We start from the raw sequence: 72089 nt of genomic DNA, 5'->3' as shown, positions 1-72089 counted from the left end.
CATGTTTAACTTAGGATAATAAAATTTGCTGGATATTGACTGTGGCATTTGCCCTTTCTTACAAGATTGTTCTGGCTTTTCGACGCACTCTTGTATTCTAGAATTGTTGTGGAATAATTGTGGTTAACCAAAAATGTTGACATTTTATAGCAATGATTCCAAAAGGAGATTGCATTCTTTTTTTTTTCATAATGTCTCCGACAGAAGTCAAAGAATTTTCTACCATTCTGAGTAAAATTTTCCTTATTGGATTCCTAACAAGTTCCTTATTGGATTCCTAACAAGTTGTGATGTGCCTAATAGGACCAAGTCAGCGTAGCGGCCGCTACACCACTGGTGTCTTGCAAATTTATTTACTTATTTATTTGAAAGTACCTTACAGACCCCTAGGCGCATTGCGTGAGGGAGTTAAGGCAATCAAATGTTTTAAACAGGTACAGTAGTTTGAAAGCAAAAGGAAGAGGTGTAAATATGCAGCATAGAGAAATGATAACAACCATTTACATTAACCTCTACGGGAACGCAAATTCACATTAGGTTAGATGATATAAAACAAAATTGGGAACATAAAATACACTTTGGAGAGCTACAGCTCACTATATACACTAAAAGTTTTGGACGCACCTTGTTGAACCTAATTGTAGACGACGTAATAAGAAAGCCCCTACAAAAAAAAGCAACAAAGGCGCAGCCAGGTTGCATGGTGCGGCAAGCTTTTCCTTTTGATGAGCCGCTTGGCATACTCGAGCAGACGGCCTGTAGCGACGGCCGCTTCAGGGTGCCCGCGCCCACATTGCCCCAATGCCGCTTCGATGGCGGGTGCGCACCGTTTCGCCTGAAAATGACGTTCCGAAGGCAAACGGTGTAAGGAAGGTATCACTGTGAACAGCAATGCCCGAGTGCGTGGTAAGTCTTAGAGTGGGTACACGGGCGAAAGGAGTAGCCGCCCAAAACGTGCAGCTCGCGGTGGTTTCAGCCTAAGAGACAAACATTCTGGGTTTGAAGCACGATAAACATCACATGACTATGAGGCACGGGGAAGTGGAAGCCTCCAAAACCATTTCTCATCATAAGGCCTTTAATCCATCATAAAGACTTTAATTTGGTGCCAAAGTGCGCCAGATTGGGTGTACTGCACCATCCTGATAATATCGAAGGAAATTGCGGCAAACTGCGCCAGAGTGTCGGGTTTAGGGACGTGTATTACTAGCAAGCAATCGCACCTCCGGTGAGTCAAAACATGTGCAGCTTGACCTTGGGGCCGCTAAGTCACAACCACGGACCAAGAATTATTTTGATGAATAAGCAGTGCTTGGGTCCCGAGTAAGCCACGGTGCCATGGACGGGCCAATGCAGCTTCTGTTGTGCAAGTCGGCGCGACGGCAAAACGCGCTCTCCGCAGTGGCTCGTGACTAGAGGTCGGAATTTTAGGCATTAAAGAAAGCTCGTTATAGGCGCCTCAAATAGGCAGGCAAAACAACATTTTAGCTCCAATATCGTAAATATAGGCGCAATAAATTTTCACATAAATGCAAATTATTTCAAACGAAGACACGCGTGACCTCTGTCTATGACAGCAAAACAAAACTGTTATTGCTCAAGATGGCACAAAGGTGCCAACAGTTGAACATAGCCGTGCAGTTGTACTTTTTCCCGCACGGTTCGTAGAACGCTGTCTCTCCCCTGTTGTGCGCGGTGAGTCACGTATCGACCGTCGGACCAACGCACTCCTGGGTGTCTTTTCGGCATGACTGAGAAGGGGAGAGCAGGATCAGATAGTCAGATCGCTAAAAGACCAGAAGAGAGGGTTCCTCCTATTGGCCGGGTCGAATCTCGTAGAGCCAATTTTTCCCATGGCAGTGAATCACCGGCGTAGCCAGGCGAATGGGTAGAGGGGGGAGAGTAGTTTGGAGGGTGACCCCCCCCTCCCCGAAACTTTTCAGTTTTGCATGTGGCATGCATGAACATACATAACGTATGGTTAAACCCCCCACCCCCCTCCTAAAAAGAACTTCTGGGTGAGCTACTGCAGTGAACACATTAAAACTAAATTACATATAAAAGAAAAGCTGCGTGCATATCACATTTTTCTCTTTCGCTCTTCACTCTGCTTTCCGCTGACTGCTCTCCGCGGTTTGTCAACCACTCGCTCCCTGTCAGCGCGACGGCGAATGCTCGCCGGCGTGTCCAACTTCACTGCTGCTAGCGGTTGTTTCCGCTAGATTGTTGGAACTAGATTATTAGGTTGAACACCGTAGTCAGGAAGAGTCAACGCTGCGCAGTAACATAAACAACGGTGTCAAACTGCACCCAGGAGCAAAACTTGGAGACTAAATAGGGTTCATAGAGGCGTCAATTTTGCAAATAGGCATTTGTAAGCATTTGGGCACGAACGCCAAAAATAGGCGTTTATAGGCGCCATAAAAATCCCATAAAAGCACATCTTAACCTCTAATTCGTGGTCAAATATCAAAATGGCGCGATAGCAGTGCAAGGAACAAAATAGGCATTTGCCCAAACTCCGGTCTCTACCCATGACGTCTAGGTAGCGAGATAGTGAGGCAGCAATTCGTCGGCGGACGCCGTCTGTTCCAGAAACGCTGCTGATCACTCGTTTCAAGCGTTGCGCGGTACGCAATTAAAGCAATGTTCACTAAAAACTACACGCGTGCCGCTAAAATGTCCGTCAGTTCTGTTTCTGGACATCGCGGAATGAAATCCCGCAACGCTAGCAATAGATATACGGAACAATATTCAATTTTCCCTGCTTCGCGTACATGGAAGAGCACGTGAACGGTGGTAACGCGCTGGCACTTTTCCTCAAATGGACTTTATTCATGAATCTTCGTCCAAAAGAGCTTTTCTTTAATTCCTTCCACCAGCACATTCGGGCTACTAGTCGCTTTTGCGGTAAGTAGTCCCTAAAAGGTTCTGCCCTTTCGAGCTCGTGAGTGCTAGGGTCCGAATTCTAATTTTTTTCTTGCTTTATTTAAAAATGTAATATCATTAATAAGAGCATGCCCCCTGGCCGGAGCAGCCACAATTCGGTTTTACTACGCGCATCTGTCAGTAGCGGGTCCGTCGCTGACGGCCCTGGCGCCGTAAGGGCCACTGTGAGGCGGCTACGCCGTGTCGCTCGTGCGCCATTCGCTTTCCAGGGTCGATAGCTGACGGTTCAAAAAAGCGCAGTTTGCGTAGCAGTGAATGCGATACCAAGAAACTGAATTGGTATACAAAGTAAGGCTAGCAGTTAACTCTTTAGGATCCGATCTCACGTAACTCAACAAAACACTGGTTTAAGGGAATATGACCGCTCCAGGGACCGAAGAGGTTTTCAGGCTGCCAGTTCTCTAAACACAAAGTAAGCGCTGAGAGCACAGCAAGTTTACGAGCCGTCTCCGGATGCCTCGAGATAGCGCTCTCGCCAGCGACTGCGCCTTTCGAGGGACGCAGCCTCCCCCCTCCCCTCCACTGGCGTCCCTTCATGCTACTTAGGAAAGACGGGCGGGGCGTTTCCACTGTTTGATGAGCAATGGACGGCAGGCCTCGCACGCGGGATGATGTTATCGCATGCGCCCTCCGTGCGACGCGCAATGCCGGCTCGTTTCATCTCCGCTTCAGCCGTGTTCGTCGTCAGTGATCGCGAGCTTGTGCTCGCGGGATGGACATACGATGCGCGGGGTGATGTTATCAATTTGGAATTCATACGGAAAGTGACGGCGACGGCAAAAATAGCCGTCTATGGTGCCTATATAATTGCTATCGCAATGACAAGCAAAAAAATTGAGGAGCCATTCCACTTTCTGAGGAGGATGACCAACGAAGCTGTTTAGCGCACGGCACAGAGTGTGTGACATGGTGGAGGCCATTTTGGTATGTAATGCCCCTGACACACGGGCAAAAGTAAAGTGCTTTGAAGTAAACCACTTTTGTCGCCCAAAGGGACCATTTTCAGAAAGGAGTTGCGCCGATGACACACGGCACCGGACTAGTGCTTCAGGTGGTTCCTCAGAAGAACGCTGAAAATAAATGGCGCTTCTTCTGCGAGCGATGTATTTTTAAAAAAGCTACGCATGTAGATCACTTTTAGCACTACCAGAACTCGAAAACGTTTGTTTTTAATGTTTGACGGCTTATAATATTGCTCACGTTCGTATATTTTTTTTTCTTTTTTTGCATTTTAGCAGCGACCTCGATTGGTTTTGCAACTATGAACAGTCGGTGTTTTGGTACACACGTTCTTGCCGTCCTTTCTCACGTTTGTGTCAGTGCCGGCGTGCCGCGTTTTACTCATAGCGCTATTCACACAACTGTGATCACGTGATGGATTAGCGAAGTAATTAGCGATAGCGATAAAGGAAGAGTTGCGGTAATCCTGACGCTTGTTGCTCTCGGATTTCTTGATGGTTAGATTACCGCAGCGCAGGCGAAAGTCAAGCGACTACTCGCCAGAGTCTTTACAAAAGAGCGCAGAGACGCGCCTTCACATTACAAGAGGGAACAAATGCATACAACAGAGGCGACCGGAGCCAGCGCACACCCGACGCGCTTCTCGCTAAGCGTTCTTGTGGGACGTGGACCGCGTATGGCAAGCACGCCGATGAGCGTCCCTTGCAGCGCACTCGCAGGTAGCGTGGAGTCGCGTGTTCCTCGATAAGCGAGTTGACCTTGCAGATCGGGTTTTGCAGGCACAGTGATGACAACACACATTGAAGACACCAACGTGGCGGCGCCAGTCACGTGATGCGGGCGTGCGAGAGTATAGCTACTGTAAACACAAGGAACACAAGCGTGACGCGCGCGACGACACACAACGTGTGGGTTTGACAACCGGCGACAGCCCGCACTGTGCCACTGTCAACACCAACGTGGTGGCGCCAGTGACGTGATGCGGGCGTGCGAGAGTATAGCTACTGTAAACATTTACTGTTTAACAAATCGCTTCACTACTGAAAATGAACACATTTTCTCTAGGGGAAGAAATCACGGGGCAACCTAGCGTTGTGACACGCTTTCTTCTATTGATCAGCTCTGCACATTGTGTGCGAGAGTACTCCCTTACTGCCCGGAAAGTAGATGCGGGATCTGCTTTTCGGAAAAGAACCTTTGCCAGAAAGGAGTTACTCCTTTGTCGTGTGTCACTGCGCCTGAACGCCTTTCCGGAAGATGTCCCCTAGTCTAAAGGACTTTAGAGTGCCCGTGTGTCAGGGGTATAAGGCCAGGTTGGTAACTGCTGAGCTGTTAATGTTCAATGCGCAAGATTAATGCGAATGCCTTAGATGCCTCATCAAACGTGAAAAATTGGCCGTTGGTGGTGGTGGCGTCAACACGAGCGATGCAAAAAATCATCATCCCGGGATGACGTCATCATGAAGTCACAGATGCCAAAACTATGACATGAAGTCATAGATGCCAAACATCATGACGTGGTATGATGACGTCATCGCATGACATAACCACTTTGCACTGCCTTCGTGATCGGTGTGCCGCTCACTTGTGAGGTGCAGAAAGCTTGCAATGCCCCCGATGCTTGAGGCGGTGCAAAACAACGTTAGGTGCAGAAAGCTTTGAGAGCAAGGCGGGGGAGGTTCAATACATCGAGTGCAAAGAAAAAGAAGGCGACGACTTTTGCTTTCGAGTCGCCTGAGGCGAATGCATAAGAGACCCTGGGTTTTTTTTTTTTTTTTTTGCACTGCTCCCTTGAGGGCAATAGGGATTTTCAGCGTAAAAACGTAATTACCTAGCCATATGCAGCTTCGCGGTAAAAGGAATACGATCTTTGTTTTATCACGGAGCCCCCCTTCGAACGCACTTTCGGAAACTTCCGCGGACGCTCGACTTGCAGCGGTTGTCCATCTTCCAGGCAAGCCGGCGCATGCGCTAACGACACTCTGCAAGCAGTGCGAGAATGCTCTTGCTTCAGCACAGAGAGGCCCCACAGAGAGCGAAGGGAGTGTCGGAAGAGGTTGGCTTTCTGAGGATAACTAAGTGACGTCATGTTGTGCCCAGCAATGCAATCGATCGAGAAGAAAACTTACCTGTATTTTAAAAGGGTATGGGCTTGAGCTTGTTGGTAAGGCTTCATGGTTTCAAAACAGCGCGTAAAGTACGAGGACACAGAAAGTAAGACAGGACCAGGCGCTGAACTGCCAACAATGAACTGCCAGATTGTTGGCAGTTCAGCGCCTGGTCCTGTCTTACTTTCTGTGTCCTCGTACTTTACGCGCTGTTTTGAAACCATGTTACCTGTATTTCGCATTGGAATTGTCTTAGGGGAATGCCTTAGGGACAATGTGACTCATTAGCGTTGAGGTGCTATTGTACGTCTCAGCGTTGGTCTACCACTTTCGCTGTATTTAGAGTGTTATTTTATAAAGTACAATGTGATTGATCTAGTACTCTGTTTATTTGCTAGTGTCGAAAATAATCGCTGATGAGGTCATTCCAGAACACTTGACTGCATGACGCCCTTATTTTTGCTTTATCGAGTGAAATATGGAGTGCTTCTAAGATTATTTTCTCTGTGAGATTTACAATGAATCGAACTATCTCATGATGAAACAAGTGCAATATACACGGAGACTCAGAAAGGACACAGGACGGAGCGCTTTGTCCTGTGTCCTTTCAGAGTATCCGTGTATATTGCGCTTGTTTCGTCATGAACTTTTATGAACATGCCCAACTGGCAGACATCCGAAATATCTCTAACTCTTCATAAGAGTCCCATAATAATTATTCGGTGCTTGAATCTAAATGCAACTTGCTTGTGCATTTTACTTCAAGATATGAAATTAGCTGCTCCATATCGCTCCCAGATGCAAAATTTTCGCTGCTCCAAAGTGCTCTAAAATTAAAATTTGGCTGCTCTCAAACGTGCTCCAAATCATCAGTCCTCAGCAGCATCAATGCGTTTACCCAAATGTAAATACGCGGACATTATTATTTTTTTCGCCTCGAGCAAATTAAATACAGCCGTCGTGGCCTGGTGAGCGCCGTTAGTCTGGACGCTTTAACAGGTTCCACATTTTATTATTTACCTAAAATTAAACGCTGCGCTCTCGCAACGATACCCCAGTGTACCACTTGCATAAAGAGGCAAACATCTCGGCTGTTGCACTCATATTCGCCCGTAAGACATGTCGAATCATTGATTACACAGAGCGCCAGATTGTTTGCCCAGCACAGTTTCAATTTTTTTGTTAAAATTTGAGAAATATTTTAACAGGAAATCAACAAATCATTAGTGTAAGGGCTTCTTCTGTAGAATAACTTCGTCTAATGACCAAGAAAATAAAACTGAGTTGCTTCTCGAGCTATAAATTCTTCGCCGAAAAAATGCCACATCTGAAAGAGATTTAGGTGGAATAAATTTGACACAACGCACACCTAAATGCCTTCGTTGCGGCCATTGGCATATGATTAAGATGAGTGTGAAGTTTTAGAACATGCACAGTTGAAACTGCATTGCGTTTAGGCAATTATCTGAGCATGCGGTCTGCCGCCACGCGGTGCGAACGGTGCTCGGCGGCTGACCCGAAAAACGCGGAGCCAGTGGAGTCGAAATTAGAATCCGCGAACTTTAAATTGACGTGACAATGTCCAACGCGTCAATGTCTTTCGCGCACATACGCGCGCACATCGATTCAAAATTGCAATCACTACTGTCTAGCAGTGGTAGGGTCCACTTACACTTCTCGCACTGCACCTTGTTACTCGGTAAACCAAAGGCGCCTATTAGTTGTTCTCTTGTAAACTGAACCACCCGCCGGCACGCAAAACGTGTTCGGCATCGTCGACCCCCACCCGCACTTCGGCTATCTCAAAAAAGTCACAGTTTTGCGGCAAGGACGAAGCAATCAATGCGATAGCATGAAATTGAAATGTCACACGAAGAACCAGAAGCAGATCGATACTTGCAGTGCGCCCCTGAAGCACAAAGAAGGACGCCCTAAAAAACGCACAGGCAAGCACATGGCACACGCGAACTAACAACTGTCGCAGTTGTTCCGTCTGTATGCTAGAGCAACGCGCTGCAAGTGTCGACAATGGAGAATCATACCCTAGTTACACGGGCACGCTAACCTCAGTTACAACGGACCTCAGTTAACCGGAGTAAACTACAGTTAACGCCAACTGCGGTTGGCACATGTTACACGCCAAAAGTTGTCTTTAGTTTGGGTCGCTGAAGCAGGTCACGTGACACTAAGTTTCGTGATTAAAATATAAACGTTTAGCTGGTTTTTATAAAAAATACTGACAAATACAATGTATTTCAGTTAAAATAAATCCTTTCTCTTTGCATCTGCAGTCCGCGAGCGTATTCCATCAAGTGTTTTGCCAATGTTTGGCTTAAATAAGGGCCAGTGTCGCAACTATGGGTGAAGTCAACTTACGGTCGGTGCGAAAGCCAAGACAATGCGTTTCTTGATACGTTTGTATCGCCGTGCTTGGTGCGTGGTTTGCTTTGACGGAGTGTTTCGCGTGTCAGCGCTTCTGTTCTTGAGAAAGGCAAGTTTACTTGCTTTCGGGAAGACGTTTCAGCCTCCAGTGGAGCCACGCTGCCTTCGACCACCAACTTGGGTGCCGCCATTGTGTTAGTTAGCTTCCTTAACTGAGGTGGTCAACCTCAGTTCGGAGCAACCACGGTTAGTGGGATAACTGCGGTTAGGCTTTCCGTCTAACTGGATGTAACTGCGGTTTAAGGGAACTGAGGTTTGCCGTAACTGAGGTTAGCGTGCCCGTGTAACAAGGGTATCAGACGCTCTTAGATATTTCTTCTTCTTTCAAACTGCGGCGCGAGGAGTCTCGTGCCACACGGGGGCGTCTCTTGCAAGGTGTGCCAGGTGTGCCCGGTGTTCTTTGTTTTTAGGGGCAAAGCTCCTCTTAGTCTAACCTTGTCACGTCTGCGTTGTCTGGCGTATCCACCTTTGCAAACTGCCCACTACTTCGTCTTTGCAAACATCCCACTACGCCCCATCACCGATCCTTTGCAAACTGCCCACTACTTCGTCTTTACAAACATCCCACTACGATCCATCACCGATCCATTACTCCACCGACCATAAAGCCGTTATAATGAAGGGGGAACGGAAGCCACCTTTGCAAACTGCCCACTACTTCGTCTTTGCAAACATCCCACTAAGACCCATCACCGATCCATCACTTCACCGACCATAAAGCCGTTATAATGAAGGGGGAACGGAAGCCACGTCTAGCTACCACTTACGAATAATAAAATTTATTGTATTATAAAGGCGATTTATTGAGTGTGTAGCTGGTCGCTGGTCGCGCAATGCACCGAGAGCAGTTCGCTAGCTCGAGCCTCTGCTGCACACTCGATGATGCTGCCTCTGCGCCAGAGTACTTCCTCTTCGTTACAATTGCCCCGCTGAAAAAAAAGGAGCCATCCTGGCGACTAGTCGTCTGCAGGGACCGTAGAACCATGATACGGCTTGAGTCTCTGAACGTGTACAACCTCGCGGTTACGACGTCGCAGGTCAGACGGCGGCGTTAGAGGCTCAATAAGGTAGTTCACTGGAGAAGTCTGTTCTAAAACGCGGTATGGCCCATCGTACTTAGGAAGAAGTTTGGAAGAGAGCCCAGGTGTGCGATGCGGCACTGAAAGCCACACAAGGGCACCCGGAAGAAAAACGGGAGTCGAGTTCTGGGCGTCGTGGATTGCTTTTTGGCGGTTCTGGTCATCGGAGGTAAAGCGGCGGGCCAGCTGGCGACACTCTTCTGCGTGTCTGGCGGCGTCCAAGATCGGCGGGCATTATAGGGCAGAATGGTGTCAATGGTGTGGGAAGGGTGACGACCGTAAAGCAGGTAAAAAGGGGAGACACCAGTCGTAGCTTGCGTCGCGGTATTGTAGGCGTAGGTTATGAATGGAAGAACTAGGTCCCAATTAGAGTGATCAGGTGTGACGTACATAGCGAGCATGTCACCAAGAGTTCTATTAAAGCGCTCTGTAATACCATTTGTTTGTGGATGATAAGCGGTGCATGTGCGATGTACAATAGCACACTCAGCGAGCAGTTTTTCAACGACCTCGGATAAGAAGGCACGGCCACGGTCGCTGAGGAGTTCTCGAGGACCTCCATGACGCAGCACAAAACGGCGCAGTATGAAAGTGGCGACATCCTGTGCTGTAGCACTTTGAAGAGCAGCAGTCTCGGCATAGCATGTTAAGTGGTCGACTGCAACTAGTATCCACCTGTTGCCGGTAGGAGTCAATGGAAGCGGCCCATAAAAATCTATATCGACCCGATCGAAAGGTTGGGAAGGGCATGGCAGAGGCTGTAGTTCACCGGCGGAGACGTGCGGTGGAGATTTTCGGCGCTGACATTCGCGGCAAGAGCGGACGAAGTTGCGGACAAAGGTATACATGCCACGCCAGTAGTAACGGTGTCGCACTCTTTCGTACGTCTTGAAGACTCCTGCGTGGCCACACTGTGGGTCAGCGTGAAAAGAGGAACAGATCTCCGACCTCAAGGCTCGCGGGACGACGAGCAGCCACTTGCGACCGTCTAGTGCATAGTTGCGTCGATAGAGGAGCTTGTCGCGAATCGCAAAGTGCGGAACTTGGCGCCGGAGCGTCCGCGATGTTGGGACTTTAAAGGTGTCGGAGAGAAGGTCGAGAAGAGACGCAGTCCACGGGTCATTGCGTTGCTCCACAGCAATGTTGTCGAAGTCAAGAGATGACAATGTGCTCTCACATGCGGAGTCAGCAGTGGCCGTCAGGGAGAGAGGGGAACGGGAAAGCGCGTCAGCGTCAGCATGCTTGCGTCCTGAACGATAAATCACGCGTATGTCATAGTCTTGGATTTTCAACGCCCAGCGAGCAAGGCGGCCAGAGGGGTCTTTTAACGTCGAAAGCCAGCACAGCGCATGGTGGTCGGTCACGACGTGAAAAGAACGGCCATATAAATATGGACGAAACTTGCCAAGCGCCCATACGATGGCCAAACACTCCTTTTCTGTGACGCTGTAGTTGGTCTCTGCCTTGGTAAGTGTGCGACTCGCGTATGCCACAACGTATTCTGTGTGGCCAGGTTGACGCTGTGCGAGCACAGCACCCAGGCCTACACCGCTGGCATCGGTATGGAGCTCAGTTGGAGCTTGAGGGTCAAAATGGCGAAGAATAGGTGGCGTCGTGAGAAGCCGTCGCAAGGTGGTGAAAGCTTCGTCGCAGGCAGGGGACCACGATGACAGATCTTTACTGTCGCCGAGGAGTTGTGTGAGAGGTGATATGATGGACGCAAAGTTTCGAACGAATCGCCGGAAATAAGAGCATAAGCAAATGAAACTGCGCAGCTCTTTGATTGTAGTAGGTTTAGGAAACGCAGTGACAGCGCGCAATTTCTCGGGATCCGGGAGAATGCCGTCCTTGGATACAACGTGGCCTAGAATGGTGAGTTGACGCATGGCAAATCGACATTTTTTTAAGGTTTAATTGCAAACCGGCGTTGGCCAAGCAAGTAAGGACGTGCTGAAGGCGGCGCAAGTGTGTTTCGAAGTCAGGGGCGAAGACCACGATGTCATCGAGGTAGCACAGGCAGATCTTCCATTTGAGACCACGCAGAACGTTGTCCATCATTCTTTCGAACGTAGCAGGCGTGTTACAAAGTCCGAAAGGCATGACGGTGAATTCATACAATCCGTCGGGCGTAACAAAAGCGGTTTTGGGGCGATCGGCCTCCGCCATCGGCACCTGCCAGTAGCCTGACCGCAAATCTAACGAGGAAAAGAATTCAGCACCCTGTAAACAGTCCAGAGCGTCGTCAATGCGCGGTAGTGGATAGACATCCTTCAGCGTGATCTTGTTCAATCGCCGGAAATAGACACAAAAACGGATAGAACCGTCTTTCTTTGTGACGAGTACTACCGGAGACGCCCATGGGCTCTGTGAAGGTCGAATGACGCCTCGGCGGAGCATGTCATCGACATGGTCGGCAATGACGCGGCGTTCCGTAGCGGATACGCGATATGGACGTTGCCGCAGCGGTGAGTGAGAACCAGTGTTGATGTTGTGTTCGACTGCTACGGCACGACCTAGAGATGTTTGTGCAACGTCGAAAGAAGGGCGGTAGTGGTGAAGCCTTCGACAAGGTCAAGAGCAGCAAAAGGCAACGGAAGGTCTCGTCGGGCAACGAAGACCTGGGATGGCGTGAAGAAGACCGTCCCGTCGGATATGGCGCTGCACGAGACTGGTACGAATGCCGAAGAGCACGGAGCCGTGCTCTTCGGTGGTGGTTTATATTTGGTGGAGCCGTGCTGGGTAACGTTCCCTCTACCGTCCCCCTACCATCCTGGATCTCCGTTCTCGGCGGCTACTTTCTACTATGCCGGACGCCAACCAGCAGACGCTTCCATCGCCACCTGCCACCTGTCCTGGCACTGTTCCGCAGCGAGAGCCTCCAATCTTCAGCGGAACAGACGACAACGACGTTGAAGATTGGCTGTCGACCTACGAACGGGTGAGCGCTCTAAACAAATGGACGGACGCGGACAAGTTGACACGCGTGTCGTTCTATCTCGCGGGCGTGGCCAGTCTTTGGTTCAAGAACCACGAGGGAGACGTCAGAACATGGCCGCTGTTCAAAACGTCAATCACGGCAGTATTCGACCGACCCGCCGTCCGAAAACTCCGAGCCAAGCAGCGTTTGCGCACACGCGCACAAGAGACAGGTGAAACGTTCACCAGCTATATCGAAGACGTTGTCGACCTGTGCAGACGCGTGAACGCTGCCATGACGGAAACTGACAAAATCAAGCACATAATGAAAGGGATTGATGATGACGCTTTTCAGATGCTGCTGGCGAAGAATCCGATCACAGTCAACGACGTTATTAGCTTGTGCCAGAGCTATGATGAATTGCGGAAGCAGCGAGCTCTGACAAGACGTCCTCCCGCACACGATTTGGCATCACTGTCGAGTCTGACCAACGGCAACGACAACACGTCGCTGATAGCTGAAATCAAAGCCTTTGTCCGCGAAGAAGTCGCGAGACAGCTCTCTCTGGTGCCCTTCACTTAGGAACCTACCACGACACTACCATCGTCCCTCCGTGGCGTCATTCAAGGAGAGGTCGCTGAGGCGCTGCCAGCTGCCCGCGAGCAAAACCTTGTGGCTGCTCCACTCACATACGCTGTGGTTGCTGCCATGCCCACTCGCAAAGCACCTGCACCACCATTCCAGCATCCTCTGAACTACCCCGCACCTCCACCAAATATAAAGGCGATTTATTGAGTGTGTAGCTGGTCGCTGGTCGCGCAATGCACCGAGAGCAGTTCGCTAGCTCGAGCCTCTGCTGCACACTCGATGATGCTGCCTCTGCGCCAGAGTACTTCCTCTTCGTTACAGTATAAATATATACAGTGTTTGTCACGTCTTTGATGATGTACTGGGCTATCGCTTTGATTACTGCTGTGCGAAACCACTGAAGATTTCACGGTGTAACCATGATTGCTTCAGGAGCTTCGCCCAAGCTCTTCATCATTCACCCGTGGATATGCTATGAATTTTTTTTTCCTTTCACATCACGAGTGGGTACAGAAAAGGGCCACTTTGTCGTGCGCGCTTCAAGGGCACTTTTCAAATTGAAAGAAAATTAAGAACGTTGCCTGATAGAAAACACACTCAAGCTCCTCCGAGATGTGCTTACCATCAGCGGTACATGGTGTATATATATAGCTCGCCGTTATTTCGCCGGCGCATACATGGCGTGTGGTTGAGTTGTCTAACGCAGCGCGCTGGGGAGCGAGGGGTTGCTGGTTCGAATCGGCGGTCGGGTACTTCAGAATTTTTTCTTCTTTATTTTTCTATGTGCGTTTTATATAAATATATAAATATATATATATATATATATATATATATATATATATATATATATATATATATATATATATATATATATATATCCGGGGCATGACGGCGGCGGCAAAAAATGAGCCGAGAGTGTCCAATAACATAACGCAGCAGATGCACAGAAACCAACACGACCAGCAGGTCGTGTGGCACCACGCAAGTTTTTCGGCACGCGAACAATGCCCTCTTCTACTACCCTCTTCGCACAGTGGCGCAGCGTGGCGGCAGCTTTGGGCAGCGTAGGAATCTATCCCCATAGGGTGCCGGCGGAGTTTCGTGACCGTACAAAAAATGGACTCTGGCATGACATGCAGTTGATGTCAATTACTCATATTTATTATTTAACTGATCTCATATACGGGGACGAGCTACCCTCTGACGTTCATTCAGCATCACACAGTCGTTCAAGTGAATGTCAAAGGCGTTCATCAAGGTTAAGCATAACGTCCACAAATTTGCGAGGGACAGGTCTCCCTCAAAATATATTGTTTATTCTTTTGCACTTTTCTGTTGCGGACGTCCGCGAGCAGTACACACTCCTCTTCAACAGATGGTGCAGAGCGACCTTAACAAAAAGGTTTTGTTACTCTATATCTCATCGAAAAAGCTGCTCTTCAGAAAATAAGGTTTCTTTATAACTTACTGGTATACTATTGCCAAGCAGTACCCAGGTTGCCCTGTCCATGATTCAAGGTTATACCACGGCCGGTCTGGAGGCGCGCGCTCGCTCCTTCCTTCCTTTACGGCCTGCGCACGGGGGGCTGTTTCTACCTATGGCCGCAATGTCGTGGGTGCGCTCCGAGCCAACCCACTCCCGGCCGTTGCGGAGGCTAGCGCGCGCAAGGAGTGCTTGGCTTCAGACTTACCGCGGCCCTTTCTGAAGTTACTCTATATGGTATGCATGGCACCAGTGCGATAGAAACATGGTAGCAAGTATAAATATGATGACTCTGGTAAATTCCGTTTTTCGGAAGGGGTGGCGCAGACAGCTCATACGCCCGCTTCTGTTGCTCGGCAGAGCATCCACGCGGTTATAACAAAGCCCTTTTTTAGTTTTCTTTAAATTCGAGAATAAGTGAGCGGATGAATATTGCATTTGGCTCGCACTCAGTAGGCTAGGCCGATCCGTCACCGACCGGCGTAAGAAATGACTCAAAACTTATTCTTTGGGAAAAAATGGTTTAGGAAACGTTTATTTCAAATACCGACCGTCGCTGTACTTGAACAAAACAAAGCAGGAATAATATTAGCAATAATAATAATATTGCTACGGTATGAGCCGGTCGTCCACATCCTCGCCAGATTTGCCACCGAATGTGCGAGGCACTATCATGTCCTGACACAACCAGGGACCAGGCGCGCCCGAAGCTGGCACTAGCGGTGCTGCTGGGACTGGTGCAAGGCCTGCAGCTGCGGGGATCCGGTTCTCGTCTTCGCCGTGAGACATCTCAACCGCCAGTGGTAACGGGGGCAGTCCAGCAAGGCGGCGGCTTCGGCGTAGATCGGGCGCTTGCAGAGTCGTGTTGCTCGGTTGATTACCCCGCACCTCCACCACAAAACTGTTAGGGTTGAGGGAAGGTTGACTGTGTTTATTTACAGAATGAGAATGAGACACGGCAGTCAGACGTAAAGATGGAGTCTTCAGGCCGCACCAGACCACTTCGTCTTCCTCCTCCACATGCCCGGCTCATACCACAGCCCGGCTCATACCGTAGCATATTAATATTAATAATGATAAGAAGAATTTCGTTTCGTCGGCTTGCCTGAAGGAGCAGAGTCTCGAGCTTTTGATTCTTTGCGTGGTTTCTTTGCAGGAGTGGAGTGGAGGGAGACTTGTCATTAATCACGACATTTTTCCGTGAAATCATTTTCTGCCACTTCGCGTATAGTTCCTCATCAGCAGGGAATTGGTGAAATGACACGCCGGCGGTCTTTCCAGACCGCGACTTGCAAAATTGGACACAACAGTAATCCACGTGTGCGCTGTGCAAACGCTGCACCAGAAGACCAAGCACACACGAAGGTCACTTCGCAAAAGCAGGCGCACGAACACGAATATACGTCGGGGAAACTCACTGCGACACGTATATCCAAATGCGGTGCGTACGGCAGCAAGCTACTTTCCCGAATGACGCGACCGGTCGACGATACCAGGCTTCATGAAGTAACTTCATGCATCAGTCATTTGGCATCCCCATCGCATAATCCTAACTAATCGACTGGAAGCCGTTCAGAATAAAGCAGCACGATTCATCTTATCATCATACTCGCGATTTCAAAGCGCTTCATTTTTTAAAGGAACGCTGAAGATGCCGCCGCTTGCTGGGCGCAGGAAATTGTCCAGATTATCTTTTTTCCACACCCTGTATCATAGTAACGCATCATTTGCCCGGTCGCATATTTTACCGCCATGTCATACTTCTAGTCGCACCAATCATGCACGTAAAGTCAACCCTATCCCAGTGGCTCGCCATAAGAATATTACCCGTCCCATTGTAGAAACTGAGCACAAGGACGCACTCGGTGATATCTACATCAGCATGGTCATCCCAAAACCACAACAGGGATATGAACGATGCCGTAGTGGAGCTCTCCGGAAATTTCGACCACCTGGGGTTCTCTAACGTGCACCTAAATCTGAGCACACGGGCATCAAGCATTTTCGTCTCCATCGAATATAAGGTGGTCGGGTCTTAAAAAATATTGTTGTTGCTAGTAGTGCTCCGTGTGCGTCTTTTGCCGAGTACCGAGAAAGGAAGACTGTCCCCACACGCACCTGTACTTCCTTCACCGCTTCCTACAACCGGAAGAAGTAATTATAATTAGCACGAGAAATTCGCCAGACACAGCTGGTTTGCAATACGAAACGCATGCGGCGCAACGCGCTTTGGGGAGTTAAAGTCACTGTAACGGCAAAAGTACCGCGTTCGTTTTCTCTTCACCGCCGCGCCCTTTCGGCGGCTTCGCCACAGAAATGGTCCAGCTTGCTCGCCTCGCCAGTGTCTCCCGGCCGCCGACGCACGGCGCTTTGGAGGGCGATTGTTTTTATAGCCTCACAAAAGCGTGCAGGAACATTATGTTATCACGTATCGTTTTGACACTTCTTCGCAAGCCTATCGAGGCATCAAAGAACGCCTGGGTGCTGCGCTTTTGGGTGCAGCATCCGGCGGGAAACGAGCGAAGCCCTCTTTGCTATTCCCAGCGGGGAAAAGGATGCCAAGCGACGGGCTGTGTGGCTGCACAGAATACGGCGAGAGAAATTTGTTCCCGTGACTGATACCCACCTTTGTGAGGCAAGCGTTTCGTTGAGAATTCGCGAATGTTGTTTCGGGGAATGTTTGCGTCTCCCCTGCAGTAGTGCAGCTTGTTTCGCGTGGTTGCCGCAGAAGGTTCATCCATTGTCGTGTGTTCAATCTTTCTCCGCCCCGTTTTTGCGCTGTTCCCCTGAGTATCAGTTCATCCACAATAACATTGCCGGGCAGCTCTTAATTACCTTTGGCGCAAAATTTACGCCTTTGGGCTCACGATCAGCGCGCCATGAATACTGACTGCTAACGATTGGTATGGCGTGACGTGACTGTATGACGAACATAAATAACAAGTGGTAACATGAAAATAATGACACGCATGTCATGTAAGGCATGATTTACATTCCATGCTCATGGTGCACTGACGGCCGGTTCGCTGGCTTGATATGCGCCAAAACCGCTATTGCGTGACGTGACTGCATTGGGAACATAAATACCAGTTGGTAACATGAAAATAAGGGCACGCATGTCACATAAGGCATCATTTACATGTTTCCACCTGTCACTAACGTTCTTCATACAGGAATATCTCGGCATATCAATTTTCGTATATATGCATTTCATTAAACGACCGCGAGCGCTCCGAGACGATGTCATGTAAATCATGTTTTCCATGGCATGCCTATTATGATTTGCATGTTATACCAGTAACTTATGTTTCTCATACACTCTTGTCACGCCATACCAATTTTCGTGTGTATCAAGCAGCGAAGCTGCCGCGAGCGCACCATGAGCGTGCCATGTAAATCATGCCGTACATGGCATGCATGTCATTATTTTCATGTCATTACCTGTTATTTATATTCATCATACAGTCATGTTATGCCATACCAAATTTGGTGTACATCCCATTAACGAAACGGCCAGGAGAGCACAATGTCGTGGGCGGATAGATAGATAGATAGATAGATAGATAGATAGATAGATAGATAGATAGATAGATAGATAGATAGATAGATAGATAGATAGATAGATAGATAGATACGTTCAAAGTCGCAGAAGTTCGCTAAGAAATGCGCCACATTTAATAAGTGCCGACAGCCGAGCGCGTAAATGCCGCGCAGTTCGCATTTCCTTATCGCGTTAGTACGCGTGCGTGCGCGTGTAGGCAAGTGAAAACTGCCGCTATTTCTTTCCTGATGAGTTAGAGAACAACTGTATGCTTCATTTGGGGCTGCAAAAGCGCAGCACGCAATGCGTAAAACATGCGTTACTCCGCGTGAAATCAACACCGCGCCGCCGCAGCTTCGGCCGCGTTGGACCAAATATGGTGGTGGGCAGGACGGTCGCGGTACTTTTCCCGTTCCAGTGACTTTATGGATGGATGGATGGATGCTATGAGCGTCCCCTTTATAACGGGGCGGTGACAAGTCTGCCACCAGGCTCAAAAAAAAAAAACCCTTCCTTGTTTTATGTTGGCCCAATACCTTATCCACATTGATTAAATCTATGTTATTATATCAAAAAATATAAATTCACGGTCCATCTCTCTGCATCTTAAGGCAGAATGACCTTATTTTTCCCCATTATTAATTTTTTACATTATCTCTACCTTTCTACCACCAATACTCTAACCGTCTCTTACTTATTTCTATCGCGGACGTTTTCAGCTTTCCTTTGTTGTCCCTAAAACCCAAGGCTTCCTGTAGACTCGTGCCCACATTCAATCAGTACATGTTCCATCGTTTCCTTAGTTCCCCCACAGCATGTACATTGTTCTTCTTCGTTACTGAATCTCGCTTTATAACTACGCGTTCTAAGGCAGCCCGACCTTGCTTCAAACAGTAAAGCACTTCCCCTTGAATTATCATAAAACCTTTCCCTCATTTCGTTTTTTCGCTTTCGGTAGTTACTGGGGAGTTGGCTCGCAGCGCCCTCACACGGAACGCGCCGTCGTGAGTGTATAGAAAAAGTTCCACTGTACTCCCTGCGGCTGCACAGGCCGTAAGGAAGGGAGCGAGCGCGCGCCTCCAGACCGGCCGTGGTTATACATACCACACTTGAATACGAGGAGTGTAGTAGATATTATTTAAATTAAAAAAAAAGGTCGGTGCATATGCTCTCCGGCCAGGCTCGTAGCCAGGGGGAGGGGACCCTAGACCACCCCCCCCTCGAAATTTTGGTGAAGTAGGTGTTTTTACCAAAAATAATGAGAATAGGTGTTTTTCTCAAATAAAGGTTTTCAGCAAGGGGCGCTCCCCTCCTCGAAAAAAATTCCTGGCTGCGGGCCTCTCTCCAGCTGCCTCGTGCACCTGTACTTTATGCTCATATTCATTATGCAAGCTATCACTGATCAGAAATCAACCCAACGACCTTAGATCAACGTTGATCACTTTCTGTCTAACTACCTGTCGTTTATTCCTTTTCCACAATGTTTTTTTCAAAAATCATCTGTTCAGCCCATTTTGTAGGACACGAGCATTAACATTTATAGGTCAGTGTTTCACCAATTCGTTTTTCATGCACAAGTTCTTTTTTTTTTCTTTTTGGCAACACAAATCTCATACCTCACTTAACAATTGATACAAGTAGCGTTGGTTGCAGTGTTTTATTGGAATAAAAAGCAATGACAACTGTTGCATAACACACTGCACTAGTCGCAGTGCTTGCAAAAATGCTGGGAGGTGTACGAGATTGTTCCCAGAATAGACCATCTTGTAGAAAAAGAAGTGGGGCAGTAAACCTTGCTACTGTAGCCTATTTAACTGTTACTTAATCTAACCGTGTGTAGCCTATTTAATTTAGCATATGGGAAGGGGAAAGCCCTGCGCTCTACGTAATAGTGCTTGATAATCCGGTTGTAGGTTAGCAGCTAGTCCCTGAGCTCAGGAACGGGAAATTAACCTCCCTGAGGTAGTGCACAGCCACAAATCCTTGTGCTTCCCTTAGTTAAGGCTACGCGGGGCTCCCTCCACTGAACCCATGTGCGCCGGGACCAAGTAACTGTATGCGTAGTGATGCCGCTACCATGCAGTAGTACTTAAGCGAGTTTCGCAACGACTCTGCTCGAAAACATATTTGATTCACGACATCCACAAGGCTGTATACACTCAACTGAGGGCTATAGTCGGAGATCTACTACACCGAATTTCATAGAGGTCTCGTAATCTGGCCGGAGCCCTGTATTGGGCGCGAGGCCCACCACTGGAGACGCGGGCGCTGCAATCGCTATGACGTGCAGGGCTGGATCACGTGATCTCACGTCGCTCTGGCGAAGGGAAGCGGACGGTTAAATGCGTTGTTTTTAATCGCGATTTCTAGGCGTTTTTCCTTTTGAACAGCATTATTTTGCTTTCACTCTGTGTCTAAGGAACCCTAGAGGATACACAATCCGGAAAAGTGCAGTAAATGTTACCGAAGGCCTGGTACTTTTCTATTCCGTGCCGCAGTGCGCTACGTACGCGAAGGAACCAGGCGTGAGCTTTCACTAATACCCCCTTTGCAAGAGCATGAAGCCGCTGTCACCTGTATTTTTTTTAATGTTATTTCTAGCCCATAGGGTTAAAATGAACATTGATCAGGAATGTTCACACAAAAGCAAGACGTTTCTGCTCCCGCACGGGAGCCTTGTACACAACGATAACTGAATGCGCAGACAGTCCGGTTATGTCTGTTTTAAAATATGACGTACGTAGCAACATGCGTGCACGTGTGGGAAGTAGCAGTCATTGCATTTAATACCCCTGTCACACGGGGCAATTTAAGGGCACTTTGAGGGAGTGCACTTCGCCGCTAGTGTCATTTGCACGCTGTCATACGGCAACGTTTAGGGACACTCGCTGCAAAGCGCACTTGCGAGCGAGTGCGTTCGCCAAACTCACTTCATTGCGACGGAGTGTCTAGCCTCGGTGGCAGTGGCTCGAAAGTAAGTATGTTATTATCGAAAGCCGAGTTTATAGTATTTTTTAAGTATCGTTTTCGTTATTAGAAATATTTTTATGCATTAAAAGATACTATACAACAAAAAAAACTACTCTGCTATTCTCGCTCTCAGGCAGTTTACAGACACGACCGCTAGGGGCATGCCCAGAACACGCCGTGCAATGGCGGCAGCCGCCGCGTTTGCACGTAAAGTTCATTTTAGGGGTTGCTTATAGCTGTAACACATTATTACCCAATAAACATGGCCTTAAATGACAAATATATGCTGTGCTACGGAATTACTCATCGCCATTACCATCATTTCCAAAGTACACTTCCCTTTCTCGTGTAGCAGCGCGCCGCCAAAGTGACATTCGGGAGGTGTAAGTGCACTCGCTCAAAATGACACTAAATTTGCCAGTGTGACCGAGGTATAAGCCTGTGCTCCGTTGTCCCGATTGTCAGAGATTCGAGATTAAGCCGAGAAGTCCAGATAATAAGTGCGAAGCATTTCTTAGCGAACCTCAGGCACTTCGGCCGTTTCTATCTATCTATCTATCTATCTATCTATCTATCTATCTATCTATCTATCTATCTATCTATCTATCTATCTATCTATCTATCTATCTATCTATCTATCTATCTATCTATCTATCTATCTATCTATCTATCTATCTATCTATCTATCTATCTATCTATCTATCTAGCCGCCTACGTCTGAGCGCTCTCAAGGTCGTCTCCATAACTTGTAATATATCAAAATTGGCACAGCAGGGTATCATTGTATGACGAACACGATCCACTGGTCATGACGTCAATAACGCAAAATACCTGTCGCGTACGTCATGAAACCCTTTCTCTCAGTCACGAGTGGCGCATACCCGCATACCAGAGCTCATGTTTTGCGGGTATGTGCCACAGGTGATACAGTCTCAACCAACGCAGTAACCGCGAACACACAAACAGTGACACGCAAGGAAAGTGATGATAATAATATTAATTGTTGGGGTTTTGTATCCCAAAACAATGATATGATTATGAGAGACGCCGTAGTGAAGGGCTCCGGAAATTTTGATCAACTGGTATTTTTTAACGTGTACCGAGAGCGCACACTGCATGGGCATCTAGCATTTTGCCTCCATCGAAATTCAACCGTGGCGGCCGGGATCGCACCCGCGACCTTCGGTTCAGCAGCCGAGCACCGTAACCGCTACACCATCACGGCGGACGGAAGGAAAGTGACGAAGCTGAAGACAGAACAGCCCTGGAAGACGCTCAACTACCATCCACTCGTCCCCGTGGTCCGCAACGTGGACCACGTGGATTACACGAAAACCTCTCGTCATTACTGTTGACTCAACATTTATTTATCAAGACCCAACATCGCCTGGCCCTTATACTGCGAGAAAGACGGCTTGGATGTGGAGAGGGCATCAAATGACCTCGTTGCCATGTCAAGGAATGGAGGCATCATAGATCATTTCATCGTAAGAGGCATCCAGGCTTTCCAACAGCTGCGCTATACCTCGCACATCACTGCACTTAGACCCCTCGTAGCCGCGATCACGAACGGTTCCGAATAACAAGACCTGTCCAGCTGCTGGGGCTCACTAATCACGGTTATGATGACCTTGTTCAAGAACCGTCAACCCCCTTCCACTCATGCACACGGGTTCGTGCGTGCGTGCGTTTTCCATCATAACGGGCAAGTATAAGCATAACAACTGGAACAACTGCAACTCTGACTGTAGCGTACATGCAGTGCGCCTGTGCGTGCCACTCGGCTGTGTATATATCTAGGGAAACTTTCCTGAATGGAGCTTAGTTTCGAGTAACGCCTGTCCTGCGCTTCTGCGTTCCTTCTTTGTCCTGTTCGGATTCGCGCTATCCAGTATGGAAGAATATAAGCACTACATATTAGCTTACCGCGTCTGGTGTTGGTAACATCGATGTTGCTGTTGGCACCGTTACGCAACTGTAAACAACTGGTTATATAATACATATGCAACTCTTCAACATATGTGTGCGCGTATACAACTTCCACAATTCTCTAGCGTCATTCCGTAACGCTTCTCTCAATGTGAAAAATTACGCCACAGTCACCATCCCGCGCATGCTTCGCATAACATCGATTCCCATGGTACGTAGGATCTGCCGAATTTTTTTCTCTCTCCGTTATTTTTTCCCTATTCCAGTCTATTTCGTGGGCAGTTGCTTCTGTGTGCTCGGCCATTGCTGTTCGATGAAACCTTCTTCCTTACCTATCATACATGTGCTGCTTGAATCTTTGCTGAACGTTACCTGTCTCGCCGACGAAACATCCATCCCAGTCTGCGCAATGAGGAGCAACAGGTAATATTAAGACCTTGCCGAAGAGAAACGAGGCACGCGCGCGTGCGTATGACTCTCTCGCGTTTGTGTCCAATCATATCAGAAAGGTTGCGGCTGCATGCAGCTCTAAGCATGCTTGGTTGCTTTCCACAAAACGGAGAATCCGCTTTCGTCGTGCTTCATAGAGATATGTGTGCTGAACAGTAATGTAAATGTGCGCATGCTTGTCGTGTCAGCCGTGGCCGTTTTTAGACGCTAACATACACTCACAGCGGCAAGAGAGTGCTAGCAACTCTCTTTGCGAGAGTAAACGCTTGTCCCATATTTCACTCCATTTTTAGGAATGCTGGGAACTCTCTGCTGCACAGAGTGGGCACGCTCTCTCGACAGAGTTCTGGTACTCTGGCTGTCACGCTTTTGAAATGAAGTACATACACTCTCGGCTGGAATTGCGCTACTCCCTCGCAGAGTTTTACAATGCTGGTTCGGCTAGAGTGCATGAACTCCCTCCAAGAGTAGAATCACTCTTGCTGCTAGGACTACGTTTTCTACAATGTAACAGTGAACCTGGCTGAAATTCCTCAAGCTTGCCTCACACATACACAGAACTTACATCCGCACACTCGTTCATACACAACACAGCAACACTGAACATATGCACTACCGGCGCTGCACACAACCATACGACCATAAACCCGGCAACCGGTGTATATACCCATGATGTTTTGCCCCCCTTCCAGTGCCGGTGGCAACAGCTCTGCTGTGCGTATTTACACAGCAAATATACACGGAACACGTGTAAGTATCTAATGATCTATTGGGATACTGTTGGCGCATCGTCCTTTTACTATAAAACAGAATAATATTCAACATTGTTTTCATTCGTAAATTCCAAATATCATCTGGGACTCTATGATATCGGCTCAATGCCGTACAGCCGCTCATGCCCAGGTCTGAGAGTTGTAGCCACGCTCTTACAAATACACTTGCGATGATGTTTTACCAGGGCTGGTTGATGAATACTTTACGACGTTACGATCTGGCGTCCGATCGGACATGCGGTGCCGCGGCAGGCGCGCCACGTACGCCAGAAAAGCAACGCCGGTCAATATAACAATGCAAGCGCATCTCTGGCGATTCTGGCACTTTCCCTCACCCTCGGTTGCATTTTAATGTAGCAGTGAAAAGCTTTCGACGATAAAATGCGCATTCTTCAACCTTTGTCAGCCACTTGCGCCGAGATCGGTCGCACACAATATGACCCGTACGACTCCCAGCGAAGGTAGGCCTAGCGCATCTGCCAAGTGCGTATGTACATGCTGTCGGCGCTTTTGGGTTTAAGGATACGCAATTCCGACGTGTAAAAAGGAGTGTACAGTAGAGCTTTAGTATCAGTCAGGGGCGGATCCAGCCACTCATTTTAGGGGGGGGGGGGCGGTCGCTTGAAGAAAACTGGAGAGGGGGGGGGTAACTTTTGTTTTTACTGTTACTGTTATTAAAAGAACCCCATCACAGCATAAATACTGTTAATTTGTACTTAAAGTGATTGCACTCATTTGTCCTAATCAGTTTTCTAATCTTAATAAATTGGAAGAATTACTACAAATTACGGGCTACCACACTTCAGATATACGCCCATTTTGCTGTGCTAAGCCTTTGTTAGAAATCGGGTTGCGTGGCCGTTGCGAACACGGGTTGGTGTCTTTCCGGGTAGTCATCAGGATAAGTTGATGGAAGGAAGAAAACTATACAAGTAATTTACATTATTCATATCACAGGGAACAGGCACGGTGCTCTCCGGTGCACCAGCACCGGATTAAATTAGCAGACTGAGGTCCACCCCATTTTCCCTCTCTACACGCTGTCACCACACCAGGATTACACCAATCCTGGAACCTTTGTAGGGTCATAATGATGAGCACACACCTGCACTTCAAAATTCAATGTCCCGTTGACCGCGCAAGACTTCAGAGGTTGAGGACCGCCTTCTCTCACGATCCTGCACTGCTCCACTTGCTCATCTCCACGCGTACGTCGCATCGTTTTAACAAGTAAAATGAAGACAGCAACGACAAAGTAGAACGGCAGTAGCATCACAGACGACGAAAATTAGCAAGTGGCACAGTGCTTACGTATATTTACGTAAGCCTTGCAAATGACTTTCTGCGGAATACCTTAAAAAAAATAGCTGCGCACTTTGTAACCGAAAGAATAAATCGCAATGTGCGTATTAACATTATATCGGGCTGAGCATGAGCAAGAGATGCTGAATATATGAGTGTGCGACATATCGCTTGTACTTTAGAAAATTTGTCTCAGTCAATGTGGCATTGCTTCAGTACCTTTGAAACTGCCGAACACAAAATCGTGGGCAGCGTTTATTTCATGCAAAAGAAAACAATTCATGTTCATATTCTTTCTCATGTCTTGGAAAACATACCTAAGTTTTTTAACATGTGGAAAAAATATACTTAAGAAAAAGTACTTAATTCAATCATAGAGTTAAAGCGTATTCTGTAGGATGTTGGTACATTCCTCGTAACTGCATTAGAAGGGCTGCAGAAAGATACACTATAGTCAGTTTGCGGATTTCTTGGCTGCTCTGAACAGGTTAATAACGACAAATTGCAGGACATACTTGGCTGAATACTGGCGTGACTGGTGACAGCTAGCAAAGATAGGCACGTTTCAAGTCTTCTTGAACTCAGAAACAAAAGAATCAAGGGGTGACGATGTCAAACCGAAAGTTCTAAACGCAAGCTATATATTTGTGCGTGACCTACGCTTACCTTGTGTCGCCGGGATGGGTCAAATGGCAGCCACAGTACCAGTCTCCAGATTCACACGACTCAGGTGGCAACGCGTGTCTAGACACTCGCAGGACGGTGGGACAGTCGCCAGCCGCCTGTGCCTTGTCAATGCGCACCACTATTTCCCGCCAAATTTGAGAGTGGAAATCCTTGGCGTAAGCATAGGCGATGCAGCCACTTTCCTTTCACTCTTACGCTGTAAGCGCAGTGCAACGTCAAACCTACAACATTAGGACTGCAATCCGAAAAACCTGCAGCTGCCGTGGAAGCTCTCCCATGCTTTTCGCCGAAAGAATAAATAGTGTACAGAAGCATTAGAACGCTGTAATGGGCCGCCCTCTTGAGCGCCTTCTAGTGGGTCGCCCTCTTCGCCTCTTCTCGCAGAGCACGCCCCTCGTGCGCTTGCTCGTGAGAGTCTGCGAGTCTGCGCTGTGTCGTTACTGTCGTCGCTGCGCATCGTCGCCATCGATCCCGCCGTCAATAAACGCCTTTACAAAGTGGTGGAGAGTGCTGTACCGTCCCCACAACCTCGGTCCCCATCTGGTGCCCCTGGAGCTTCGATCCCGTACCGTGCCATCTACCATGCCGCAAGACGCCGCTCAGCAAACGCCGCCTCCAGCTCCGACCGCTTGTCCCGGTGTCCCCCGTATCCGCGACCCTCCTGTCTTCACCGGCGCGGATGGCACCGACGTGGAGGACTGGCTCACGATTTACGAACTGGTGAGTGTCCCCAATAAATGGGACGGATCCGGCAAGCTGAGCAACTTGGTTTTCTACCTCGCGGGTGTGGCAGGCATGTGGTACAACAACCATGCATCTGATTTCCCGACGTGGTCCGCTTTCAAGACCGCCATCGTCGACGTGTTTGGCCGCCCTGCCGTTCGTAAGCTGCAGGCCGAACAGCGTTTGCGAGAACGAGCTCAGCAGGCCGGCGAAACCTTTACTAGCTACAATGAAGACGTCCTCGATCTGTGTAAGAAAGCCGAGGCCACCATGTCGGAATCTGACAAGATGAGGCACATTATGAAAGGCATCGACGACGATGCCTTCACGATGCTGCTCGCCAAAAACCCCAGCACAGTGGCCGAGGTCATCACGCTCTGCCAGAGCTACGAGGAGCTGCGCCGGCAGCGGTCGATGACCCGTCGCTCTCCATCCCGCGACGCCGAGCTCGCTGGCTTGTCGACCATATCCGACCACTCCGCCTTGCTCGCAGAGGTGGTCATTCGTGCGCGAGGAAATCGCGCGCCAGTTCTCCCTGCTGGACTTTGCTCAACCTCAGTACGTTCACCAGCCGTCAACCACCGTTCTCCCTCCCCTCCGTCGAGCGATTGAGCAGGAAATCGCGGAGGTCATGCCTGAGTACCACCAGCACCATCCGGCTCCTGCACCACTGAGTTACGCCCAAGTTGTCGCAAGGACGTCCCCAGTAATACCGACGGCAGCCCCACACAGTTACGCCGAAGCCGCCGCTAGGCATCAGTCCTTCGAAGCGGCTGTGCCGGCCACCTACGCCGACGTAATGCAGAGGCCACGACCGCAGCCCACGATGCAGTCATATCAGTCGCTGCCCCGTCAATCACGTCCTGCGCCATGGGCGGGCCTTGCTCCAGCAAACCGATGGCGCACACCTGACAACCGCCCCATATGCTTCGCATGCGGTTACGCCGGCCACGTGGCGCGTTATTGCAATCGCGTCCAGCCGCCTCAAGTCGTGTCGCCCGCCACCAGCCAGTCAAACCGCACATTTTACGCCCCACCTACGCCTTTGTCACCGACGTCACGCCAAGCTCCATCTACTCGGCGCTCTCCGTCTCCCCGACGTCGCTCACTGTCGCCGATGCGCCCACGTCCGGTCGCACGCGACCAGGAAAACTAGCCGTCGCAGTCCACGAGGCAAGGGCTGCGACGCTATCGAACTGCGAAAGCCCTCAGCGAAGCCCATCGAACGTGATAGACGTTTTTGTGGACGGGGTTCGCGCATCTGCCCTTATCGACACTGGAGCCGCCGTATCCGTTATGGACGCTAAACTAAGCCGCCTGCTACGAAAAGTGACGACGCCACTTTCCGGTCTTTCCCTCCGTACAGCCAGCGCCCAATGTATTCACCCGACGGCGGTATGCACAGCCCGTGTCATCATTCAGGACGCTCTGTACGCCGTCGAATTCATCATAATTCCTGCATGCTCTCACGACGTCATCCTCGGATGGGATTTTCTCTCCCGCCACGACGCCGTAATTCATTGCGCACCCGCCGAAATAGAGCTCTCACCACTCTCTAATTTGACGCTGGCAGACAGTCCATCGGCTGCGAGCAAGGTACTCGTCAAAGACGACGTCAAAGTGCCTGCAAACTCGTCAACGGCGGTGTCAGTCTACTGCGCCAGTCTATCCGACACCGTTGCACTCCTGTCGCCATATGACCGTGTTTGCACGAGGAAAGGCTTGCTGGTGCCTTTCGCGACCGTTCAAATCACTCAGAGCAGCACCTCTATTTTTGTAATCAACCCCTCTTCGTACAGTGTTACGTTGGTGCGAGGGGAATGTCTCGGCAGCGTGGAACCCCTCGAAGACGCACAAGTTATAGACGAGCCCGATGACTCGCACGGCCGAAGTTCCCGTACGCTCAGTGCTGTTTCGACGTCTGGTTCATCACCCGCTGACGTATTTGGTTCCTCCATAGCTGACAGCCTTACGCAGGTCCAGCGTTCTCAGCTTCTGGACCTGTTGGACGAATTTCGAAAGGCTTTCGATGTCGCTCAAACTTCTCTCGGCCGCACGTCGGCCGTTACGCATGGCATCGACACTGGCGACCGCCTGCCACTGCGGCAACGTCCATATCGCGTATCTCCCGCAGAACGCCGTGTAATCACCGAGCAAGTCGACGACATGCTTCGACGCGATGTCATTCGACCCTCTAACAGCCCCTGGGCGTCTCCTGTCGTTCTTGTTGCGAAGAAGGATGGTTCTGTGCGGTTCTGTGTGGACTACAGACGACTTAACAAGATCACTCGTAAGGACGTGTATCCACTGCCGCGAATAGACGACGCGATTGACAGCCTGCAAGGCGCCGAATCCTTTTCATCTCTCGATTTGCGCTCAGGGTACTGGCAAGTACCTATGGCTGATGACGCTCGACCGAAGACCGCCTTTGTCACGCCCGACAGCCTGTACGAATTCAACGTCATGCCGTTTGGGCTGTGTAATGCGCCCGCCACCTTTGAGCGCATGATGGATACCGTTCTGCGCAACCTGAAATGGCACACGTGCTTGTGCTATCTCGACGACGTCGTCGTGTTTGCTCCGGACTTCTCCACGCATCTTGAACGCCTACGGCATGTTTTGACGCGTTTGAGCGACGCCGGTCTACAACTGAATCTGAAGAAGTGCCGATTTGCAGCACGGTAGCTGACAATACTCGGTTACGTCGTGTCGAAGGACGGCATTCTTCCCGATCCAGCCAAGCTTCGGGCCGTGACCGAGTTCCCCAAACCTAAGTCCGCCAAAGAACTGCGCAGTTTCGTAGGACTGTGTTCCTACTTTCGGCGCTTCATTCGAAATTTCGCGACTATCATATCGCCCCTGACGAAGCTCCTCGGAAGTAACGGGCCCCTCCATTCGTGGTCGTCAGAGTGCGACGACGCTTTCGCAAAGCTCCGTCGTTTGTTGACGTCGCCTCCCATACTACGCCACTACGATCCTACGGCCCCAACGGAGGTACACACGGACGCCAGCGGTGTAGGCCTCGGCGCTGTCCTTGCGCAGCGCAAACCAGGGTTCCCCGAATATGTCGTGGCATACGCAAGCCGTACGCTTACCAGAGCCGAGACCAATTACACAGTCACGGAAAAAGAGTGCCTGGCGATCATCTGGGCCCTTACAAAGTTTCGACCTTATTTGTATGGTCGCCCATTTGATGTCGTCACCGACCATCATGCACTATGCTGGCTGTCGTCATTGAAGGATACCTCAGGGCGTCTCGCCCGCTGGGCACTTCGCCTGCAAGACTACGACATCCGCGTGCTGTACCGCAACGGACGCCAGCATGCTGACGCCGACGCCCTCTCGCGCTCTCCCTTGCCTGACGACAATGCGCCCTGCTCAGTATCTCACATAGCTGTTGCTTCAATCGACCTTCACACCATCGCTACCGAACAGCGCAAGGATAAATGGATCACCTCGCTGATCGACTTGCTGGCGGATCCGTCGGCAACACCATCCACTCGCGCGTTGCGTCGTCAAGCCCACCATTTCGCCATTCGTGACGACCTACTGCACCGACGCAATTACAACGCCGACGGCCGCCAGTGGCTACTAGTGATACCCCGCAGTCTGCGTTCTGAAATATGCGAGGCCTTCCACTCTGACCCGCAATGCGCGCACTCTGGGGTAACCAAAACTTACCACCGCATTCGACAACGATACTTCTGGCGAGGGATGTACCGCTACGTGCAGAAGTTTGTTCGCTCCTGCCTCGATTGCCAACGCCGAAAACCTGCAGCGCACGTGTCGCCAGCAGGTCTACAACCATTACCTTGTCCTAACCGTCCGTTTGGGCGCGTAGGCATCGATTTGTATGGACCACTTCCTCTGACTTCGGCTGGTAACCGCTGGGCCATCGTCGCTGTTGACCATCTAACGCGATACGCCGAAACCGCCGCCCTCCCAGCGGCTACAGCGCGCGATGTGGCCTCCTTCCTGCTCCACCGATTCATGCTGCGTCACGGTCCGCCCCAGGAGCTGCTCAGTGATCGAGGCCGTGTCTTCTTGTCGGAAGTCGTCGAAGCCATTCTCAGAGTGCAACGTCGTTCACCACAAAACTACTGCTTACCACCCGCAGACGAATGGCCTCACCGAACGCTTTAACCGCACGCTCGGCGACATGCTCTCAATGTACGTCGCAGCCGACCACACAAATTGGGATGCCATTCTGCCCTTCGTCACGTACGCCTACAATACCGCCTCTCAGAGCGCTACTGGTTTCTCGCCATTTTTCTTATTGTACGGCAGGCACCCGTCGCACACCATCGACACCATCCTTCCCTACAGGCCGGATCGATCTGAATGTGCGCCTATTTCGGACACAGCCAGGCTTGCTGAAGAATGTCGCGAGCTTGTAAAGACCTTTACAACGCACGAACAAGAGCGGCAGAAGAGCATTCGCGGTGGCACCACCACTTCTGAATGCACGTTCCTCCCTGGAGCGCTCGTGTGGCTCTCGGTCCCGACCGCTGCAACTGGCCTCTCTTCCAAACTACTGCCCAAATACGAAGGCCCCTACCGTGTCGTCAAACGCACGTCCCCGGTCAACTACCTGATTGAACCCATTGAGCCATCTTCGGACATGCGCCGTCGAGGGCGCGACATTGTGAACGTGGAGCGCCTCAAGCCCTACCATGACCCGCTCATAGTGACCAGCTGTTAGGTCGCCGGGCGGCTCCCTTTGCGTACCCGGGGTGATTGTACAGAAGCATTAGAACGCTGTAATGGGCCGCCCTCTTGAGCGCCTTCTAGTGGGTCGCCCTCTTCCCCTCTTCTCGCAGAGCACGCCCCTCGTGCGCTTGCTCGTGAGAGTCTGCGAGTCTGCGCTCTGTCGTTACTGTCGTCGCTGCGCATCGTCGCCATCGATCCCGCCGTCAATAAACGCCTTTACAATAGCAAGATGCGGCAGTGACGGTAATACCCTACGTTCTAGTAATTTCGGCAGCCTAATACCTGCAGGTGCATCGTTTCAAGAACCTCTTACCTTTGAGTTCTTAGAAGGACAACTTCGTGCCAAGCGACAAGCTGCACTGGGAATGCCGGAAAAAACGGTGACGTGAAGAACACTGTTTCATCCCGTCTACGGCAACAAGCCAGAGGTTCCTACAGGCTTTGTTTCGTTGTCATAACCTTCTCTGGTTCAGATATGTCAGCGATGTGTGCAATCCAGCGCCTTGCCTTACGCCGCGAAGAGACTTTGTTAGAGGAGTACTGACACAAAATTTTGAAGGCGAGATAACTTGTGGGATAGATTTGTGTGGACACACACGCATCAGCTACGAAATATCGATGGATAATATCACCTAGAACATATTTAAAATCGATTTTAAAGTGCGTGTAGCACCACTGCACGCGAAGCTCGCCTTTGGTTTTCGTGTAACCAACCAACCACAACCTGCGCCACGAGTTTGTGCTGGCTATCACGATTCTTGCGAGCGCTCTCTCCTAGCAGGAGTTTGTGCTGGCTGTCACGATTCTTGCGAGCGCTCTCTCCTATACTCGCGGACAACTTTTCGTGGCAATGAAGGGAAGGCTACGGGGGCGGAGCTACTGCACATGTGCTGCTCCGCGAAGTAGTCCGGTTCGGCGCGCGTTTCGAATTTAGTTTTGGTTTGTGAACCTCCGTACCTCCTGTGACGGCCATTTGATTATTCGAGCGGCCGTCACAGGCTTAAACAGCCATTTGTAAGTGAAATTCGTCACAAGCTTCCTCGGCGAGTCGTCGGGAAAGCTGGAGGGTGACAAGCGCTCACCTGAAGACGAAGACGCCATTTTGACTGTGAGGTGCACATAAAAGGTGCGACGTTTTCACAGGTGCAAAAACGCGGAATGACGCTGCATAAAGCAAAACAAATATAAATATCTCCTTGGTGCGCACTGACCCTCTCTTCAAACAGCGCCCCGTAGAAAATAAAGCAATGTTGTTGTTTTTTATTGTCACGCAGAAAACACGGACGCAATTGTGGGACTATAATCTTCAGCGGTAGCACACGCGTAGTTTGGCTCTCTAGCCTTCCCTTCATTGCCAAGAATAGTTGTCCGCGAGTATAGAAGACGTTTTGAACGGGAAGAGGTGGCACACTTGCACGGGAGTGCAAATGCTGATGTGCTTGCCTTGGCAGTGCATTTTTGGGGGGTCACGCATACTTACCACGCGTCAGAGGGGATTATAGCAGCACCCAGAAAGCCTTCGTTGAAAAGAGTTGACGACACTGTGCGCATGTGCACGCGGTTTTGTGTACTCACGTTGTCAACTATGTTTTAGAAAGTTGAAATGGCTCCAGCCACAGTTTGAAGAAAGCCTAACGTTTCGGGATCGATTCGGTCCCTTCCTCAGGGGGTGACTGCGTTGGTCATGGAAGCATGGCCGCGTCTTGTTCTCTCACCACGGCTCCGATTTCCCTTTTCCTCACGTTTCGGAGGCCGTGAAAGTATACTGGGGGCATTATTCCTAGCGAGCGGTTCACATTTGCAGGTGTGTGCTGAATGTGCGGAGACTCGAGCAAGAGCCTCCTTCGCAGATTTCTTTCTGTTTCTAGAACAGAAGCGCCGTTTATGGTCGTGCTTCTCACAGTGCTCAGCAAGAGCGCTGCGCTGCGCTTCCATCTTCCTGACGTCGTTCTTGTGTTGGCGTATTCTCTCCGGGAAACACTTGCTCGCGCCTATGTAGCTGGCTGGACACTCAGAACACGACACCTTGTAGACTACGCCTTGGTGATGGTCGGTCTTTTGGCCTCGGTAGCAAGCGGGTGAGCGTCGATTCCCGTTTGTGAATTGCCGTGGCCCCCGCTTTTCCAAAGACCCTGGAGAACTGATGCCCGGCACATATGGAATGACGACGCGCTGGGCCGGCTTCTTCGATTCCATTGTAGCCGGTGGGGTGGCCAGGGAGGGAGGGTGGTCGCATAGTGTGTCTCTGGCTGTCTCTTTGCGGTACGGTGGCTGCCCTCTCGATACACATAACTATTTACATCATAACTATTCTGTGTTCACTCCGCGCTTTTTGAAACCGAAACAGCGGCTGGGCGCTATAAAACCATCTACAAATAATTAACCGTAGCGCGCTCGAGGAAACGAGCTTTCCATCCGTAATAAGTGAGTCGTAGAAAAAACAAGAACCAAACTTTTTGTGTCAATGCTCCTTTAAGCGGCCACCCACTTTTGCTGAGGAAGCAAGGGGGTTGAGGAGATGAAATTCTTGGATAAAGAAGAAGAGAAAAGCACAAGATAGTAAGCGTCTCTCGTCGGGAACAACATCTCAACCCTCCTGTCTAGGGGAGGGGGATTAAAATAGCAGAACAGAGGCTCATCGTCGTTGGAAAAGATGAAAAGGGGGTGGAAGAAGTTCGAGGAAAGACGAAGGCACCATCTAGAGTGCCCAGAACACAAACTGGGGGGTGTCCGGCGGCTCTGGGAATCGAACCCGGTAGCTTCCACATTGGAAACGGACGCTCTAGCCATTCGGCTTCCTCCGCGGTTTGGGCAGTGGTAGCCGGGGCAACCTGACATAGGAAACGGACGCAGGCACTACAGGGAAGGGGGGCGTGTCACACAGTCTTTGGGGGGGGGGCGATCGCCCCTACCGCCCCCCCTCTGGATCCGCCACTGGTATCAGTTGACCTGAACGAACCATTTTTATTGCGTACGGTGTTCGTACAAGAAGCGATGGGCATCGTTACGACGCCGCTTTCAGCAAACGCACCCCGGCAGCCACCGAAAGCCGCCGGGCGCACTCGCCGGCACTTCGCAGACACAGACTTGTCAATTAGTACGCCTTGTTGAACTAGCATGATGGCATACTTTCTTGCACGTTCAATTTGGTTTAGAATAACAGAGAGCTGAGCTAGTTGGTAAGTATTCATTCTAAAAAGACAGGGCGTGCAAACACGGACACAAGAAAGAAAGGCGTTTGTGGTGTCCTGACTTCTTTCTTGTGTCCGTGTTTGCACGTCCTGTCTTTTTAGATTCAATTTGGTGTTTGGCGATCGGTTATGTATGCAGTTGCACCTATCGATTCAGATGCAAATCAGTACACTGACACGGGCGTTGTGCGGGTGTATCGTCGAGAGCGCGAGAAAATACACGTTATTGAATGTCATTCGTGGTCGTCAGCTGTTTTGTGTGTTATGAAGACGCGAATTTTATTTGAAAAGGAAGATCGCGTCTATTTTCAGTATGCGACCCGTAAAAATGAAGTCGAGCGGTGAGTTCTGTCTTGACTAGTCTTTTTACAGCAAGAGTGTTGCGTTGGGTTGTGGCGTAATTTTTTTTCTTTATTTCCTGCTTTTGTCAAGACACACTTTACATGGGAATTCTTATCTAACGGTACAGACCTCGGCTGAGAATCTGATGGTGGCAGGTTCGATACCTCCTGCTGGACGTTTTTTTCTTCTCGCGGCTCTTTTTTTATTGCTATAATGCTTTAGTGTCTACCTTATTCCAGTGGCAATTAGTTTGTGTCGTAAACTAAGTAGGCGATGCGTTAGAAGTTGCCGATGTTCGAGGCGTTTCAGAAACCAAAGGATTACGATCACAAACACTTTCTTTTGTTATTACTGAAAGCTATCCTATCAACTTGCACATTAAAGTGACATCTGTGGCGTCTACGCTCGGAGGATTATGGTTAAGAAACAGTTATATATCGCTGTGCGGCGTCCTCCAGAAGCTCGCGCTAGTTTGTACTCCGCCTGCTTAGCAGGGAGTTCCCGACCCTGTTCACGCTACGTCGGGGCGGGAGTTCCGTGGATTAGGAACTCTATCTGAGTAGCAGAGAGTTCGCGGTCTCTTTTACTCTGCCTTCAAGGAAAGAGTGAGTTCCGCGGCTAACTCTCCACTACTCCCCCACGGCGTTTAAGAACTCTGGCGAGAGTAATACAGTCGCTGTACTCTTGCAGTACTCCCTCTACATCTGTGAGTGTACAGTGAATGAAGTTGCACGGTTGCACGCATTTCTTGGAGCAAAAATATGTGTATTAGATGCAAACACGCGCTAAAGCTCCTTTGATGCTTCAATTCGACACAAGATGGTTCGTAACATTCTACAAGAGCAGCGTGCTCGGCCCCCGTGGCTTCCATGTAGGCGGCCATAGCAGACGACGTCAGCACTCAGGGCGTTGTCTAAGGCATTATGAGGAGCGGAATTTTTTTTTTCAGAGCAGGTATTTAGCACTTCGTATGGTCAGTGACGAAGCCACCGCAGTATTTTACTGATTTCGTCAAATTGAAGTGCAACGAGAATAACAATAAGACAGACGCGAAAGCGGCTGTGTGGGAGAGGGCTGGCGGAGCAATCCAACCTTGCACGTCACAGGGATGCCTCGGCATGGTGGCGCCACGGCATGTCCTCGCGCCCAATATTTCTGTGTGAGTATAGTTGCATGCTTACGGTGCCGAGCTCTGGAGTCTGAAATCACGCCTTAATATCGGAACACGGGAATACGCGTAACTCTTTCACCTTATCTGACTTCAGGGCAAGGCGGGGCTATTTGGCACGCTGCTTAAGTTTGCTTGGGCATGCGTATGCACTGCTTCGCTCTCAGAGTGCGACGTCCTCTAACAGATGTAAACTATTAGAATAACAGAGAGCTGAGCTAGTTGGTAAGTATTCATTCTAAAAAGACAGGGCGTGCAAACACGGACACAAGAAAGAAGTCAGGACACCACAAACGCCGACTAACAACTGAAGAGACGCACAACGGCTGAAAAGAAAGAAGGCACGAAAACTTATCTGCGCATGCCCATGCAACTGGCGAACCTATCAATCCGGCACGCGTGGTGGTCTACGTGGAAGATAACTGTTAAGGCATTTGATTTCATCTTTATGCAAGTTAATCGACGGTTGGCTCACGCATGCACTACCACTATTCTCGATATGCCATGCTTCAATCATCAGGCGCGTTTCTTCATTTCTATGCCGGTACAACACTGCGCATTCATCAAATTTTGGCGTGCACTTACAATCTCGACAATGTAAAGACAGATTAGAAGGTGAACCTCCTGTAAGCGATCTCTTATGTTCCAACAATCTCTGGTTGATGCATCGGCCCGTCTGTCCTACGTAGAAGCGGCCGCAGCTGAAAGGAATCTTATACACCACACTCGTACGGCAATCAGTGAATCTGTTGGTGTGTTTTACGAAACAAATATCGGTCCGCTTCTTGTGTTTTACTCCCTCATTCTTCCTCTGCACAGCGGCACATATCTTACCTAGCTTATTGGCAGCCGTGAAAACAACATTAACGCCGTATCTAGTTCCTACTTTAGCATGTGAGATACGCGATGAATGTACGGTATACCTACGACACGTTTCTTCCTATCGCTTTCTGCAACCATGCTTGGACTTAACACAATAGACTTCTTTAAACGTTCAGCGACCGTGGCCACTGCATCACAAGGATACCCTACATCTAAAAGACGTGTAACCTGTGCGTTAAAGCTTTCACTCATTTTGTGCTCACACGACTTGGTGAGGGCTGACTTAAGGCAAGACATGGCGATGCCGTTTTTTACAACTTTCGAGTGCTTTGACGAAAAATTTAACAGCGGTTTCGAAGATCTAGGAGAATACTGCCAACACACGTGGTTCTTCTGGAACGTTAAGAAAATGTCTAGAAATTGTATTGCATTATTCTGAGGCACCTCTTTAGTAAAGCTTAGTCCTCCTCCATTTAATTCAAATTTTTTGCTCACGGAAGTTACCACCTTTTCAAAGTCCTGACCACTACAGAAAATCAAGTATTCGTCCACATAACGAAAAACCTTAATAACCGAATTACCTAAGGCGCCTTCCAAAAGATTGTCTATCTTGCTAAGGTATAAATCACTAAGAACCGGAGCAACTTTAGAACCAATACATATCCCTGATTTCTGCACATAAACGCCTTCCTTCCAACCTACCAGCGTCGACTTTAAATACATGGAAAGGATTTCTAGAAATGCACCGGTAGAAACACCACATTTTTCGGTGAAAACCATCTGGTGCTCTTGTTCGTTAATACATTCATTAACACATTTTAACAAGCCATCATGCGGCAAAGAATAATACAGGTCTTCAATATCCATACTAAAGGCCTTACAACAGCCAGGGTTCTCCTCTGAGAGGAACTGAACTAGCGCCTGAGAATTACGCATACGAAAAGGGTCTGAAAAACTCAAAGAGGTTAAGCAGTTCTGCAAATAACTAGATACAGCGACTTGCCAGGTGCCTTGCTCTGAAACGATTGCTCGAAACGGAATCTCGTTCTTATGTGTTTTGGCTGAAAAAAACAATTCTAAAGTAAGTGATTTGGCCTTCTTGACATTACAAGCTATTCGCTCAAGATTATGTCTTAACAAAAGGTCGACAGCACGTTGCCTAACTACGGATGGCTTAAGTTTTACCGTCCTAAAATTCTTTTTTATGGCTGTTAATGCTTTTTCTGAGAACAAACTGTCCGGCATAATTACAAAATACCCTTCCTTATCTGAAACTACTGGCCTGAGTTTCTTCTCGACACAGTAATTAACCAAAGGCCGGATAGGATCAGAACACTTGAGATGCATACTAGAACCCTTGATGCTAGCAACGCAGTCTGAAATGCAGTGGGAACGCTCTTCTTCAGGAACAAGTCTAGTGATTGTACGCGGCAAACTTAAAACGTCTATTGGTTTCAGGTTCGGCTTAAAACAGTATTTAGGACCTAAGGCTAGAGTTTTGCAGTGACTATCATCTAAGGCAGCTCCTCCAAGGACTAGCAAGTTATTTTGCGGTAAAACAGTAGAAATACTCTTCCTCTTACATGGTTGAAGTTCTCGAAGTTTTACCCTCCATATGAATTCCGCATGCTGGTTAGCTACCCTCATCCAGTCGGCGTACATCTGCTTCTGGCGGCGATCGTCACGCGAAGTCGAGATGTAAACTACCAAGATGAGACAGGTATACGTGGCTCATCTAGGTAGTCTACATCCCAGCCAGCCTCCTTCCCCCTTCCCTATAGGGAAGGGGGAAGGAGGCTGGCATGCTGTGCACATTGGCATAATTAAAATACTGTATACCGTGGAACTTAGGCAGTTGCGTTTAGGTACGCCACAGGTCCGTGTGTGCATAGCACGTGATCTGCGTCCACGCCGGGTACTTTACGCCCAGTAAGTAATGATTACTCGGATATTCATACATAGTGCAATATTGCAAGGGAACAATGACACCACTGAATATTTTGGCAAAATTTTTGAAGGGAGAGAAAATTTGCTGTAATGGTATTGAGCTTTGCGTACATTCCGCAAGCGCCTTATCCTAATATCTAAACCAAACATAGTACTGAAACAAGAAAGGATGCACTGAGAAAAACGTTCACGACCCACATCAATCAGACAACGTTCTGCAAAATCAGGAGGCCTCTTCGTGACCGAAAAGCTTTATCTGCGAAATATTCTGGATATTCACTGTTTTCAATGCAACAAATCTGCCCGATCTTTCTCGAATACTGTTGAGATGACTTGTAAAATGGCTGGAACTTTTGGCGCGGAATACGCCCGTAATTAAGATTTGTTGCGTCATCACGGAACATACAGTTGCTTGTAGTGTTACTTCTAATCTGCTCTTTTTTGTCTCATTACAGAACGCTGAGTATGTGCACCAGATACCCTGAATACAGGAGTGGCAGTGCCACTCCGGTGATAGGTACCTGCGAAGTCATTCTGGCCTTCTCACCCATAGGAAGTACGTCTGCAGAACGCATGTGCATTGCTTCACTGGCAAGCAGTTCCTCGCAAGCAGCTCATTCGTGCATGCACTGGGCGCTGTACTGCAAATTTAATGACGGAACGGCGTTGAAGTTCGAAGCCTCGCAAGAGAATAAGAAGCTAGTGGGATGCGTGAAATCAGCTAATTGGAATGAGCTTCCGAAAGACAAGGTAAGTCGGTAGTTCCAAGTGCCCGTTGTTTATATAGCGTATGTGTTTTCAGGAATCACACAACTGAGGCCCAATCTCTCCATAGTGTTTATGGAGACAGTGTTGAAGCGTTGATGTTCGCACGTTTCTTCGAAGCAGAAAGCGCTGATGTTACGCTTTTTAAAAAAGAAGCAAGAAATTAGTAGCTGCGGCATTAAACACCCCATGTCAACACTACTACGTGTAGCTAACGTTTTACTATTGTATATATGTTAGAGGTAGTAAATCTTATTATTACTCCGCGTGTCGGGATTTGTAACGGTCACTACTTGCGTACGTGACGGGCTAGTAAACGTTTCTACGTCTGCTGGCCTATGTTATGCTTAATTTGACAGTTTTATAGAAAATTTAGGCAAACAAAAATATTCTTGGTCAAAAGGTAAAAAAGAAGACACCGATCAAAAACACATAAAAATATAACAAAGACGTTTCGGATCCCGTACGGGGACCTTGTTCACAAATGAAGCAATGAAAGAACGGGAGTTGACAATGTACGTGCAAACAGATGGCGCAAACAGCGTGCGTAAGCAGAAGGAAGGGCGCCGTCATTGCGATTCAGAGTGGTATCGGTGGTTTGGATTAGTAATGACTCGAGATGAAGTCGCGAGGTTAGATTTCTTTCAGTGGCTAGCACATGCGCACTGGCCCAGTCAATATCTTGTCCCTTTAACACAGAATGCTCGACCAGTGCATCTGAAGACACTTTTTTTTTTTAACATCATAACAGTGTTCCTTCAGGCGCCTTTGAAAATCGCCTGTCTCGCAGATGTACACATGGTGACAGGCTGCACAGGGAATATTGTAGACGACGCCTGTGAACTTCTCTTTAGGAAGCTTGTCCTTCACGTTTGTCAGCACAATTTTCAGCTTTTTTACCGGCCCATGCGACCCGTGTAATAATAATATCTGGGGTTTAACGTCCCAAAACCACGATATGATTATGAGAGACGCCGTAGTGGAGGGCTCCGGAAATTTCGACCACCTGGGGTTCTTTAACGTGCACCTAAATCTAAGTACACGGGCCTCAAACACATGCGACCCGTGTACATCATGGGAACGGAGCATGCGTGTTCCGGGAGCATGCGTGTGCCTCACTGGTTCCGGGAGCATACGGTATCGCGGCACGTTTACAGGGAGCAGGCAGGGAGGAGGCACTAATAGGCGGACGGGATAATTGGCGCTGCACAGAGTTAACAAACGAAGCAGGGTAGCCGTTGCCTGAAAGTTCAGCATGCACCAATTCCAGTACTTTTTGCAAGTCCTCTGAAGAGCTACAGGATTGTTGCGCACGTTGTATGAGTGAGGAGGCGACGGAGTGTTTGTGGCAAGCAGGATGAACTGAACTGAAGTTGAGATAGCGTCCTGTGTGTGTAGCCTTTCGATACACGGTAAAACGGAGTCGTGTCCCTTCACACTGCACCAAAATTTCAAGGAATGGAAGGCGATGATCCGTCTCCAGTTCAAGTGTGAAAGTTATGGCCGGCTCAATTGAGTTTAGGTGTGAACAAAACGCATCCAGGCCATCGTTCTTTGTAACGGAGAAACAGTCATCCACATACCGAAGAAAAATTTTTGGTTGAGGCATGAATAATGCGACGGCCCTGCGTTCGACTGATTTTATCGGTCGGCGCCTTCTTTTTTAGCTTTTGACCACGATTGCTCCCGACCAGACGAGGATTCGTTGAACTCTTGATTAACAAAAATATTCTTGATTGTGTTCGAATAACAGCGTTTAGTTTGTTTCATGGCACACGTTTTCGAATGTAGGAACGTGCCCGAATCTGGGTCCAACTAATCGATTATATGTCTTTGAGTGCATAGCTGCTCACCAGCACAACGCGCTCTAGGCAAAGGTGGAGGATATATACAGGGTGTTTCAGGAAATGTTTCCGAAAATTCTAAAAGGTATGGGAAATGCAATATTTGCCCGCTGCTTTTACAATAACCTTTCCTGTGGCGGTGGACATCTTAGCATGACTGGAGGCCACCACTACGCAGTGATGGAAGTGCTGCTCCAATTGCTCCAAACTGCCCCAAAAGAGAAATTCTGCTCCATGCTGCTCCAAAATGTAATTTTTGTTAGTAACTGCTCCAGACCTGCTCCGAAATGGCGCTGGTAAACTGAAAACAATGAACTTTAAGCACATGATCATCAAGCAAGCCTAAATGAAACAAAAAGCAAGCTGTCTACTATCATTCTATACTCACGGACAGCTTTTCTTGGCAATGAAGAGAAGGCTGCGGAGGCAAACTACGCGTGCGCTACCGCTGAAGAATATAGCCCTACAATTGCGTCCGTGTTTTCTGCGTGATAATGAAAAAACAACAACATTGCTCTATTTTCTACGGGACACTGTTTGAAAACAGGCGCAGCATGCACCAAGGAGATATAAAATTTATATTCGTTTTACTTTACGCAGTGTCATTTCACGTTTTTGCATTTGTGAAAACGTCACATCTTTTACATGCACCTCACAGTCACAATAGCGTCTTTGTGTTCAGGTGAGCGCTCGTCACCCTCCAGTTTTCCGATGACTTGCCGAAGGAGCTTGTGACGAACCTCACTAACAAATGGATGTCAATGCAGACGAAGCAAATAGTATGCAATGTTATTATTCGACCATCGCCACTCGAATAATCGAACAGCCGCCACAGGAGATACGGAAGGTTCACAAACTGAAACTAAATTCGAAACGCGCGCCAAACCGGACTACTTTGCAGAGCAGTACATGTGCAGTAGCTCCGCCCCCGTAGCCTTTCCTTCATTGTCAAGAGAAGTTGTCCAGGAGTATAGTATTCTGGTAGGGTGTTTGTATACTCACTCCATACTAAAATATCGACAATGCCACAAGTAGTGGCATTGTTGATATAACTATATTCGATTTAGCTGTATATTTGTACCTGGCAGGCATACTATTTTGGTAAAATGTGTGTGAGATTAGTTCGATATGTTACTGACAGGACGACTGTGATGTGTGACTGATCACATTTATCATTTTGTCAGCTCCGACCTCATTTCTGCCACAAGAAATGGCAAGGCTGTTTCTTCAACCTATGCGCACTTAAGAGGGTTCACCAGCGCGAGCTCCCATAGAGAATACATGCGCATTTTGAGAAGCCCTAGCGTGCCCAAATTTGGTCAGATTTAAACGGGGTTTTCGGCACTGCATTCATTTTTAGTATATCGAGGAAATGTTGCGGACAGATATTTTCCTCGGGCTTTCATTTTTTTACAAACCAGAGGCAAATATTCATAAAAATTGTACATTTTAACGTCTCGCTCTTTCTTGTTGTCTCCTGAAGAAAATAGCTTAGTTATCTAAATTTCTTCCGCAACATTTCCTCCCTTTTTATTTCCTTATTGTTATGTTATAATTGTCATGCATGTCAAGCCCCTGGTTTCCATTTTACAGGCTTTGAAAGTGCTGTGTGTACTTTCAGTCTGGATTTCAAATTCGCGCCAAATTTAAGCGGCGCGACGTGGTTCCACCTGGTATCGCCTATATTCCGCGATCCTACACTATAGTGCCTAGAATATACTGGCTAGTGTGCTGAGCGCGCGCTTTGGCGTGGCCACCGCGCTGATGCCTTCCCACAGTCACCGCATGGCGGCGCTGCGACTCGCTAAGGTTCCATCGCGCGTCGCGGCTCCTGCGCTTGCGGCTGCGTAGCACGGCGCTTTCTGCTGCGAATACAGTGTTCTTCGTTCCTTTTAACACACCTCGACAGAACACTCGATCGGAAGAAGGAAATCTTAGCGGCAAATTGCTGCCCGCAGAGAATCCTCAACTGGTTGGGCACTACAAAATGACGAAGGTTTTCACACGTCCCTCACGGTCGTCTGCTAGCTTTCCGATACTGTGCGTCACACCAAACGCGAAGTAGAAAAGTCACAATTAATATACTACGATACACCCAACTTGCCAGTTGAAAACACTCAGCTAAGGTTGACACGTTAGGTGCAAGCAATCGTGTCGTAAGGATGGCTCACGGCAATTTCGATCGCGATCAAGTACGACTCGGATTCTTCCGCTGCTACACGTGAACATTCGCTGGCGATAGCAGGGTGCTTTGAAGGGCCAGTTAGTACATCTTATTCTGTTGAAAACAGCGCGAAGACTGGACGAAGGCTAAGCAACAGCGCTTATGTGTTTGTTATCCTTAGCCATCCCGTTTTCGCGCTGTTTTCAACGCAGCGATTTTACTCGAAGTCGATCAGTCAATTGCAATTCGCACCGCTCAGTCGTGGTCATATTTTATATTAGCAGCGCGTCACACTCGGTATGATGCACCATCATGGACTTGCAGAGGTATTATGCGCCGAGGTAGTCGGATCGGTGGCTACGATAATTCTCACGAGCAGATATTTGACTCGAAGCAGGTCGACAGTAATCGCAAATTCCAGTGTAACGCTGGTATTACACAATACACTAATATTTCTTGCAGACATTATGACACTAGTTTTTGCACATTGTTCGCTTTCACAAACAGGATGAATATTGCACACCCAGTGCTGCAGATATCAGCATAGGCCCCATACTCTCGGATCGGTTGTTTCGATGTTTCTGAAGTTCAGCTGTGGCTACTGCATTGTTGTATCTATATGAGCAAGTCTGTAGTTAACAGAGCATCGTTTATACGCAAATGTAGGGTGGGGTGGGGTCACTTTCACTGTTCTGCGTTTTCCAGCATGGCATCCGTATTTTCTAGACCGCATGCCATGAACACAAGCCAGTCTGAATAGGATTCACTACTCATGCATTTTATCTGAAAGGTACTACTCACTTCACAAAAAAAAAAGCAAAAAAAAAAAACATTACGAATGTGTCTGGGGCTTAAATTTCATTTTAACAGAAGGTAACATAAGTGCAAAGAAACCGAACAGGGGTCATTAGTCAAGATCGACATCTCAATTAGATAATTTCATTAGTCTAGCATTGTGATTAGCTGAAATATTGCCTGAAAAAATCAAGTGCGAGGCACCTTTGTGAATATGGGCTTTTGTTTTTAACCGCAATGAACTAACAGTTTAAGGCGGGATGAGACTTCCTTTGGTAAAAAAAAATTCAATTGTGGGATTTCAAAATTACCTGATACAACATTTCTTTATCTTTCAGAAAATATATCACATTTGAGTACTCGCAGTTTCAAAAAGAATTTTAGGTGCTTTTTCTTTGACACATTTACAGGTAATGCTCGCGTACCCCTACATTATTTCTGCGTTTTTCTCAAAAGAACATTTTTGTAGTTTCTGTACCTTTTTCTTGAGAACTAGTGGGCTTAGAAAACAAAAATTTCCACGTGGTAACAATGGAATTTACATAACTGGCACTAGAAGCAGTAGCCTATGCGTATTTGTATTTTTAGTACAAAAAATCAGTCATAAGTGGCAATTTTCATAAATCAACAAACGTAAGAAAACATAAATCTAGTTTTTGTTGTACGCTCACAATTTTAGTTCCACTTCTGTAAAGCGTTAGTAGCTACCTTTATGCAAAATTGCAATGGTCTGCAGTTGGCAGATCTTATTTAAAAAGTACACTAGTAGAAAAACAAACACAAATAAAAAATACTGAACAATTTCAAACCATTTTTGAGCTTTAATGCAACCTGCGTCCACCTTAAGATACCTCGCAAATTTTAGTCATAGCTTTCATTACCACTGCTGTACAGCCAAGCTTTGAAACTCACTTTCGAAGTTTCACGCCACCTTAATAACTGAGAATATAATATGACTTTCACTATGAAAAATCCCACTGTTCCACAACTTAACCATCAACTTATCAAACATAAATAATGTTCAAAACACGCAACGCACACATAAATGTAAACAAACGCTCAACAGAAGATACACAATACAAATAGTCATAATACCAGTTCTTAAATCAGCAAAATACAGTGAAAAATGTTAAACGGGCAGGGAAATACTCAACTGCTTAATACAAACATATTAGTGAAAAACCCCATCTGTATTTCAACAGAAAATGTGATAGCCACTCCGACACAGCGGAACGAAGCATGTTTTCTGCCTGCCCTGATGCTTCTCCAGTTGCATCATTACTGTTTGCAGTTCTCATTTACTCGTGCGTACACAAAGGACAGCGCGAACACGATAAAAGCAGCGCAGACGTCACTAAGACAAATTCGGACACGAGGCACTAAAACTGCGGAGGCCAAACCGGCGCGCGGCCTACACCTTTGCGACAAGCGTCGCCGCCTACCGGCGAAAGTTGGAAGGCATCACCGGCCCTGCCACCTCCTCCCATAGGATACCCCCTCCGCTCAGCACACTAGCCAGTATATTCTAGGCACTATACCTACACTCTACCACCAGCCTCTCATATGGCTGCATTCGTGCGCTGCGTAGAAAAGTAAGGGACTACTTGCTGAGTGAGCTTGAAACAGGCTTCGGTATTTTTTTTTTTTTGTATCGTTTTTTGTGGGGGGAGGCGGGCTGTGCTGGCTCTTTTCCTCCCGAGCGTGTTCCCCGCGACAATGAAGTGGAATGGGAGGCAAATGCAGGTGTGTGACCCAAAAAAGCAGCGTTTCTTCGGCGTCGGCATCGCGACAGCGTTTTGGCTACCAGCACTTCATATAAGCAGGGTGCCGAGAGGTCCTTGGTGCTCAGGAAACTGCCCCATGTCCATAGCTAATCGTCCTATTGAGCGCTCGCAGGAATTTACTGCGGTTGCAAGGGGGACAGTGGCAGCATCTGCAGCAGAGACTAGCCAAGAGGCTCGTGTGCTTTCGCTCAGTTCTGTCGGTCAGGAATACGCAGAAGCGCGACATCGTGGCAGGCAAATCTCGCGGCAGCGAGATCGGCTGCCGCGAACTGCTTCTTCAAGGCGCCAAATACACATGCGTAGATCAGAACAACCTTTGTTCATTGGAAAGAAAACATTATTTGATGTTGAGCGGCCACTGTCAAGTGTATGACTGGACACATGCCTTTCACAACGTGGCATCTCAGGGAGATGGTGCTGGGTCATGCCTCGCCAAGTTACCCGGTCTTCATGCTCGACCACCTTACATGTAATTTCTAAGCAGTTTTATACTTCATTTTGAACATTATCCTCCCGTTTTTCTTTTTGGCCAAACATGCTGTGTATATATATATATATACATATATATATATATATATATATATATATGTATATATATATATATATATATATATATATATATATATATATATATATATATATATATATATATATATATATATATATATATATATATGTATAAACAGTCGCCGACCGTTTATTCGGACACCTTCGCGGCACCGCCACTTGTCCCATTGAGGTAATGTCAACTCACGACCGAAAATTCGGACGCCCCACAGCCCGCCGTTCGATTTTTCGGACTCCGGCTGGCTGATAGAGTGCGACGTTGAACGCCTTAACAAGCTGTCAGCAATGTTTACAATATTTTTACTAGGTTGCCAGCACTGAAATGTTGCACTGGCTATAACTGGAGGTCGTGCCAGTGTCAAAAATCCACGCAGAAGTTACCGATCTCGAAGGCTATGTTTGTTGGCTACACGTAACGGTTGCTTTTTGGCTTTAGCCAGTCACGTATCCATTGAACGGCTACCACGGCCAAACAGCAGGCCAAGCCAAGCCAAGCTTGGAATCGGCTCTGTGCGGCGTTTGAGGCGAATGACAGCGCGTACGAGTACGACGCGGATCCTAATTCGGACGAAGAGAGTACGACAACAGATTACAGAAGCGCTGCAACATCAACTAGACCAACATCGTTTCCTTTTGGCGTGTGAGGGTTTGCGTTCTCATGTTTCTGTGGCTAGGCCTGATCTGCATCCCGAGCTTTGTGTCCTGCTCGTGCGAGGCCTGATCTGCTGAAATTGCTCCGACGCTGCCCGTTCCATGTGCGCCGTCGGAACTAAAGAAACGCGGCAACTACGAGGCCCTGACGATGGCGAAAAAAAGCGGCGATTATTCGCCAGGTGGAAGTTGCTTGAGAGTTTTCGCCGAGTTGGGCGATGAGATCATCCGTCATCTACTCGAACTAGCGCATGTGGACAGTGACTGCCGTGATGACGCACCTCCCACACCACAGCCATCAAATGCGGATTTAGCGTAGGCTGTTGCAGTGCCATTGCCGACCCGCAGGGGTGGCCAAACATTGGCTTAAATACAGGCCGACTTGGTCGCGCGTAAGCGTACATGTGTACAGACGCACACTAACAAGTTTTTTCCGGCCGCTGGGCCAATAAAAGTGCTTTTTTCTGGTGAATCCTTTTTTTCGGACTCCCGATTATTCGGACTTTTCAGCGGTTCCCGCCGAGTCCGAATAAACGGTCGGCGACTGTATATATATATATATATATATATATATATATATTCCACGCATTACTCCGAATCTTTTTTGTGCCACCGAACATTAGGTTTTAGTACACACAGAGTTTAAATTAATTTGTTTTCTTGAATTCTAAAACAAGGAGCCGGTGTATAAATGAACGCCTAAGGGAACACCAGCAGTCGATAAAGAACGGACAAGGATCTAATTTGGCTCTTCACTGCAGCGCACGCCGTCGGCTGCCTGTGGCGAACCGTGTCAGCCTCTGCTGGCGACAACGGGAATCATGAGGCGTAGTCAGAACCAATTGGCACGTGAGCTGGCTGAGGCTTTCTTCCTCACGAAAGGAGAGACATTTGCGTCAGTGATACTTCATAAGATTGTACGATAATGAAAGCTGGTTCCTCTCATGCGCGTAGATGAATTTGTGGTTTGTGTCGTATAAATATGCGTTTTATGTTCAATAAAATCCGGTCGCGAGTCTCACTTCCTTCCTTGTTCACTTCCTTGTCCGTGTTTCCTTTGCGCAGCAACATGCATTATTGATGCCATCTCTCGTGCGTGCTCCACGCGACAGTGTTGTGGTATGCGTGGGTAATTCAGGCGTGTCGCCCAAACACAATGCAGTGTTTCTACGGTGTCTCGACAGCGTTTCGGCTACCAGCTCTTTGTCTAAGCAGTTGGCGAGAGATCCTCGGTGCTCAGATTTTTCCCTACCCGTAGCTAATTGTCCTATTCGGCACCCGCAGGGATCTGATGTGGTGGCACCTGCAGCAGAGACTTCAATGCTTTTGCTGCCTTGAGCAGGCAAATGGATAAAAATGCGCGATCGGCTACCGCGAACTGGTCCTTCGAGGCACCAACGGCACATGCGTAGATCAGAACAAGCTTTGTTTTTTGGAAAGAAAACATTTACTGACAAGTGTATGACTCGACACGTGCTCTTTTCACAACGTAACAACTTGGGGTGATAGTGCTGGGACATTCCTCGGGAGCTGACCCCGTCTTCGCGTTCGACCACCTTCGATGTAATTTTTAAACATTATCTTCGCCTGTATGCAGCGAACTTCTTTCCGTTTGCCATCCTAAATTTCCAAACGCTAGCCTAAAGCGTGCTGTATGTAATATATAAATCTGGGAGAAGCGCACAATATAACAAATATAATAAAACAGTACAAGCGTACAAATCTTTTATTTTGAATTTTCTTACAACCGTAATGTTCTCTAAGTAGCCATTCCATCTAATTACCAAAGTTGTCTAGATGGCACAGAAGCAGATCAAAGTGTCCCCGAGAGAAAACAACGTAAGCCGTGCCCGAAAAAAAATTTTTTTTGCGAAAGTTGCTTTTTACGGCATAGTCAGTTGTGAATCGCGATAAGAGGATTCTGCGTAAAAATAATAGATCTGGTACCTTGTAAATACCAATTAATTACATTTCATTCAGGAAGAACTAATCTGATGTCACTGTTTCTTGCTCCGCGCGTTCGAGCAAGAGTTCACCCTGCGTCTCAACCAGTTTGTTCACAAAGATGGCGGCCACGGTGACGTCAATGCAAGCTATGTATTCCATAGCCTCTGACAATAAGCGGCAGAGAACTGTGAAGAGAGGTCACTACCCATTGTTTGGGTTACTGCGGGAGCGGTGTGGAGATACGGAGAAATGGGAGGGAATGGCTTACACCGCTCCGGTACGGGGAGGACAAAGCGGCAAAACCCCTCCATCGCATTTGCTACGGCTGTGCTGGCGGAAAACATGGGAGCGAGCGTTCACCCTTTTTTGAGGCATTCCCGGGCAAGTTTCAAACAGCACTACTTTTCGCGCGCGGAATGACCTTTTCGCACGCTTTCATGACCTGGTGGGATTTACACGCCTAGAGTGTACTCTAAGTTACCTCCTTTTTGTGGCGTGTAAGTGCTGCCATCTATGGACACAAAAAGTTCAAATCTGAGTTGCTTTGGAGCTGGTGAGCCCTCTTAAGTTTTTTTCTTTTTGGTTTTGAAATTTTAAATTCAGGCTATTTTGGGGAAATATGAAAATAACAGATTCTTTTGCTCTATTACTGATTATAAACTGTAGTACGTGATTGTGGTTTCTTTTATAATTTGGGGCTCAGCTTTATCGGTTTTATATCATGTCTGCCACAAGTCCCCGGAAATTTATGTATATAGCTCATCTTACTTAGTGTTCAGTGACCACCCATCTGCTTGATTATTTTTCTTGTGCAATTCGCAGCGATAATTCTATGTGCAATATGTTTATTATTTAGTATTAATACTTATGAGATGTTTAAATAATGCTTTAAACTGCAGGAGTCGTTTCGAATATTTTGCGTTCTGCTCCGAAAATGCCAATAGCAGCTCCAGAATGTGCTCCAAAAAGCCAAAAGTCGCTTCCACCACTGCACTACGGCAGTAAATAAAGAAATTAAACTAATTAATTTTTTAATGGAGGCAGGCGGCCAGGTAAATGGGAGAGTTGGAGCCCTTTGTGCCAAGAGTCCATTGGTACTTTCAGAGTTTCAAAAAGCGGACGCTGGTAATTTCATTAGAGTTACGGAAATATCGCTAATTTCGCTGGCGAAACCGAAACGCGGAAGAGCGCAACTGACATACTCTTCCGAGACGTCCACAATGACCGCGAGTCGTTATATCAACCATCAATATACTTTTCTTAGTATGTGTGCTGGCGACGCTTGGGATTACAGCAGGCTTGGCGCACATACGCTAACAAATGTAAAATAAATACCACCACTTCAATCGTTGTCGCGAAAAATGACGTCATTCTGGTCGTCTGCTAACTGTGCTCATTTACTCTTCAGTTTCGGTTTTGTCAGCGAATTTGGTCGTATTTTATTACTCTGCAATAATTAACAGAGGCTTCTTTTTCGATCTCCTTAAGCGGTGATGGGCTCTTCGCAGCAAGGACCCGAATTCTCCCAATTGACCCAACAACGTGCCTACACTATTTAAGATGTTAATTAGCTTCATTTCATTATTTATCGCCGCAACTAATGACGTTAGTACTTTAAGATGTCTGCCGCAACAGAAGAAGTATTTACGAAGGCAGCGACCGAGTGTTTCAGTTCTCTTAGTTTTGATGTTTTTCGGACACATTTCTTGAAACACCCTGTAATGTGCGCTTGTATGTGTGCGCTTCCATTTACGGTTCGTTCATGTCTCTATGTATACAGTATATTGTTATCTGTAGATATCATTGTGGTGGGTGCTTACTAGGATCCACTGATATGACGTAATAAGCTGTCAACACGATAATGCTGTTTCCTCAACTTCTCTCATAGCTCGAATCACTGTGGGTGTTAAGCCACATCAACCAGCCAACCGTACTGCCTCGCTTGCTTCTATGAGCCGATGCGTTTCTAATAATATCGACATGCCAACGGCACACATAAAGCAAGTCGACCTATCATTTGGTAATGGATCAAGCAATATCGACCTATTATTGGGTAATTGTAGTTTACTGTTGGTAGTAACCGTACTACTAAGGCCATGACTGCGAAAGTATTAAGTTCAGTGAGAACAGTGATATCTGCAGTTAGTACACTGGTTGTGAATAATGCAACAAGAATGTACTAGATCGAAGTTAAAATAAGTACCACTGGTTTTTCTAAATGCATGCAACCTCGCGGAGGACAAAGGCGTAGGTCACCAACTTAGCATGGTAGATGCCTGGGGAAGTCTGTTACACATAAATAGTGCGACCATATTAGTTGTGATATAATCACTTCTGGTACGGACATCTATGCAGGGATGATACAGCTGCGCATATTGCGCAATTTTTATACGATTCCGTTTTCTTGCGCCAAGCAGCTCTCAAAGTATAAAAAAATGCAAAAATTGCTCCCAGCTGCTCCAAAACAGCCTTAAAAGCATGAATTTTGATGCCTACGTCAGCTTCAGTGGGGAAAACATTCGGCAGATCCTACGCACCGTGGAAATCGATGTAATGCGAAGCATGCGGCGGGAAGGTGAATGTGGCGTAATTTTTTACATTTAGCGAGACGTTACGAAATGACGCTAAAGGTAACCAGTTGTTTACAATTGTGTCAGTGCCCCCTTAAATTTATATGTTAGTGCCCCCTTAAAGCGTATATTCTTCATTTTACCAACAATGATAGATAGATAGATAGATAGATAGATATATAGATAGATAGATAGATAGATAGATAGATAGATAGATAGATAGATAGATAGATAGGTAGATAGATAGATAGATAGATAGATAGATAGATAGATAGATAGATAGATAGATAGATAGATAGATAGATAGATAGATAGATAGATAGATAGATAGATAGATAGATAGATAGATAGATAGATAGATAGATAGATAATGCTGAACACATGCTGAAGCTTGCTGCATTTGGCCGGAGGGCGCATGCTACACACTGACATACTACGTTATTGCAGGTTCATCTGGGCTTAATTCAACGCAGCAGCGACGACGTCATGCAGGTCTTCTTTAAAATGAGTTCTCCTAAGGACTACAACATCGCAGACAACAACTGCCAGACATGGGTTGTGGAATTCCTTCTTAAACTGGGCGTTGCAGTTCCTAAAGGACTCAAGACAATTGCTGAGGGGGCAAGTGACTGTTTTTGAAAATAATTAATTTACTTTTGTGACAACGTCAGCAAGCGCCAGTGTTTTCTTTTTTCATCGTTCCACGTGGAATGCGGTATTCGTGTCTCGCATGAATACTGGCTTATTAGCTAATACCGAACCACATTCCTAAAAAGCTTTCAAAGAACACCCTTTTTCGCGTAGATGCCGCAAAATACATAAGCTAAAACTGAAAACACGATGGAAGTGCTCAGTTGTACAATGATTGCAGAGTTAGGGTTGTATAGACAACCTGATAGATTTAGAAATACTAAAGCAGGGAGGTGAATCATTTAAAAAAGAGAAATCGAAACGCACCTATATTTTTCCTTTAATTATTTATAAATACTGCCATCCAATTCAGCGATCTTCACAGAGTGAGGTTACAAGGTAACAAGAACATAGAAGCAGCGATATGAAGAAAGCCAGGATAAAAAAACGCATTCACAAAGCATCTCAAACCAAACAAGGAGCACTTCACATTTCACAGTGCAGAACTAATGCAACGTATCAGGGGTTACTTAGCATAGGTGTATAAACATGTGCACTCTTGTTGAGGCTGGAAGAAAATAAAGCAAAAGATGGCTGCGAAACTTTGGCATTGGCTAGTTTGTTCCAGTGATTTATAGTACGCGGAAGGAATGAATATTTAAATACGTTACTGTTTACATAGCGCGGTATTGTGAGGTAACGTATCCAGAAGAAAATGCAAGGATTTTTGTAAGATATATCTCGTAGTGTCCTTTCATCAGCCTGTATAGAAATTTTCGTCTTTTTAACAGTTCCCTTCAGTTAATGTTAGAAGATTAGTTCGTGCTGTAAGTTCTGCAATTTTGGTGCGTCCAAAGCTGTTGTAAATAAAACGAATGACCCTTTTTGCACTCTTTCTAACTCGTTGATATTGCTTTTATGAAAGGGTCTCAGATAAAGTTGCGGTATCAATGTGTTTGGTCCTATTAAGGTCATTTGTGATCCATAACCTGAGATGTTTGCAGTGCGTGAGTTCAGAAAACTTGGTGTGGTTAATGCAGCAGTCAAGTTTTAATGAATTTTTCCATTAGCGAATTGCATAAATATTATTTTTTTGTAGTTATACCATTTGCCGTTGGTCACACAAAGCAGCCACTTTTTGTAGAGCATATCACACAGCAAACTTATTTATAAAGCAAACAGTCATCAGCGTAAAGTTTGATTTGAACAGGAATGTCGTCAACGATATCATTAATAAAAAGGAGGAAAAGTAGGGGTCCGAACACAGAGCCCCGAGGAACGCCAGAGTCAACGAGCAGTCTGTTGGAGCAGTGGTCACCAAAGAAAACAAATGGTCCTCGATTGGCTAGATAGGCTGAAATATATTTAACTACTTTAGAATTGTGAATATCTTATCTATCTTGTATAGTAATTTTTTGTTGGAAACTTACTGTTAAATGATTTAACGAAGTCATGTATTGTTTCAATTAACTGAGTGCTGGTGGAATAACCTTTTCTGTAGCCGTGCTTGTGTTTTGTGAAATTTAATGGTTGTCCGTAAACTCGCAGATGTGATTGTATACTATATGTTAGAGAATTTTGAATGCAGTAAATGTTATTGAGTTCGGGCGATAGTTTTTAAGGAACATCTTATTTCCTGTCTTTTGAAGAGGCTTGACTCTGGCAGTTGCCGAGTCCCTTGGTATTTCTGCCCCACCTATGGGCTTTGAATAAATAACAGTAGGGTATTTCGACACCCATTCAGCCTACCGTTTCAACAAGCTATTCGGAATGTTATCAGGCCCAGCTGATGTTTTAACATTAAGCCCTAATAGAAGAATTAATATCCAGCTTTCGGTGAAAACAGTTAGCACGCTACTTTTTTCTGCCTGAAAATGTTAAAAAACCTTATTTTTAGTTACTCTGCTTACTTCTCACTCAATTTTTTTGCTCTTTTTGACTCTTTGGCAGATTTTGCAATACTTCAAAAAGGACCAAAGGATGGGGTACTTCATGGTTCTTAAAGCTGTGGGAATGCTGTACAACTTAATGAAAGACTAACGTCCTGGCAACGCTCACGAATGAAACAACAAAGCAACGTCAGATCAAGGAAATCAGCGTCGGCTCCCAAAGGAAAGATGTTGTTGCGCTGAAACAGTGTGGAGCGTCCTAATAAAGCACTGGGGTTATCATATTCGCGTTGTTCACTTCAGCCGTCTGTTGCGTTTATGGCCTATGTATTGTCCAAATGTACCCGTTTTACTTCTCTTCTGTAGTAAATGATATGTAACCTGTAATGAAATTAACAATTATGTATGTTGCATAATAAATATTTAATTATAAGTACGGCTACGCATTCCCGACACACGGACCAGCGCACGGTATACTGAACGTTATTGTTGACTAGCTTCTTTCCACTGCGTCCATTTACCAATAAGACACCATTCTTTTCATGTGTCTGTTCTCAACGGGTGGCATTTGTGTATTCGTGCCCTGGAGCCACACACGCGAGCTTTTCAAGTGTTGGTTGAGGCGGCTATGCTTAATTATCTAAATATAAATAGTGTTCCTGAAACTTAATGGGTCGGCACGACTTACTAGAGCGTTTCAACGCCTCCGGTATTTCTGCATGCGCATTGGCATTCGGGCCATGATGGGTTACCGTACAACTACAATCTGCCTAATACCTAGCCGCCTCGATGGCTCACTGGTTACACCGCTCGGCTGCTGAACCAAAAACGCGAATTCGATCTCGGCCGTGGCGGTAGCATGTCGACACAGGCGAAATGCTATAAGAACGTGAGCTGTGCAATTTCAGGGCGCGTTAAAGAACACCAGGGGGTGGAAATTATCCACAGCCCTCCGCTGCGGCGCCTCTCATGACCTCCTGATGCTTTGGGACACAAACCCCATAAACCAAACTAACAGCCAACGCATAAAAGAGAGTCTTAGAGCCAGGCACCCAAGCGAAGACGATCATGAGAGTGCATTCAAAATGTGCATCCAAACAATGAACATTCTGAAAGTCGTCACGCACATGGGGTAGCGACAGGATATGTCTCCTGAATTTGTACAGACGCCTCAGCTACCCTGACATACCGGGTGTTCAAAGTTAAGCTTTATGGTTTCGTCAAAATTCAGCACTGGGAGGAACGTTCAAACCACCTTTGCAGATAAGTCATGTATGTGTACGCTGCCTTGTGTATGGAACCCCAGGCACATTCAAGCTGCATTTCGCCTGGGGTGCACAAAGTGAGACAGTAATGATCGCTGTGAGCCACCCAATTACCCAATTTTGAATGATGAACTTTTTAATGAGTGCAGCAAGCGGGCATGTATGCATTGAAAAGTTGGAGGCAGTCGCGTTTGCACACAGTTGCACTTGGAAGAACACTTCTAGCATGTATGTGCCCCGAGATATCCAGATGCAAAGTTTAATTGCGGTTTACATGATTACGCATGCAAGACGGTGAGGATCGGCGCAATGTTCGCCCTGATGTGACGAGCAGTCATTGCTTGCTTTCGCTAACCGGTGGCAAAAGGGCAACCGTTATCGTCTTTGTTTATGCATTCGACCAGTTCTTAGATTAAACGCCGCGCGCAAATGCCGCGGCACATCGGGGAGGAGCTTTGCGTCAGTTAACACGCTGGAGGCACAAGTCACCGAAAAACAACAGCTTACCATCCACAAACAAATGGACTGACAGAAAGACTTGACAAGACCATAGCAGACATGCTCTCAATTTACATCGACGTACACCACAAGACCTGGGACAAGACTTTGCCATACTTCAAGCTTGCGTACAATACGGCAACGCAGGAAACAACGCGATTTCACCATCACATTTAATGAACGTTTGAAACATTAGCAATTTTGGCTTCTTTATTAATGTCGACGCATTGGTTGTTATGAGCCAAAGAGAATCATAGCCTGAACTCGCCTGAGAGATATCCCTTACCATCGTATTACGTGGCCCATGCCTCCAAGCCCTTGCGCTCCCTTAAGGGTCATGGCTAGGCATATATTGTGCTTAATGAACAATGATATTTAAAGCACTGATGCTACCGAGGATTTCAGATGGGGAGCAATTTTTGGAGCACCAAAATTTTCATGTTGGAGCACTTTAGTGCAGCGGAAAGTTCCATCTTGGGTCACTGTGGAGCAGCTGATTTTGCAACTTGGAGCACTTTGGAGCAGCTAATCTCACATCCCGGAGTACGCTGGAGAAGCAAGTTGCATTTACATTCAAGCACGTGAATAATTATTAAAGGGACTAAAGAGCAACACTATTTTTCTCATATTAGTAAAGTACACTTTCACGATACCAAAAACACCATGCTTGCTGCGAGAAGACTCTTAGTAAGCGAGAAAACACGCGAAAACATAATGTGGGTGGCGACGCCACCTTGAAGTTTTCGCACCATTCGCCGTGACGTCACATGTTTTGACGGCGCCTACTAGGCACTACGTAGTTCGTAATCGGTGAAAATGAAGTACATTGTCCTCTGAGCGGACTATAGACTTAACATACCAGATTTGGGGTAATTTTGATGAGCCAATGGCGCCAAAATACGATACATACACTTTTGAAATTCGTGATGACAAGCGGAGAGATTTCGGCGCGAAATTTAAAAATGATACTTTGAACTTGATTTTCTCCTTATTAATAAACCTATTATGGCGAAGTTAACGATATTAAAGGAGCACTGACATCAAATCTTAAAGTCGAGATGTGCCATTTATTCAATTGCTCGGTATGCATAGGTCTTCTTGGCCAAATTTGAATGGCGTCCGTCGCGTGGAAGTAATTTTATTTCGAGGGCAAACAGCGTACAAAAGCTCAACGGAAGATTGATCACGCTGCGACGTCGACACTAGTGCTACGTGTAAGGTGTGATACATTCCGCAAATACCATCCTGAGTGACGATACGCTAGTAGCAGTGACGTCGCCGATCTGAGTATTTATTGTGGCGCCGACGCCAGACGACGCTCTCATGGCTCTCACTCCCAGCCAGTGGCTTTCCTTGCTGTCCCCGATCCGTGCTTGCGATTCATCGTGTCGCATCGACTAATTTGTCATGTGCTCCACAGCGCGAGTGCGATCAATCGGAGCGACTACGTGCCAGCATGTCGGGAAACCGCTGCGTAGTGCGGACCTGCTCGTCGAGGCCGGATAGGTGGGACCATCTGGCGGCCCGAAGAAGAACCTGGCAAGCACAGAATTGTTACTGTAGAAACCTATCGTATTCTATTTCTCCGCTGATGTGCATTCGCTATGCCGATATTCCATAGACCCCTTTGCCTATACCGGAATGCCGTGCACGCTAAAATTATCTGATATAGCTAATTGAGACACACCAGCGAGTATGGCCCAAGCGTGCGTCGCCGGGTACCTCCGCGTTGCTGCTTGGAACGGCGTCCATTTCTGAATCGCTGTTTTGAGAGGGTCGAAGCGAAAATGATTCGCGACGTCGCGTATCGCGGTGATTCTAAGTTCCAGAATGTCGTCTTCAACACAAGTCGATACTTTTGACGGCGACGCTGGTGACAAGGCATGACTGAACGTGCGCGCCTAGCAGACGAAAAGTTAGCTGGGCAGCTGATGCTCACGTCACATCTTTCTGTGGACAAGTGAGGTCTCTTTGATTTGGCTTGGCGGTGCCGTGGCGTGCCATGTGCCGTGGCGGTGCGAAGCGGTGTTGTAGCGCGCAGCGCCGGTTCAGCAAGTGCAGGTGCAGCCTGCAGCCGCGACACTGGCGACACTACCACGCGACGGCTACCACCAAAACGAAGATGCAAGCGCAGGCCGTGTTGGTCAAACAGCCGACGCGGCGTGTATCGCTGGTGTTGTTTACCAAAACACTGCCGCGGTGGCACTCTTCGTAGCTGCCGTATGGAACTGCTTGACTCTGCAGCGATGACGATTCGGACAATGACGACCCTCACAGCGACTCCGAGGAGGAGTTTGACTAGGGACCGTAGTTTGATGCTGTATGTGTTTTGGTCGCCTGCATGTTGGTACGTGAAGATGTAGCTCCTGTTCCCGGGTACGAGAACGTCGTCGGCAGGTTCCATGAGTGTAATTTCAAGAGACTGTTCAGACTATCTAGAGACGTTTTACTGGTTCAGCGGAAAATTGCGCTGGCTTCGGCTTTCTATGAGAGTGCGTACGAGCCATACAACAATGAAAAACAAAAGTATCTGAGGTCCTTTGACCGACGCTAAGACGACTTGACGCGAATGTTCAGTTATCCTGGAAAGTGTATGCTCGCAAATTTGTGTTCAAAGGGTTTTACTGGCGTCGCCACTTCACGCTAGACTATAGGGAACGGATATGACATTTCTTGTAAACCATTAAGACACATGTATACGCACGCTCACCTGATGAATACATTTTTAAACTCAAAATTATTTCTAGAAGACTTCCTATCGCCTCAGCTTCACGATTTTGCAAAGACGAACTGAGAGAGCAGCATCGCGAATCGCGCCACATCTTTATTACTTTTTTTGTATCATTCATATTGCCGTCATGTACGGTGAATTTTTCTGCTCACGAGACATGTAACAAGATCCGCCTAATAGCTGCCGAAAAGACGTGGCTAAAATTACCCGTCAGAGTCAGCAGTTTAACTTGCTTTTGCACGTCCTGAACAACAACACGCAGCGCCGTCTGCTCTAAGCTTGGGAGGAGGAAGGGGCGCACGCCATGCTGCACTTCTTTGCACCTCCTCTTCAGCGAGTGCAGGCCGGCAGAGAACTCGTGCAGAACTACGCTTGCACCTTGACAAAACGAGGGAACCGGTGCAGCGGGCGCGCGCGGCACCAGCAAAACGAGGAGGACGGTGCTGCACCCGTTGAACAGGTGCCGCCGGTGCTGCCAAATCGAAGAGACCTGTGGTAAACTGGGGCGCGGTCTGGAGTTGACCTCGAAGGAGCGCTGCCAGCGCTAAAAAATGGCGGGCTTGCAGGCCATTTTGAATCGCGCTAGATACCGGTGATATAAATCAATAAAATAAATAGCTATTCGTCCCTCAGTTGCATTTTCGGTCGCGAATCGCTACTAGGGGGTAGATAACTACTCGTGGATGCAAAAATCTTGACATGCGTAAATTTGATGTCAGTGCTCCTTTAAAGTACTCAGAGCAAAATTTATCGATCAAAATCGATTCATTGTTTCTCTTTAGTGTCCCTTTAAGGAACTTTTATGAAGTGCTAGAAATATTTCGATTCATTGCAAATCTCATGTAGAAAATCATCTCAGGAGCACTCCATATTTCACTCGATAATGCTAAAACAAAGGCATCATGCACTTGAATGTTTTCGAATAACCTATTCAGAGATCTTTTTTTCGAAACTAGCAAACAAACGAAATGAAGACATAAAAAGATAGAAAGACAGAAAAAGACACCGAAGGAGAGAGAAGAAAACAACAAGACACGAAAAAGAGATAAAAAAAAACAAAGAGCAAGACTTTCTGAAAGAAAGAAAGAAAGACAGAAATGGAAAGAAAGAGGAAGCGATAAATAGAAAGAGAAAGGCAAGAGAAAGAAATATAGAAAGAGCACGAAAGAGAAAAAAATAGCGAGAAGGAAACCGATACAAAAAGGAGATACAAGAACAGAAAGAAAGAAAAAAAATGAAAGAAACAAAGAAGGCCACCCAGCTGCGCTCTTCCTTGAGGCTTGGCACCACTAGTGCGAAGCTGCCGTAATGACGGCAATAATGGCGTCGCCATTATTGCCATCATTTTCAAAATAAAGTCCAAATAGATAACACCACCTCGCGCAGGATAACATCTCGCCTTTACGCCGATCCCCTAGGCAACTATGTATACTGGTTGTCTGAAATAAATAATATGATATGATATGATATACGATATAATATCTACCCGCGCATCGTATGTTCTACCCACGTGTAAAAGCTAGCGAGCGCTGGCGACGAACGCGGCTGAAGCGGAGATCAAAGAAGCCGGCCGTCTCAGTCGCACGGAGGGCGCATGCGATAACATCACCCTGAGCGCGAAGCCTGCCGTCGATTGCTCATCAGGCAGAGAAGAAACGCTCCGCCGCCCGTATTTCGTAAGGAAAGTGAAGGGACGGGTATGGAGGGGGGGGGGGGGATTGCGGCGTCACTCGAAGGGCGCGCTCGCTGTCTCGACAAGCATCAGGAGACGGGTCGTAAACTTGCTGTGCTCGCAACTGACAGCTCGAAAACCACTACGGTCCCTGAAGCGCATGTGTTCTCCTAAATCTGCCTTCTGTTTTGCTACGCGAGATTGGATCTGAGTTAGCTACTAGCCTTACTTCGTACAACAATACAATTTGTTGCTCTCGCATTCACTGCTTCGCCTTTAAGCAAAACTAATTCTTTTTAAAACTGAAAGCGAGGGGCGGACGTACGACATAGTGTAACCGCTTCCCAGTGGGACTTCCGACGCTAGGGCTGTCAGCGACGGGCCCGCTACTGACAGCTGCGCAAATTAAAACAGAATTGTGGCTGCTCCAACCAGGAGGCATTCTTTTAATTATGAGATGACATTCCAAAAAAAAAACAACAAGCAAAATATTCGAATCGAGGTCCTAACACTGACAAGCTGAAAAGGGCAGGACCTTTCAGGGGGTATTACCGCAAGAACGTACGATTACCAACCGTAGAAGAAAATTATGAAAAAGCTCCTCTGGATGAAGATCCATAGATAAAGTTTATGTCATTATAGTGTCAACGCGTTTCCGCCGTTCACGTGATCTTCCATGGACGTGAAACAAGCAAAATTCGAGATTATTTCTATGTATATCTATTGCTAGTTTGCCCAAATATCATTCTGCGATGTCCAAAAACAGAAGGGAGAGACATTCTAGCGGCACGCGTATAGTTATTACTGAACATTGCTTCAATTACAAGCAGTGCGACTCCTGAAACGAACTATCAGTAGCGTTTCTGAAACAGACGACGCCCACCGATGAATTGCCGCCTCACTTTCACGCTACCGATTGGCCTACGCGCCGCGAGCTTCTGTGGAGGACGCATCTTGGCGCCGAGCCCCCTTGTACAGCGGAAGCTGCGTCGGCACCGATCATGGCGTCGCGGATCGGGACGCTTGCGCGAGCGCTGTTTATTCAGCGGAATAATTCTTCGTCAGTGGTTGTGACTTTGACAGCCCCAAGATCAAGCTGCACATGTTTTGACGCGCCGGCGGTGCGATTGCTGGTGATAGACACCCCCAAGCCAAGCTGCGACTCTGGCGCAGCTCGGCGCAATGTACGTTGATTTTATCAGGATGGCGGAGTGAATTTCATATGGCGCACTTTGGCGCAGTTGGCGCAGCAGTGGAATCACTGTTAAAGTAGTAAAAAAACTATTTAAGGACATAGAATACTGATAAACATAAGACATAGATATATGCACTGTATACACGTGCATACATCAACGGAAAGGTAAGTATACTAAAAAATGACGTCGGATCACGATACGTACATTTATGCTTGGACGTCATGCATGTACGTCATGCTTGGAAGTGTTTCGCTCACATATTCAATCAGTCGATTGGACATGCGTGTTTGAGCAAAGAAACCCAAATGCAGCATACGAGTCATTTTTTGAAAAACTTAGAGTATGTTTTAATCAAGCATTTCCAATGACCTTGCGAAATCCAAAACCCAAACGCGCAAGGAAGCCGCGGATTGATAAAAATCTACTGAAAATGATTAAAATAAAAAATAAAATGTACCACACTTTTGTTCGGTCACGGAACCTGGAGGCGTTATCAGAGTTTAAAAAATACCGAAATAGGTTGAACACCGACTTAAAGCGTGCGAGGGAAACATATTACGAAAAGTTGTTCACGAAGATAAAAAATGACTCTAGGAAGGTGTGGGACGAGGTTAAGAATCTAATGTCGGAGAAAAAAGAAGCACCACCGCTATGTTTTCATACCAGTGCAGGCACCTTATCTGATAGTGACGCAGCGAATAAGATGAATGATTACTTTGTGACCAGTGCAGAATACAAAAGCGATAGCAGTACAGCTCCCTGTGTTACATTAAAAGAGTACGGGCTTAAAAACTCCGTGTCACTATCTCCAGTGACATCAGAGGAAGTGATACAATTAATAAACCAGATTAAGAATAACGTAGCCGCTGGCTTTGATGAGATCAAGGCAACTCCGCTAAAATACGTAGCTGATATTATAGCTCCAGTGATTGTTTATATAATAAATAGAATGTTTGAAACTGGCATTTTTCCAGACCGCCTAAAAATAGCGAGAGTATGCCCTGTGTTCAAGGGTGGTGATAAAACGCAATTCACAAACTACAGGCCAATATCCGTTCTTCCTGTTTTATCTAAGGTATTCGAGAATGCAATAAACGTACGCTTGTACAAATTCTTTGACAAGTATAATGTGATCAGTGAGGCTCAGTATGGTTTTCAAAAAAATAAATCTTGTGAAGCAGCTTTGCTTAATAATAAACATGAACTAATCACAAACATCGAACACAGACTGTACTCACTCGGTTTGTTCATAGACTTTAGGAAGGCGTTTGATTCGGTATGTCACGAAGTACTAACGGGTAAACTTAGCAAATATGGCGTACGTGGTGTGGTTCTTGAGTTAATGAAAGACTATCTGACAAACCGCCATCAATATGTTTGTATAAACAACAGTGCATCCACTTACTTAAACATTACAAGAGGAGTACCGCAAGGGTCAATTCTTGGCCCTCTATTGTTCATAATTTATATAAACGACCTGTGTGATATCCCATGTTCTCCCAAGTTAATAATGTATGCTGATGACACTAACATATTCTTCAGCGGCACATCCATTCTAGAGCTTGAACACCAGGTTAATAACTACCTACAAAAGTTGTCCGCTTATCTTAGTTTGAATAAACTGCAACTAAATGTTAGTAAAACGAAATACATTGTGTTTGCCCCACCTAATAAGCCGCGTAACTATAGTTCGACTGTTTTATTTGAGGGCAAAGAAATAGAGCAAGTCACCAGCCAGAAGTTTCTAGGTGTATGGTTTTCCGAAGGCTTGACATGGAACACACATATAGAAAAACTAACGGTAGAACTCAGTAAAACCGTTGGATGTTTATATAAGCTCAGCCCAGTCTTACCAAAGTGGTTACAACTAGAATTATATTATGCTCTTTTCTACTCTAAAATGACATACGGTATCTTGGTATGGGGTACTACTACACAAAAAAACTATCAAAAATTACTAGTTCTTCAAAAAAGAGTTTTGCGAGCATTCGAGCAGTACCATGGTATTATTCAGGACTTGAAAACTAAGCCACTCTTTGAAAAATACGTAATACTAACGGTAACAAAACTGTATCACTTCAAACTTCTGCAATGGGTGAAACAAAACAAGCCACAGTGTCTTCAGAACCCGCCTGACAATACGCATTATACCATGCGTCAGCAACGCCGGAAAATCCCAGCATTAAGGACAAATTATGGCAAGCAACACGTTCAGTATCAAATACCCACAATGTTAAATCGTTTACACGGTCTCATAGATGTCAATTCCATACCTTCGAACACCATTATCAAGTCCATCCTAATGAACCATGATATTGAGTATGCTTATTAAAGTTCCTATGCTTGATTTGTTACATCCTATCTATCAATTTGAGTTATGTGTTGTAGTTTCTTTTCTTATGCTTTATTTAACATTGTGTATTGATGAAGTGAAGTTTCCTTTGAGATGAAGCTTTTGTGATGAAGTTCTTTTGTTATGTTTTCTCTGAAATTGTGTAACAAGAACATGCTAAATGTTGTTGTGTTATTGTTTTATTTCTGAAAATATCTGCGACAGAGTGAGATGTTCAGCGGCCTGCGTGCCAAACTGTATTTAGGAGCAGAGGCCCCATGTCAGGCTATATAGCCTTTAGCCTCTGCTCCCGATCCTGTAAGAATTCAGGACAAATAAACTTCAATTCAAAACATGCTTGCTGTAAACAGATTATTATCGATGCGTTTTTCTCGCACAACATATTTAAAACACATATTACATTGTACAATGCAACTTTAGAAGTGTGTAGTGGTAAGAACAAATACCACTGCTCAGTTAGTTCAGACATAAAATAATCACGCAACATTTTTTACAAACATTGCTTAAATCAATACCCAGCTTCTGATATTTGTTTTAAAGATACGGTACATCGAAAGCCAGTGATTGTTTGCCATAAGTTGTGCGCCATCGCGGTACTAACCATTTCTCGTGGCCTCTGGTGCTAGGATCGCTTATCTGTTTTTTTTTTTTCGATTCTCCGAATTATCTGATTTTCCCAACTGACGGAGCTTGAATTTCCAGACTGAGATTGCAGCTCCTGCATAGACTATATCTACCATGCAATAAAATTTAAATACTAAAGCAATACTTTTGAAATTTAGACCTCGCTGCTTGAGTGGAAAGCTTTTTAAATGCGAAGCATTTCTTGGCGAACTTCTGCGAATTTGAGCGTATCTATCTATCTATCTATCTATCTATCTATCTATCTATCTATCTATCTATCTATCTATCTATCTATCTATCTATCTATCTATCTATCTATCTATCTATCTATCTATCTATCTATCTATCTAGCCGCCTACGACTTTGTGCTCTCCTGGTCGCTTGGTTAATCGAATGTACATCAAAATTTGTATGGCGTAACATGACTGTATGATAAACATCAATGACAAGTCATAACATGAAAATCATGACACGCATGTCATGTACAGCATGATTTACATGCCACGCTCATGGTGCGCTGGCGGCCGTTTCGCTAGCTTAATATACACCAAAATTGGTATCTTGCGACGTGACTGTGTGACGAACATAAAAAGACGAGTTAACATGAAAATCATGACACGCATGTCATGTACAGCATGATTTACGTGCCACGCTCATGGGGCGCTGGCGGCCGTTTCGCTGGCTTGATCTACCCCGAAATTGGTATTGCGTGACGTGACTGTGTGACGAACATAAATAACGAACGAGTTAACATGAAAATCATGACAGGCATGTCATGTACAACATGACTTACGTGCCACGCTCATGGGGCGCTGGTGGGCGTTTCGCTGGCTTGATCTACCCCAAAATTGGTATTGCGTGACGTGACTGTGTGACGAACATAAATAACGCACGAGTTAACATGAAAATCATGACAGGCACGTCATGTACAACATGACTTACGTGCCACGCTCATGGGGCGCTGGTGGGCGTTTCGCTAGCTTGATCTACCCCGAAATTGATATTGCGCGACGTGACTGTGTGACGAACATAAAAACACGAGTTAACATGAAAATCATGACAGGCATGTCATGTACAGCATGACTTACGTGCCACGCTTATGGTGCGCTGGCGGCCGTTTCGCTAGCTTGATCTGCTCCGAAATTGGTATCTTCCGACGTGACTTTGTGACGAATACAAATAACAAGAGTTAACATGAAAATTATGACACGCATGTCATGTACAGCATTACTTACGTGACACGCTCTTGGCGCGCTCGTCGCCGTTTCGCTAGCTTGATCCATCCCGAAATCGGTATTGCGCGACGTGACTGTGTGACGAAGATAAATTACACGAGCTAACACGAAAATCATGACACGGATGTCATGTACAGCATAACTTACGTGCCACGCTCATGGGGCGCTGGCGGCCGTTTCGCCAGCTTGATCTACCTCGAAATTGGTATTGCACGACGTGACTGTGTGACGAACATAAAAACACGAGTTAACATGAAAATCTTGGCACGCATGTCATGTACAGCATGACTTGCGTGCCACGCTCATGGTGCGCTGGCGGCCGTTTTGCTAGCTTGATCTACCCCGAAGTTGATATTGCGCGACGTTACTGTGTGACGAACATAAATAATAGGAGTTTTTTCATGCTGTGCCTTGCAGATATGATTACACAAGTCCTCCAATTTCAACTAGGCTTCTTCTGTGCTGCATTCTTTCAGATATGAAGTTAGGACACAATGAAGGCATGCAGGTACTCACATAGTAATTACTTCTGTAGTTACAATCTGCACTTTTAAAAAAAACCAAGCCATAAAGGCATACTGCGTAGTGGCTCCATCTTCACAGGCGACAGCGCCTCCTTTTTTGGAGCAGACGGGGACCCCTCTTTGCGAAGGAAACGGCGACATGGGGCACCAGTGACGCTCCTATGCACTGGATACCCCAAATAGCTTTTTCCTTGTCCTTCACGAACAGGGAGTCCTTTGGCTGCTCCAGAAGGTGCTCCCACTTACCTTAGGTGATCGTCCCGCCGTCAGCCAATGTAATCTGCATAAGATACACAAAGCATGCCAAGAGAAATTTTTATGCTCAATACTGCTATTACGGCATTAGAGCCTCATGGTGAATAAATATCTGGCACTCTATCCACATTATATTGAAGTCTCGCAGGAAACTGAGACCCACCAAGTCTAGTCGCTTCAAAGAGGGGCTAAGTTGACACGACTGCACGGTGACATTACATAATGCAGTAATGTAATAAACTCACTTTCCACCGTGATAAACAAACCAGTCTTGACCAACCACATATGCTCCACACTTACGATTCATTAGGAAAAATATAAAGTTACTATGCATGTCATTGTAATACCCAGACAGGTGATAAGTACTAGAAATCTTCTACTTTCCATTGTAAATTAGCTATAGTACAGTAATGCCATATTTACTTAATAACCGAGATGTGGGCCACTATTTTGAGAAAAGTATGATCATTATTATGCAGTAGGAGTAAATGTAGTACATGACAGTCACTACAAACGTTTAACCTTTCAAGGATGGTAAAAAGCCTTCAAAACTGCACCCTACTATCACCTGATACAAGTAAAAAAATAGTTCACAACAGCAGAGGATGTCCTCACATATTTACAGGAGAAAACGTGACACAGAGTGTTAATGCGGGCTTGTTGGTACATGCAGTTCAGGGTGTCTACCAACCTGGAAAACCTGGAAAGTCAGGGAATTTGGACATGTCTGGAAAAGTCAGGGAATAGTCATGCAATTTCTGAAAAACCTGACCAGGTCATGGAAACTGGCGGCAGTCTGTGCGACCGTCGCGAAAATAATCATTACCATTGATCAACGCTTAAGAAGTAGTGCCTTTAGCTGCAACCGTAGTGAACAGGTAAGCAAGAGCGTAAAGAAAAGTAGGCGGTGCATAACTGTTGCTTCTGCACACCGCACAACATATCTCACTTTCCAAGCACAGCATTACTCATGCCAATAAACTTGTGCATGTTTGTCTTGACCACGATCTTGGCTCAGCTTGAAGGCCTTCTGGTTAGGCTAGAAGCGCCATCAGCAGAGGCTTGCCGGGCCATGTCAAGTTTATTCATTAGAGATGCAACAGCAAACGTCCTCAGCTTCGCACCTATTGCTGGTAGCACTGGGTAACTACAGCGAAAAGTCTCATTTGAGTTTCTTGAGATCGTGTTCTTTAATCTGTGATTATTCTTTAGCATTGCGTCCATAGAACAGCACGGAAATGAAGGGAACACGCCGGCATCCATGACTCATCTACGGAATTGAGGCACGGCCATGGTACTGCCCCGCCGACTGCTGCAGCTAGATTCCTGCCTGCTGCCACATATTCGTCACCGCTTTAAACGCAACCCCCAGCTTTCATTACAAGTATTGGAAAGCTTGTGTTGCGACCCAAGCATTAGAGCCCAGATAAATAAAATGAAAACATGCGTGTGCCCATTGTGTAAAAAAAAGGAAATCCCGCAGTACGAGTCCGTTTTTCTGACATTGTCGCTGGTCGTTGTCTGGGCATTGTCGCTGGTCGTCTGTGGCGTTGTCCACAGAATACGTGACTAGTGGTTAATCTTTGTTACTGAAAAGTATATTTTAGGGGTGCGCAAGTTAGGCGGAGACAAAAATCAATAGTAAAGAAAATAGGATAATCCTGGTCGGATCAGATCGAATCCACATGATAAGCTGCCAGGGCTGCAGCCATGTTGCCATTCTTGCGATGCAGTGAGTCGCCATACTTCCCACGAAGAAGTGTTCATTTAACTCTGACTGTGTGTACGCGGAAATATCCGAACACTCATCGCGGATTAGGGCAGTGCCAAAAGGCTCAGTGCGCAGCATGCCAGAAGACTCTCGCTCAGTAATATGGGCATCGCTGCTGTTTCCAGTCACGCTGTGAGCAAAACACCTAGCCACTGTGCGCTTATCGCAAATTGCTTTCCAGACAAACATCCGCGCGTTTTTAGGGGCGAAGCTCCTTAAGGCGGCACCCGTTCGTCCCTCGTAGTCGTCGTAGTAGTGAGCAACAAGTCTTACATTTTGACCTCCAAGGTGGTGCCGGTGGGAGATTTCTCCTGTGCGTTGTTGAACAATAAAAAATTCGGAGCGTGCGCGTTAACTAAAAGCCGAATTCTTCTGTCTCTCATTCCCCATTAGCAGCCATTGGCATGTTCCAGTAGGAAACGTTAGTAGAAGTAGAAGTGTAAGTGTTAGCTAAAAGCCGACTTCTTCTGTCTCTCATTGCCATTAGCAGCCATTGTTTACCTCCAAGGTAGTGCCCGGTGAGATTTCTCCTGTGCGTGATTAAACAATAAAAATTTTGTTCAAAACGCCGTTGATTGATGAAATAAACCAACGAAAGACGCCAGATGTTTTGTAAAAGCAGAACGAAAGAACGCCAGATGTTTTTCTTAAAGTGTAGTAGTAGTAGTTGCATGTAGCCACCTCGCCCGATCGTCAACGGGCGAGGTGGACCGGCAACGGCGCGAGGACCCTGCCGTACGAGAGTTAAATCACACTAAAAGACATACTTTGCGGGCGATACACTCTAGTGAGCTTTCAACTTTTCGTCTTAATGTACATGATAAAGAAATTATTTCTACGAAAAACGCAAGGCACACCTTGAGCAATATGTTTGGTTTTGGGACGCTAAATGGAACCATGAGGCGATGCGAAGCCGGAGCACTTGCACGATCGCGTTCCGTTGGCTTTCGTTGGGCATGCTACCGACCTCGCGTCGTGGAACGCGCGTCCTGTCTTCCCTCTAGCCTTGCCTTTAATTCGCACAGGGCGAGCGGGGAATGCGGTCGCTCTTTCGCTCGGGAGCGGACTTCTTCCTTGCATTTCACCGATCACAAGTGATAATGAAGGGACCACGTAAACCAACAGTACAATAAAAGTTTGATGTTTAATATATACACGATGTTTCACACTCTTTATATTATGTACTGGGCGCATTTCACGGAAGAGTTTCACGGTTTACAGATGATTCCCTCCGTAGCTTCGCCCCACTCATCATCATTCACCCCGTGGATATGCTGTGATTTTTTTAGTGTTGGACCCAACTTACCATGTTCTGAGACTGCGACGAGTGAATGTGTACCAGCTGTGCTAAGCACGAGTGCTGAAAGTGTACCTGCTAAGCCAGTAACCATCGCGCCTGAGGCGAAGGCATCTTTAAATGGTTTTCTAGTCAAGAAATGTAACAAAAGCAGAAATTGTGTCTCAAGACTATACGACCCCTGGATTTTTTTCACCACTCGAAGGTTTGTTTCCAGTGCGCAGAGTTTTCCAAGCAGACGTATCGGTCATGGAATTTCCTTTACCTCATCATGGAAGACCTGAAAAAGTCAGGGAATTTGGAAAAATAAATCGGTAGACACCCTGATACGGCACTACGGGTAAACAGCGCTACAACGGGACAAAGAAAGAAGGGACAGGACTAGCGCTTGGTCCTGTCCGTTCTTTGTCTCGTTGTAGCGCTGTTTACCCGTGCATCAGGAGAAAAAGGTGTCACACAAATAAACTTCGCAACTAAGAATTTTCTATGCTATATCATAAGAACATATTTTAATCAAAAATGTTTTCAATAAAAGAATAGATCCATTCCCGGTTGTACCTCTCCGTCATGCACATCATTGCGTTCCCAAAAGTAAGCCCCGGAACCATTACACCTTTCCACAGACTTTGAAGCACCTCGTACCTGTTGTATCCCCATGCACGGTGCTCTGTGCTTCATTATTGCAGCATTTTTCTTTCCTTTGCTGCCCAGGCTTTTTCCTGTACCTCCATGTGTCCATCACTCATTTACTCATACTCCGAGGTACTTGTATTCGCTTACCCTCGGTATTTCATGGCCTTGTATTGACACTGCTAGATCACAGGGATCATTGAATACCATCAATCCACATTTTGTTACACTAAATCCTAGTCCAAGAGCTTCACCTTCTCTTCCGCATATATCTGCCAGCCGTTGTATATCATCTCGACTGTCCGCAAATAAGACAATATCGTCCGCATAAAATAAATCTGGAAGCTTCTGCTCAATCATAACGTCGCCCTGTTTGTGTAACAGATTAAAACCAATGTTGTACCTTCTAGTGCTTTTTCCATACTTACCATGTACAGAATAACAGTGGGGACAAAGGACATCCCTGTCTCAGCCCCTTGCTAACATCAACGTTCTCTTTGCTACATATTCTTTCCCATTCAATGCAAACCGCATTTTCTCGGCATATCTCCCTCGAAACTGTAGACAGTCGTCGCCTATGCCCATTTCTTTCAATATATCCCACAAAATTTCTTCATTAACGTTGTCGTACGCCCAGAGATGTCTAGAAAAGCCACGTACAAGGGCCTATTTTCTATTTTAGATATTTCTCTACACTGAGTGAGAACAAACAGGTTATGGTCTAACCGCCTGTCGACTCCAAATCCATTCTGAAGTTCTCCCAAAATATTGTTATGTTCTGCCCACGTTTCTATTTGCATTTTTACTGCTTGCATCGCCAACCTGCATAGTACCGACGTAATGGTTAGTGGTGTATACGAGCGAATCTTACCCTTTTCTCCCTTTTCTTTATAGATTAAGTTCATTCTACTTCTTCGCCAACTGTCCGGTATTTGCCTGTCCTTTAAGCATTTTCCTGCGGCTTTCAGTAGTGCTTATTTAGTGTTATGTCCTAGTTCCTTAATTAGGCTAACGGGAACCCCATCTAAACTCGCGGAAGTGCACTTTGGAAGTTCTCCTTCGGCTTTTTTCCAGTTGAAATTCTCAAGTACTAGCTCTTCGTCGGTTGCTCTCTCCGCCACGTTTTTACTCACCGGGAAAATCCCCTAGAAAGAGGCACAGTAACGCCACCAGTGGCGTCTACTGGCATTTGCTTTAACCGGCCCACCCTCTTGAACGCGCTCCTAGGATATTATTCTAGTGCACTACGATTCAATCACTCGAACCGTGCCCTCCGAGATTAGCTCCGACAGCGCCGTTTCTATGGCAACGCTGCCGGAGCTAAAAGTGAAGGCCGCATTCGAACCATGGC

Source organism: Rhipicephalus sanguineus, chromosome 7, assembly GCF_013339695.2.
Source record: "Rhipicephalus sanguineus isolate Rsan-2018 chromosome 7, BIME_Rsan_1.4, whole genome shotgun sequence".
Taxonomy (NCBI): Eukaryota; Metazoa; Arthropoda; class Arachnida; order Ixodida; family Ixodidae; genus Rhipicephalus; species Rhipicephalus sanguineus.
The sequence above is the reverse complement of the archived record's forward strand: the minus strand, read 5'-3'. Positions refer to the sequence as shown.